The 60,299-nt window shown below is 39.6% G+C and overlaps 3 protein-coding genes across 7 annotated transcripts; 2 read left to right on the plus strand and 1 right to left on the minus strand.

The window, feature by feature from the left end:
* Window positions 1-8,039: 8,039 nt before the first annotated feature.
* On the plus strand, window positions 8,040-15,357 carry hsf2 (heat shock transcription factor 2). Of its 3 annotated transcripts, XM_026998108.3 has the most exons (12): window positions 8,041-8,246; window positions 9,065-9,173; window positions 9,281-9,408; window positions 9,966-10,090; window positions 10,234-10,309; window positions 10,444-10,505; window positions 10,618-10,696; window positions 11,365-11,489; window positions 13,173-13,454; window positions 13,867-13,969; window positions 14,245-14,308; window positions 14,587-15,357. In XM_026998108.3, the coding sequence occupies exons 1-12, from the start codon at window positions 8,154-8,156 to the stop codon at window positions 14,883-14,885; spliced, it is 1,545 nt and encodes a 514-aa protein (XP_026853909.2). In that variant the 5' UTR covers window positions 8,041-8,153; the 3' UTR covers window positions 14,886-15,357. The 3 variants fall into 3 exon arrangements, with proteins under 3 accessions (XP_026853917.2, XP_081573468.1, XP_026853909.2); XM_026998116.3 differs by lacking the exon at window positions 14,245-14,308 and having other exon boundaries at window positions 8,040-8,246; window positions 13,867-13,997; window positions 14,575-15,357; XM_081717342.1 differs by lacking the exon at window positions 14,587-15,357 and having other exon boundaries at window positions 8,040-8,246; window positions 14,123-14,303.
* A 97-nt stretch (window positions 15,358-15,454) lies between these two features.
* serinc1 (serine incorporator 1) lies at window positions 15,455-22,232 on the minus strand. Its single transcript, XM_026998127.3, has 10 exons — window positions 22,077-22,232; window positions 20,709-20,870; window positions 18,602-18,795; window positions 18,322-18,401; window positions 18,017-18,154; window positions 17,552-17,721; window positions 17,281-17,371; window positions 17,044-17,185; window positions 16,710-16,934; window positions 15,455-16,448 (listed from the first exon to the last, which is right to left on the minus strand). The coding sequence occupies exons 1-10, from the start codon at window positions 22,113-22,115 to the stop codon at window positions 16,310-16,312; spliced, it is 1,380 nt and encodes a 459-aa protein (XP_026853928.2). The 5' UTR covers window positions 22,116-22,232; the 3' UTR covers window positions 15,455-16,309.
* On the plus strand, window positions 20,811-46,823 carry pkib (protein kinase (cAMP-dependent, catalytic) inhibitor beta). 3 transcript variants are annotated; one of them, XM_026998148.3, is made up of 4 exons: window positions 20,811-20,905; window positions 25,365-25,543; window positions 44,262-44,433; window positions 45,795-46,823. In XM_026998148.3, the coding sequence occupies exons 3-4, from the start codon at window positions 44,289-44,291 to the stop codon at window positions 45,881-45,883; spliced, it is 234 nt and encodes a 77-aa protein (XP_026853949.2). In that variant the 5' UTR covers window positions 20,811-20,905; window positions 25,365-25,543; window positions 44,262-44,288; the 3' UTR covers window positions 45,884-46,823. The 3 variants fall into 3 exon arrangements, with proteins under 3 accessions (XP_026853949.2, XP_026853958.2, XP_026853939.2); XM_026998157.3 differs by lacking the exons at window positions 20,811-20,905; window positions 25,365-25,543 and adding exons at window positions 29,257-29,530; window positions 35,800-35,943; XM_026998138.3 differs by lacking the exons at window positions 20,811-20,905; window positions 25,365-25,543 and adding an exon at window positions 29,260-29,530.
* Window positions 46,824-60,299: the final 13,476 nt, after the last annotated feature.

Raw genomic sequence — 60,299 nt, forward strand, 5'->3', positions numbered from 1 at the left:
AAAAATATATTGCAGTGGCCTTTACAATTCATCTGACATCAAATAAAAATGACTAGTGAAGGCTTTCAGGGAAAACTCCTCTTCTGATGATGTTTTACAAGATTTTTTTCTTTGCAGATGTATGGGTCTGGCAGTAAAACTGTCTGGACAGTTTAATACCCTAATGTTCAATGGTAGCTAAGTTTCCTCCTGTAAAGCCAGAGGACACCCAAGTTGATGTGAGTGCCTAAAATAGGGTAAATGGGGTTTTATTGGAAAAAGCAGTATACCCAGAGGTGGTAGAGTTGGATATCAAAAAAAGTAAAAAAAAAAAAAAAAAACAGCTTGGTATAGGAAATAACCCTCCTCTCTCCCCAAAGGGTGCACTCAGAAGAAGTTGAAACTTAACATATACATATTAAAAATGCATTTTTATGCATTTTTTAATTTTTGCTTTTTTTTAATTTGTGTTTTTAATTCAGTTTTTGTTGTTCCTGGCATGATCCTGTTCATTCAGAGGTTCCCACTGAAGCCTAAAGAGGAGAAAAGTGACAAACCAGCAAATCTTGGTTTATATATAGAATGACTGACTCAACTGACTCAAAAAGCAGTCAAATAAAATGTTAATTAAATCTAAATTACATTTAAATGTTACCTTACGGTCTGTTTTCAGAGTAACTTTCCAGAATGTCAGCTGTGTTTATGATATATGGTATATGTAGAAGGTTTATAACAAAATTAATATATGAGATTTGAATGAATAAGCTTGATTTGATCTGGCTGTGGTACTAGTGAACATAATAAACTTGCATTAAAGTGCCTGCATAGAATAAATGGTACACTTTCTATTGGAGAGTTAAATGCCATACATTAAATAAATGATTAATAAAATATTTAAATTCTGTGCATATGATGTATCCTAAACTATATCGGCTGGCTTGAATTGTGGCTTGAATGGTGCCAACCCCTTTTTATGGTACACAAAAAACAAAACCTCAACCAGCCAGGGTTTACTACTAGAAATTTGAATACTGTGGTACAAATACCGTGTGTTAATAGTGCAGCATCAACTAGATTTTCAGCACCCACATCTCTCAGCCTGCTGTTTAGTGCTGACTGCATGGACATTTACAGCCTCAGTGTTCATGACTAAGTGCTGAATATGTATCAAGACACAATGGGAGTCTTAAACCTGGCATCATCACACACTTGCTTCTGAATCTACTCTTTGTATTACACATTTGAAGTGAGAGGAGATGCCTGTTGTAGCCACAATAAAAGCCACATGGCAAGGTAAAGTCTTGCAAGCATTCTCCATTGGTAGGAGGATGGGGGGGGGGCTTCGTCGTACCGAAAACTTTGATTGCGAAAAAGGCATTTGGCACTTCTCATTTTTCTTTTGTTTTACACTTGGGTCATGTATCTGGGCTAAGCAACATGTCCTGGTGGCCTAGTGACATGGTAAAACAAGTTCTCTAAGCCATAAAATGCAAGAAAATGTTAATCCCAGAGCACATAAACATATATGCCAGGTAGTGCTGAAAGTTTGGCTGTATTATTTATTTATTTTCTTTTATTACACTTGGCATGCCAGCATGCAGTCCTCACCGCGCACTCAAGTGAGTTACAGGCAGACTGCACTGCTGCATTGCGTACTTATCATGTAGGTCAATCAGAAAAGAAATGGGTGAGAAACAGGAAGCAAGCTGCTGAAGCGAATTTTCAGACGTATAGATCATAAAACCTTAGGGGCAGGGTTCCAGACCAAGACCTCGCGAGTTATGTACTAGGCCATGTTTCCAGGAGTTTCCATGCAGTGCCCTCTTGTGAATATCATATCCTTATCTTCGGTGGTGAATTAAGGAGGTGTCAGACAGAGCAGGTGCTTTGAATAGAGGCCGATGCAGCGTCTCTTTAAGATGATGTCAGTCCGTCCAAGTATGGTGTCATCAAGAGCAATACAATGCCATAGACTGCAGATGGTGGGCACATAGAAAATTGGAACCTGCTTGCAGTAACAAATAAAAAACAGATGCTTACACGTATTGTTGTCTGTCTTGGTTTTGCTAATAAGTTAACTTAGACAGCAGACAAAAGAATTTAACAGGATGATGGGAAAGGGGGGGTGTAAAAAAAAAAAGGTTTACTCTCATACAATGGCCAATAACAAACTGCAATATTACCAACACTAAAACTAGTGAGCCAAGTAATGTGCAAGACCTAACACCTTTATTATTTACTTTTTGAATGGTTATCAAGAGTAATTAATTATTTGTTATAGACCTCTTGGCTGTCACTCCACAAGTCATTAAAAGCCACAATGTAAACTAGCAGCATGTTGCAGCTAGCGCAAGGCATAAGCCAAATCTATCAAAAAGACCTTAAAAGGCCTTGTGTGTTGATTTTAATAGAACTGTAATAGTGGACTGATTTCTAAGTGTCATGTTGTGTCACATACATGATCTCATGGATGGATGGAAGTGAAACATCCTCTTTCTGCAGCTCTGGACTTAAAATGACATAAAATAAGGCTTGAGTAATCAATAGTGTCCCAAGTGTCACCAAGGTCCCTGGCGAAAGTGAATAAGATTGCTCCTTAAATAATCCTCCTATGTCTGCCATAAATTCAGATTAACTTTAGCAATTTCAAATGACAAGCAAACATGCAAATTATGCTAACGTTCTAGTCTTGGTAATATACCATCTAAAATTATTCACAATTGTTTGGATCATCCATGTTAACCCAATACCCTGATTATACCAACATCTTCAAGGTTTGACCTTGGGTGATAATTTACATGTGGTAACTCCTTTTCTCAGGCCCCAGGACTTTAACTTTAGTGCTAAACATCTTTTATGGATTCTGTCTTGAGTAATTGTCTCCAGTCATTTCCAATAAGTTTCACAGGGCTAAAGGAGAAGAAGTGGATTTAATGTTCTTCTAAGAAAGAACTTCCTCAAAGTAAAGAAAAAAAGTTGGAATTTTGTCTCTTACATCCAACTGTGAAAGTGTTTTATTGTTGTAGTTTAACACACTGGCCCTTAAAACTTAACTATAGCTCTGTGGTGAGATCATTTGATTTTCAATTTGTCCAGAGGAATATGGAAATGCTACTCCAATTAATATTCAGAGGCAACCTTACACCCTGTTCCACTTAATCAAATATATTTGAACCAGTAGTAAAAATCTATCCTTGGTAGTCCCCATACATGGCATAATCCAAAAGTATTTAATCCCAGGTAAAAATACATACTTAATAAATCTGAAGTCAGCACTACTACACTTGTCTGTGTTTCAGTTTTGTTCTCTTAGACTTCAAGATGAATCAAATAATGAGAGAGAACAACAACAATAAAAAAAGTATCCAAGATCTACATCGAATGGAAAATATTAATTAATTCCAGTTCAAGGCGTTTTTTTTTGGTGCAACTTTGCGAAACAAACAAACAAAAAAAAGTATAGAAAGTGAGTATGCAGCTTTCTAACCACTAACTAAACACACTATCCACAGTGTGTGAACTATCCAAGTTCATGTCCACAGAATGGGCATTATTAAGTAATGGTTCAGGGAGAGCCTAAGTGCTATAAAACTCAAACCACTGCGGACCTTATCTCACAGGTTAGTTTCTTGGTTTGTTCATGTGTTTTTGCTGACAGCTGTACCACATATTGTTCTCCAATAATTACAAATATTGTGCAAATCAGGATTGTTTACCACTCCACATGGAAATAGGAGTTTTACTGCTTACTTAATGTGCATCGTGCAAGATGATCTTTCAAAACCACCAAGAATTGACACACTAGGAGTACAGGATCTTGTTATTGGTAGCTCAGATGCATATAACACATGCATAATTGTCTTTGCTGCTTTAAGTGTGTGGCTTCAGAAGTGTGAAGCAGAGGGACATAGTTAAAACAAAAAACAAAAAAAACAAAAGGGTGTTGGTAGAATCAGATGGCATAACATCTGCAACAGCAGAACAGACGCCACTGATCACTAACCATAGGTTATGCTATTGCAAGAATTCCAGTATTACACATGGCAAGAAGGACCTGCAAATAAATTCACTGAACACCCCACTGGTGAGAAACAAACACCATGAAACTGTGTGCAGTCTCAGGCAAAAGGCTTCAGCTCTCCAATACATACTCTGTTTGCCCTGTCAGGTAACTAGGAGATCAAACATGTTCTAAAGCACCAAATCTTTCTGTTCTGTCTTCATCAAGCCAAATCTTCATCAAGCACCAAATCTTTCTCTTCTGTCAACCACTGCCTTAGAAGAGACCAAAAAGAAATAGCAAAAACCTGGCATTTGTCACCTATGTGCAATCATAACTGGAACATCCCATGCCTTGCTTTAATCTGCTGCAATCCTTGTCACATACATAATCTCTTTGTCTGAGAATCAAAGCGTGTCCTAATTACCGCCATTTAAAAGGAGTCCATGACATCGTTTGATGTAATATTACTGCCTGTCCCAATTAGCTGTGCACCTGTCAACCTAATTTTTCACTTATGTTCATTTAAATGTTACAGGAATGCCCATTTATTCATGTTGTTTTGTTTAATTACGCAATTCCCTTTTCGCAAGTTAAACTTCATTAAATTAAGCAAACCGAAGTATTTTACTTCTCTCTGGACACATATAAATATGCCTTTGGAAGGTAAAAATAGATTTTTTTAATTAATTAATTATTTTTTTTTAATATAAAGTTATTTTAAAGCCTGGATTGTTTACCTACATGCTGTTGCCCCTGCCTAAATAACTGAAGATAAACAATTCAGTAGGATAACCAATTAATTTAATCTCTGAACCGGTTTTATGCCTTCTCTACAGCGATAACTATCACTTTCTTTCAAGGCTAACCTAAACCACGATCATCTATTTCACTTCATGGTTGTTTGGTGGTTCCTACCAATAGATAGATTTGCGTTGTACAGACTGCTAAAATTTCGACCACAGAAGGTTCAATATGTGACATATTAGAACATTCTGGAAAGAAACTACCAAGCTTTTCGCGTGATTTCAAGTGGACAATGGAGAATGAAAATATCACTATGCTGACCTCTAGTGTCGATTTGCGATATTAATGTATTTTTTGTTATAACGGTACACGTTTCTGCCAGTTTGTATCGCCGTACTCATCTTACTCAAATGCACTGCCTGGCCAAAAAATAAATAAAAAAAGGTCACCACCTGGATTTAACTAATCAAATAGGTAAGAGCCTCTCATTGGATAATTACTGCATGGGTGATTATGTTTCAGATGGCAACAAGTTAATTAACCCTAACTGATGCAGTGAGTAGCTTCTCATTTGGTAAACAACCATGTTCACAATCCTGTGGTCATGGAAAAGATGTTACTCGGTTTCGGAAGGGTCAAATTATTGGCATGCATCAAGCAGAGAAAACGTCTGTGGAGATTGCTGAAACTACTAAAATCGGGTTAAGAACTTTCCAAGGCATTATTAAAAAGTGGAAGGACAGTGGGGAAACATTATCTTCGAGGAAGGAATGTAGTCGGGGAAAAAAACTTGAATGATTGTGATCGGCGACCACTTAAACGTGTGGTGAAATCAAATCGTAGAAAAACAACAGTAGAACTTAGGGATATGTTTAATAGTGAAAGTAAGAGTATTTCCACACGCACAATGCGACGGGCACTCAAGGGATTGGAACTAAATGGATGTGTAACCTTAAGAAAACCACTTGTCAGTGAGGCTAACCGGCAAAAACGGCTTCAATTTGCTGGGGAGCATAAAGATTGGACTCTGGTGTAATGGAAGAAGGTCATGTGGTCTGATGAGTCCAGATTTACCCTGTTCCAAAATGATGGACGCATCAGGGTAAGAAGAGAGGCGGCTGAAGTGATGCACTCATCATGTCTAGTGCCTACTGTACAAGCTTGTGGGGGCAGTGCTATGATCTGGGGTTGCTGCAGTTGGTCAGGTCTAGGTTCAGCAACGTTATGTGCCCAAAGAATGAGGACAGCTGACTACCTGAATATACTGAACGACCAGGTTATGCCATCAATGGATTTTTTTCCTTCCCTATTGGCACTCGCATATATTCCAAGATGACACTGCCAGGATTCATCGGGCTCAAAATGTGAAGGAGTGGTTCAGGAAGCATGAGACCTCATTTTCACACATGGACTGGCCACCACAGAGTCCAGACCTAAAGCTAAAGGCGGTCCAATGAAATATTAGTGTGTGATCTTTTTTTTTTTTTGGCCAGGCAGTGTATATATTTGTATGTAAATTTAGAAAGAACACAAAACCAGAAATGGTACGCGTAGCCCTTATCCTCCGTCCGTTACATAATTATTATTGCTATATTTCTATTTCTGTTTTATTTTTTGTTTGACTGTTTTCTTGCACTTGAAAAAGTGGCATAGGACTACAGGGGAGACAATGTAAACGTTATGTGATTTTCTTTTGTTTTGTTTGTTAAAACTTTTTTTTCTTTTGATGTATACGTTATTTGCCGCCCCATATGGCATTTTCTTTTTTTAAACAACTCGTGTGACTTAGATCTGCTGGTATACTAGGCTACAAAGTGTTCAGTTCCTTTAATATGAAACACTGATGGATATATTCAGTTAGTGAATTTTCAGTGCTACTGGCTGATGGCACAGTTTCCAGAAGATTGCAATACTATGAGGAAGCCGTTTCTAGAGGATTGCAGACAACGAGGAATTTGGACATGCGAGTTACCTAGCTAGGTTAAAAGCAAAATTTGGGTTTGATCTAACTTGTCATAGTCAATCTTAACACTTATGAGCACACATTTTAATGATTCACTTGTCGTCTTGCTTGTTTCCTTCAGATTAACCTAGACACACTTATAGAATGCTAGAATGCAGTGAGGCAATGCAGTCTTGGTTAACTAATATTTCTATAGGTGCTACCAGTTGAAATGGTAGAAGTACGCGTTTGTATTTTCACCCTCTGTTTTTGCGCCCACTAGCTTTGGCCTGAAAATGTATCCATACTAGGCTACCTGCTATATGAACATAACCATGTTGCCTGACAATCTGATATCTCAAACGGGATTAGGCTATACGTTCACATTACCAACCTAAAGTGATTCAAGTCCAATTTATGTTTTTTTTGACTTTGTCAGGACTACCTGGACACTATCTGGAGTCGCTTTTGTATCTGGTCCATGCGACTTAGTGGCTTTTGTCTGTACGCATGCGGTTAACTCTGTATTCGTCAAAACAATGTAGAAGTGACAATAGTGACGACTGTAAAACAGCCAAAGCCAACCGTATTACCTTTTTCGCCTTGTTTCGGCCTGCATGTCGTGTCAGTTCAATTTTCAACCATAGCAAAATGCGACGCGTACATTTTGCGGTTTTAATAGCCGAGTCATCTTACATGACGGTTTTATTGTTGATGGAGAAGCAGGTTACATCTAAAAATGTGTCAAAGAGCGCATTCGTGTGGTGTCGGAGGGCGCGTTCACATGACAGGTGTCATTTGCAATTATGAATGTGAACCGTTAAGAAAGACAGACAAATCCAAGATGAGGAAAAAATCGGAATTGAATAATATGGATTCTATTGTGAACGAACCCTCGACTACTTAGGCTTATGGCAATTAAAGGTGTTTAATAAGTCATACAATTCATTAATATCAATTTAATGATCATGGCAAAACTCTGCAGGTTCGTATATTGCAGCAGTCTGATACGTTTGGTAGTTTTTTATATAGCGTGCAGGATTTAAAACCCGAATCATTACTAAGCAGCGAATGACGCTGCAGTATGTGTAGCTCTAACCATCCTCTCGGTGTTCCAAGTAACCTTTTAAATAACCAAACAAATATGAATTAGCCGCGCACTCCATTTTCACGAGCGGATAGCTTGACCATAGTCTGCCGAAAGTTCACGTTTGGTCGCAGTATAACGAAAAAAGACCGCAAGATGAAAAATAGTAAAACAGAGGGGCCTATAAGATTAAAAAAACCCGTGTTTACAGTGCATATGTGCAAGTCGGTTTCCGTGAGGTTACACACACTACCTACGTAGGTACACGATGAACCAATCAAAATATGGAGCTCAAACAGGAAGCAGTGTAGTTGCGTCGTTATTTTCACTGTACACCCGCTACCTAGCTAACTAAACGCATATTTCTTTTTAAGACGTTTCGTTTTCGTTTAGGCAAAATGAAACACAACTCTAATGTGCCCGCATTCCTTACAAAGCTTTGGACTCTGGTGGAAGATTCTGATTCTAATGAATTCATTTGCTGGAGTCAGGTAGATTAAGATAGTTAGCTGGTTTGCTATCATCCAATGGCTGTATGACTTTAGGAAACTAGCTATCTTAGATATGCTAGCTGTGCTAGATAGCTGTTTAACCGTTAGCTAGCCAGCCAATAAAAGTGACTTGGTGGTTACGTTTAGCTAGCCAGGTAGCTAAATAACATATTTAGCTAGCCAGGTAGCTAAATAACATATTTAGCTATCGTTATGTAGCTTTTAACACGCTTAGCTAGCTATGGCGTGCAGTCCTCGATTAGTGAGCTAACTAGCTGAGTAAATACTAGACACGCAGTTTTAGCCGATTGCTAAGTGAAATGAGCTAGCTAACGTTACACGAACCTAGCTAATTGGCATGGTCTTTATTCAGCATGTAGATATGATAACGTAGATTTGTTAATCTGGATAGCTTGTTAACGCGATTGCTAGCTAGATAACTTGGTTATCACGTCAGTTTAGGTCAGCTGTGGAATGTGGTCATCTTACTAGTCAGCTAACGCTAGCTAGTTAATCTAAGTAGCTAGGGTTAGCTATTTGTCTTTTCATAACGTTAACTTTGTAGCTAGTGAACAAGTTTCTCATTGTTGATTGTGTTGTTGGATTTAGACTTTCTTGTGACAGAAAACACTAGCTACCTGTCAAGTACCCGTACAGCAACGTTAATGTAATGCGCCATGTATTTAGTAAATAAATGTTGCGGCCTTCTCTGTTGGTAGATAGCGTTCGGAGTAAAATCGCATTGGTCCTAATTAAGTTATTCTACCGGTTTGCATGAAATTGATGTGCTACCTAGTCAGTGATGTTTGTTTTTACAGGAGGGAAACAGTTTTCTTGTGTTGAATGAGCAGCGATTTGCAAAAGAGATCCTCCCAAAGTTTTTTAAGCACAATAACATGGCTAGCTTTGTCCGGCAGCTGAACATGTGTAAGTGCTTTTTTTTTTTTCTCAGCCTGCACATAAACCCTTCCATCTTAACTGTTGATCTATGAGTGAAGTTAAATGTTTGCATGTTTTATCACTCCTTTTCACAGATGGCTTTCGCAAGGTGATGCACATCGACACTGGCATAGTGAAGCAAGAACGAGATGGGCCGGTTGAATTTCAGCATCCCTACTTCAAGCATGGCCAAGATGATTTGCTGGAGCACATAAAGAGAAAAGTCAGTTGTGTAGGAGCATGCAGCACCATGATTTGCTGTAAAGCTGAACGATGAGGTTTAAGAATATAACAGAAGAACCTGAGAACATATTAATGAATTCAGGTCCTGGATTAAGAGCTACACTTGGGGCTATACACTAAAAGCATTTTGTAGAAGTAGAGCTTCAATTGATTGTCACAAAGACTGATGATTGGCAGAGAGACTAAAATGTTAAATCAGCAGATATATACTTCCATATTTACACTTAAATGCAGGTAGTCAAGCACACCAACATTGGCATTGTCACTGACACAGAAATATCAATTGTTGTGATCATTGGCCAACAGACGTCATATTGTACATTCCTAACCAGTCATGAGAAAAGTGATTTTCGAGATGGGATTCTGGGATAAGTTCTACCTCACAGTAGAAAATGCTTCAGTTTTGTGCTAAATATGGACTTGCCTATAGAAATAGACTTTTTATACACCAATTCTTTTACAGTAAATATATTAAGGAAAACTATTAGTGCAGTGTTAGTCATTATTTGGAGTCACTTGAGAATTTACAAATTTCAGGTATCCAATGCCAGACCAGAGGATAACAAACTGAGGCAGGAGGACCTGTCCAGAATTTTGTCTAGTGTACAAACTGTTCATGACAAACAAGAAAATATGGATGCCCGGCTTGCCACATTGAAACGGTAATTTTAGACACTTTGCAATATTATTGAATCAGTATTTTGTTAGATATTTTTGCTCTATTTCCAAAGTTTTATGTCTTTGGACTCCATACGGTTACGTTTATGTGGCTCCAACTCTTATTTCAATTCCTGTCATTATTCAGTGAAAATGAGGCTCTGTGGAGAGAGATGTCAGACTTGAGGCAGAAACATGCCCAGCAACAACAAGCTATAAAAGAGGTACAGTAAATACATTTTGATCATATACATTCTCACGATATTTAGACGTAGAGAATGTGTAGGCCAAATAATATTTTCAGTATGTGATATCTTGATATTTGGTCTAATACCAATGTTTCCTTCTTCCCTTTTAGCTTGTACAGTTCATTTTCACACTTGTTCAGAACAACCGCATGCTAAACTTGAAGCGTAAAAGGTAAGATTTGGGCAACCAGTTACCACCTTTGGCGGGAGGAGAGTCTATAAAAAGTTAAATGCTTTGCTTATACTACTGGCTAAGCTGTCTCCCACCACTCTGTTGAAACCAGGCCACTGCTATTGAGCAGCAATGGGAAAAAGTCAAAATTCATCTCCCAGATCTATGAGGACGCAGTGGACCACAGCAAAGTATGTATGAAGAGATGTGCAGTGAGGATTACTGCTGTCTTCATTAGCACTGCAGCCACAATCAGGAAAAGCCGAACATTGAACTGGTAGCCTATGCACCCTGTTGTTTTAAAGTGTGATTCTTTTGACTCCTGTCCTAGGGACCTTATGTCCAGTGCCAGGTTTCCAAAGTACCTGATTTCAAAAGTTGGAGATTAGTTAAAACTGCAGCACACTGAGTCTCGGTGTTTAAGTGCTCTGGTCCAAAATTTGGGGAATATGCATTTACTGGCATAACTACAAATGCAAAAAAAAAACAAAAAAAAAACTTAAATAGTAAGTCATACTGTAAGTCACTTAACAGAACTTTACATCAAGTCTCATTGTAGGTAAACAGTGGAGCCAAAAATCCATTTGGGCATTGTACTTAGTAAATGAGGATCTCCATGGTTGTGGCTTTAATGCTGCATAGTGCTTTCGACTTTGTGAACTCTCATTACTGCTGTTGATTATCCTGCCTTCTCTGTCTCTGAGATGTCAAGCTTGTTTCTGTATATGGCTTAAGTTTGGGAGTCAGTGTCTTATTTTTGCCTTGGTGTGGAACTAATTTATTTATCTACCAATATGGCTACCTAATTAATATAGACTTGATTGCTGTTGAAACATGTTGAGCTTCCTTCCTGTGTTAGTCTGCAGTCAGTGGGCACAATGGACTGAAGAACAGCTCTGACATTTCTGATGATGTCATCATCTGTGACATTACTCATGAGGACGCAGAAGTAACAGTGGACACATCAAGAACAGCAGATGACGGGTAAGTGTTTGTGGGATGTTTTGAATGTTTGAAACTGGGGTAGTCTCAGGTCTTCCCCAAACAAAAAGCAGGGTTTTTTTTTTGCTGGTTGGTTTTGTTCTTTGTTTCTGGTTTTTGTGTAATCTAATGGTCTTGCATGTATGGGAAGTTCATACACATGTTATTATCAAAAGAGAATTTTTATTGCAAGGTTTTTTGTTTTTTTTTAATGAAAGAAAGTACTCGTGTATAGACACCATTTTTCAGTATATGAGCACTATTCCAAACTGTTGTGTGTGGCATTAAGTACTGGTGTACATGCTGCATGCTCTTCACAGTATTATATGGCATCCAGTAAGAGAGACGCACAATTTAGTGTAGTAAGCAATCACATGACAATTTATTGACTACCTACCATTAGTGAAAACCAATAGTGAGTCAACAATGTGATAACAAATGGAAAAGGTAGTAAAAATTTACTTTATCCTTTAATTTTAGAAAAGAAATCAAATTAAATAGGCCCCTCTTACCAGCCAGTTAGTATAAATAGCTAAATTTGAACTGTTACAACCAGTGAAATTGCTATTTTAAAAAGGAAACGAAGGAAAATTACTACAATCAGCTGCACTGCATGCTCTCTAACACTTAGTGAACAGAAGTTAAAAAAAAAAATGTCTGTCTGTGTATACATCTGCAAACCATTGCTGAGATTTCCTCATTACTTTCTACTTTAGGGGTTTAGGTTAACTTGTCAAGGAGGGACCCAGTAGACCTTAGTGGTCGTATTACAGATCTATTGTTAAAAGTTGACAAAGTTATTCAGATGTGTTGAAAAGCTTTAGATACAGTTATAGAATATACAAGCTCTGAGCTTCCTATTAGTATATGCATCACTGACTGAAGTCTGGGATTGCTGGTGGCTCAAAGCTCCTTTAAGCCTTGAAAGTGCACAGTATGCCATTTTGAACATCCAAAACCATATGCCTCTCGTGTCATGAGCTAAAGGTGCATGGGAGCATTACCAATTCAAGTGCATGAGGAAAGCAAATAAATGATTAAACTGTAAAATTACAAGCCAATCTGGTGCAAATATATCATGCTACAAATGCAAAAATGATTGATTTATTTATATATATATATATATATATATATATATATATATATATATATATATATATATATATATATATATATATTTTTTTTTTTTTTTTATTATTTTTTTTTATAGAATTATGGGCATCATAAAATGTAAATTTACTAACATACCTGTAAATGTACATGATACAAGCTTACAGTGAGTGAAAATATTTCGTAGGCATTGTTTGGCAGCTTGAATGTAGAGAACAATCTGGAGATGACAGAAAATTCAGCATATGATGCAGTATGTCCGCTCTTGTCCACAATTTTGGTTTAAGGTCGTGTGATGATGATTGATGTTGCTGTTAACAGCAGATGTTAAACTCTAACCACACAAGGCAGGAATACTGCACTGTTCACTTTCTCCAATACACCAGATTCATCTCACTGAGAGCATGATGAGCTATGCCAGGTATCTTATAGTAGGATTAACAAGAAGTTATGCGGTGGCATGGTCCTTCTGCACAGTTTGGTTACTCTGTCCTAAACGTTTCTCGGTTCTGCTCTTCTACAGTCACATAAAGAATATTCTAGAACTAATCTGTTTCTAAATCTATTTATCTATAGGGATGTTGAAATTGTTGAAGTAAACTATCAAGACAGTTCATCAGCAGAAAAGACAAGTCCCAAGGGAACGATGTCAACAGACATTACTATTGAAGATGAAGAAGAAGAAGAAGAAGACGACGAAGATGAAATGCCCAAAAGCACTATAAACACTCTAGCAGATACCAGCATGCTACAGTTAAATAATTCCTCATGCCTGAGTCAGGAGGATCCTGTGAAGATGATGGATTCCATCCTCAGTGAGAGTGGTGCCATTTCACAGAATATTAACCTTTTGGGCAAGTAAGTAAGAATTACACTTTACCTACCTAAGACTGCATTTATACTCTCTTTAGCACTTGTCAACAGAAATGGGGAGTCCCTGGTGAATTGTGTGGGATAGATGTGTTAGTTCTCCACCCAAGTTTTGAAAAGGTAGATTTGTCTGATTTTTTTTTTTAAAGGCTTAACTAATTGGTTGCATTGAAGCCCAGTGAAAAGTGTTAAGAGGAGTGGTGAGTCATTCAGTCCTAAAGCTGGTGGAGTTGTCCTACAGTTATAAATATGATTACATATAACTGAACACAGTTATGATGGGTTGAAAAATAGTTAACCAATCTCTGAAGTATCCGTATTAAATGTAGCTTTAGGTGATGGGTGAAAACAATTTGTCTCTGTTTGAAGTGCTTTTAAGAAAATGTGATCTTTCAAATAGAGTTGAGCTGATGGACTATTTGGACAGTATTGACTGCAGTTTGGAAGACTTCCAGGCCATGCTGTATGGAAAACAGTTTAGCATTGACCCCAACGTTCTGGAGGTGCGTGTCATTTCTAAGATCAAAGGGGATGATCCCATTCGTCCATCTTTTGTGCCACTTCTTTCAGGAGAATCGTTCCCTGTTCATTTTCATTTTCTTAAATTTTAGTTTCATATTTCATACACATCTAATGATTTCATTGCTTCCCATCAGGAGGTGAGTCCTGTCCAACAGGTATTTCAGTATGGAGAACTGTTTATTTTGAATGATGGCACCCTTGTATGTTTTTTGTTTTGTTTTTCTTTTTCTTTGTCTGCTTACAATGGTCAAAACAGGAAACAGGTTCAATCCCAAAAGACGAACTTTCCATAAAAAACAGGATTGAGACTGGCGATGCAGGTAAACATGTATTCTTCTGTATTAGCTTAAGTTATAAGTCTAATTGGTTAATTGTATATTCCAGAGTTTCAGACAGTAGTGCTAAAAGAGCCACAGCACTGTTTGTGGGTTGTCCCTGATATATCACTCTTATCCTATTCAGCGCTTCAGTTAATTCATGAGCCTGTTGAGTTCAGCTAGAAACATTAGAAGAGGGTAAAAAGAAAGGTTCAATGGCCCTCTAACATCCAAGATTGTCACTCATGTACTCATACTGAAGTATTTACCCCTCTTCTCAGATAAACAGCTGATTCAGTACACTAGCTGCCCCCTGCTGGCCTTCCTGGATGGCTGCAGCCCCCTCCCCTCAGAGCCGGATCTCCAGCCTGGAGAACCAAGTCAGTCTGCCCTGAAGCAGGATGCCGAAGAGGCTGTGGACCTGCTGGACTCAGCACTGGGGACAGACGACGCCCCGCGCAGCACAATGATCCGCCTGGAGCCGCTCACAGAGGAGGAGGCCAGCGAGGCAACGCTCTTCTATCTCTGTGAACTGAACTCAGACCTGCCTCCCTCTGATCCTCCTCAGCTGGGGGTCTGAAGGGTAATCATGCATTGGGGAGAGGTGGAGACTGGACCTTTTTTGTACATATTCATCAAAATGATCTATTTATTGGATGGGTTTTTTGTGTTTTTGAATAATCTTTTAACCCATCCCCTTTTTGGCCATGTGGAGGTATGAGATTCCATATATGCTTCCTCTGTTGCTTATTCACTATCCCATTTCAAGATGTATACAAGGGAACATGGCTACAGTTAGGACACTGGTTTACACTTAACCACTTTGCTACAAGTAGTTATTTTTTGTTTCTCCTTTTGTTTTGTTTTCTGTGATGAGATAAGTGTGGGTTAGTCTTGTACAAAGATATAGAAGTGCCTGCATTCAGATCTCTGCATACCAGTAGTTTCTTTAGTTCCAGTGTTCTGAAAGTAGTGGTTTGCATCCTCTTAAGCTTTGTCAGTATCCAAAGCTTGTTACATTATTATAATTACATTAAAGAATTTAAGAATCACCCTATTGATCTGCCTATTATGCCTACCATTCATATAGCCTTTTAAAGGCCAGCTGGAATCACATGTTGGAATTATGATTACATTTTCATTACAAGCCACAGGGTTTTAAACCTTTAATGATTAAGACAAGTTACAAAGCTTTTGTTTTAAGCACAAAATAAAATTAACAGCCATAACTAGACTAATGTCAGCCGACAGATCACACGTCTACATGGTTTTCACAGAAGGATCAGTGCAAAAATTCACACACAAACAAAACGCACCTGTGCAAGTTGCAAAAGAGTAGTTAGGACTAAAACATCAGTAAAGGCCTGACTTTGTAAAGCATACACAAAACTGGCAACATAAGCAGCAATACTAAACACTAAGGAAAGGAAACTCCATGATGTTACTGAAACAGCATATCTAATGAGCAATAGGGTTTTATAGCTCATACCCTAAATGTCATATTTCAGTGAAAATAAATAAAACAGCACAGCAAAATCCAATGTTTTTGTTAGCAGTGAAACTTCATACTGAAGCAGCAATACTGAATTCTGACATGCTACAGGAAATTAGTCTCATGACTTAGGCGCTTCAATAATGTGCACTGTTGCTATATCTCCACAAACCACATCGCAAACAACAAAATGGACAAGTTCACGCATAACTTTTCATACACTTTTTTTTAAGGAAAAACAGTACTCCCCCCCCTCTCCTCTTTCTGTGGGATGTATATGCAAATAATCCCATCAGGTGGAATTAATGACCCAAGCCAGGCCCATTTCTTTTACCTTAACATTTCACCACACAAATATTGCTAGACCACATGCAATAGTTCAAACAAAATGAAGGGCTAACCATAGGGAATGCTCAGGTATTTACAATTCTGACAGAACTTGCCCATCCTATACAAATGCATATTCACAATACAGACGAGCAAGATACGCTCGGTGCCCTCCTCCAGCTGGCTCAGTCGAAGTCACGGTTGGTGAGGACCAGAGGAGCCACCAGGGTCCACACATACAGAGACACACAAATCCAGCTGGATGAGATCTTCACCCAGACAGACGGCCATTTGCTGGTCATCACTTCATAGTTAGAGTCGGGGCTGAAAGGACAGAAAAAGCACAGATGAAACGAACCAGAGCTGATGTGAACCTCTGTGAAGATCAATGTCGCAAATGAATGCCGCTGGCTAATTAAACTCTGTGGCAGCAGGAAATTTAAAAGCTGAGTACAAGTCAGAGTTAAGGAAACAAATTGCAGCTCATCTATATTCTCCCAATGCTCCTCCAATTTTTTTGTACAGATCCAAAAACGGATCCGAGCACTTTCATTACTATATGGCACTGAGTAATTCGAGACATACCTGTACCAGTTGGTCAATGTCATCATGATGTAAAGAGAGGCCAAGAAGAGCATAAAGTGGAAGAAGGAGTAGCTGTATGTCACACCGTCCTTCTCATTGTCGATGGCACGGTTTGTACCGTCTCCTTCATCAAAGTTTTCAGGGGCAGGGCCGTCCTCGATCAGAGCAGACTCATCACTGGTCAAGGTGAGCTTGTTGACTTGGGTGTTGCTGGAGTTGCGAATGCTGAAAAAAAAAAAAAAAAAAAAAAGGCCAATAAACAAAACAGCCCTTCACATTATGACAAAGCAGATCCTGCCTTCCATAGGGGGAAGAAATTTAAAAACAAACTCACCTAGAGTACAAAACACACATCAGGAACAGGATCAATCCCACAATGCCCTGGGCATCCCACCACTGGACCACATGCTCTTTGCCAGCTGGGCTGGTGCTGTTCAGGCCAATAATCCCCAGCAGGCTCGGGTTGCATTTGCGGTCTGTAAATTTAAAAAAGTCACATCTATTCAGCATATTCTTTTTAAACATAAGCTGGCAGGGGTTTTCCTACAGAGAAATAATGCAGAAGGCCCACCAGGCTCGTTGGTCATGGCAGACCAGGTCAGATACATGGTGTAGAGGGTAACAACTGAGGACTGTAGAAGGCCAGATCTGGGCTGAGACTCCTGGATGAAGAGAAAAAAAAAATCTATTAAAAATGTGACAAATAACGTACCACAGTTTGTGTGTTGTATCAGAAAATATTCTGTTTCCAAGGCTAAACAGCAGCACTAGCTGCTAGCACAATGCACAGAAGTACCTAGATCATACAACTAAGTATTGTGCTTTCCATCTGCACTCATTACCTGAATTTTTGGCAAGATGGACATGACTGAGGCCCCCACACACAGCAGCATGTTGATGCTGATGAAGGCCTTGTTCTCTGTACAGCCATCAGAGTGGGTGTAGTAAACGTAGAACATCACCAGCGACACCAAGGACAGGATGTAGTTAACAGTCGTGGCAGAAAGAAGAGCTATGGAGAACAGGAAGTAGAAATGGGTCATTGTGAGCATAAACATGCAATGCCTTTGTTTTTTTAAGTGCCATCGACAGCTACTAGAGTCTTTTTCTTCTGCTACTTGACCTTCCCACAGCTCGACGTGAAACCCGTGCTCTTAAAAACACTGAGCTTTTAAACAATGGGCACACCAGCCAAAATGGCGATCTTTGCTGAGGAGCATGCCGCTGCGGTGTCCACTATGATGGACACCAATAGCAATATGAACCCCTCCTGCCAGTGCACAAATAGAGCCTAGTCTCATGCCTACCTGCATACCAGCAGCGAAAGTTCCCCTCCTCCATCTTCTCCACCCAGGACTCATTCCAGGAGTGAGCAAAGTCAATGAGAAGCACCAGCTGAATCAGGATGAAGCAGAAAGCGCCGGCCATCCCAACGTAGAACCACACTGGAGGAGAAAATCCAAGAGGAGACCTGCTTACTTTCCTGGGACATCAGGAGCTAGAAGGCTACCTTATCTGCATGCTCTCAGACTCTTAGTATGCATTCTACAACATAGTTATGACTAGATTTAATGCATTTGACAAGTGATATATTAATTGACCAAATTATTACCAGTTGTAAAGGGGCCCTCAGGAATGAAGAATGCTCCAACTGTAATAGCAGTGGCAGCAGCAAACTTGAAAAACCAAAACCTTCAGAAAAGTAGAAACATTTAAATCACAATAAATCATATAAATCACCTCTACAAATATTTACATACATTTTTTTGTCAAAATTAACTTGTGAAAAGAACCACTAATACAAATTACTTATGTCATGCTACATACGCTTATAGCCAACCTATAGATACAAAATAATTATAAGGCAAATGCCCCCATGCCCCACTATGTACCCGTTATGCACAGTTGCTCGAGGGTCCTGGCTGCTCTTGACCTTGATCATAAGGAGGGAGAAAAGCAGAAAGAACATGGCCATGCCGAAGCACACACGGTACACCGCCTTATAGCCCACAAGCACGTCACAGTTCACATGACCTTCAATGCCTGGGATAGAGGAACCCATTCCTCCTTCACAAAAGCCTGGAATCTGCAGGGAAACAACAAACAACAATGCTAGGAATGCTTAGGTCCTTAACACAGATTAGAAATGTCCTTGACACTAACAAAGCAAAGATTAACATAACGTGCCAGGGTATAAGGGCCTTTTCTAGGAAAGTACTACACTATTTTTAATGGACTTCTTGTTCAGCTTTCACATTTTACTAATATGATGATCTGGTTGGCTGGTTTGATGTGACCTGCCTAAACATACTTGATATTGCTTCTGTCAAAACCTGCAGTAAATGTTACCCTATGGGTGATGTTCTGGAAGAGAATGTACACAGGTGGAACATAACTGGAAACAGACATAGCTCCATGTACAATGAAGGATGTGTTGGTTTTGTTAAATAAGAGAACTAGGGATGTAAGTGCTGTCTATTTTATTCATTTAATTACAGAGAATACATATAATCCAAGGTTTTTGCTTCAGACCATTGACTTGTAAATGGAACAAAGACAAACTCTCCTACAAATAACATTAAATTTAAGGTTTTAGAAATTGATTGTTAATATATGACAATAGAGCAAATAGTGCACCTCCCTTTTTTTACAAAGAGGTTTCATTTCCAAGCTCTGACCCTAGCCTCCTAGATCCTTTTAATGAAATTATCAAAGGCCTAATGAATTTAAAGTGACAGTTGTTAAAGTAGCACTGTTTTAAAGTGGCAGTTGTTCAGTCTACTCAAGAAATCTGGTCTGGACTCAACTAGAATTTTAGACCTTTGTTTATTGTCTAAATTCCTGGAGAAAGTGTTCTCTATCCAACTTGTTCAGAAACTTGAGGCATACAATACAGTTGAAAAGTTTCAATCCGGCTCCATATAACAGAGACCGCTCTGCTGGAAATTTTTAATGGATCTCTTAATGGTCCACCATGAATTTACTTGTGGAGTCACACAGGGTTCTATTCTTAGTCCTGTTTTATTCTGTTTATTTTACAGCTTGGGGAGTTAATTCAACATTTACATTTTTCTTTTCAGTTTTAAGGAGATGACAGTTATGACTGTGATGCATAATGATTTCAGTATATTATCCAATCCACTAGACTGAATTACAGCTATAAAAACTGGTTATCTAGTAACTTTTTTAAAGTTAAATGAGGAAAAGAAGTCCTGATTATTGGTCCCAATGATTTTTCAAGAGATGTGCTGGCAGGTCTTAGTCCACTCTGACCAAGAGTTAATCCCTCTCTAAAAATATTTGGCCATTATTTTTGACCCTAAATTTCTCATTGCTTATAAACTCATTGAATCATGTTTTTTTTTCCAACTGAGAAATATAATAAGATAATACAAAGCGCGTGTTTGTGTCATCTAATAATTTTTAACTGTCTTAGTCAAGGGGTGTTGAGTAAGATCCAGCTGATTCAAAACTCAGCTGCTGATATCACTGTGACCAGGCACTGCAAACACATTAGCCAAAGACTGGCCTCACTTCACTGGCTACCAGTGAGGTATAAGATTCATTTTAAATTACTGGTTCTTATTTATCAGGCACTGTAAGGGGAAGCTCCAGAATATATTTGTGAATGATTAGTGCCTTAGGTTGGTGGGTGACGATTGAGGTTCTCAAATCAAGGGATCTTGGCAGTACTGAGGACAAAATTGAAGTGGAAGGCTGACTGTGCCATTGCTGCTCAGCCCCCTACTATTTGGAATAATCTGCCCCTTGCTTTAGACTTTTCTCTATTTAAAAAAACAAACAAAAAAAAAAAACAGCTCAAAAACCCACTTGAATGTCTTTCAAGGGTGATCATTAACAGTAGTTTGTTTGCTGTGGATGTGTTCTATGTATGTTTTCTCTTGGAGTGTTACACTCATCTTAGAAAAGTACAATAAAACAAATTGATTGATTTATAAACTGAATGTATGGATTGAAAAGGTCAGTACTGCTGGGTACCTTTTTCAGCTGCCCTTCCATGCCTGGCATTAACATGATGCAGGCAATGGCTACTCCCAGAAGCAAGAAGAAAGCATAGATCAGCCGCGTGACCGTTGAGTTGTTTCCACTGGGGCAGCATCTGCACAGCAGACAAGGAGCACTGCCGCAAAGGCAGGGGATCTATAGAGGGAGACATTTCGAGATTTCGTTTCACAGTGAGTGTTCGCGCATCGATTACACGATTGTAAACAAATACCTACTTCCGCCTCCACGCATTCAATCAATCAACACATAAAGCTGTCGCTTTTAATAAACATCTTACGTGCCAGTCACTCCACAGCATGGACCAAATAACTCAACGAACGACAATTTGCCCGGTGATTTCTGTCGAAATGTTTAAGGGAATGTTCTCCCTAAAGCATCCACGGACGTAGGGATATCTTAAAAATCCTAACAGGATTTACACCGCTAATAATCGCGGATGAAATGAGCGATTTTGGTGCATTCTGCATTCTATATCTGTTATAACCTAGCTAGCCAATTTACGACTAAAGCAACAAAAATCGCTCAACAGATCCGACTAATTTGTGCGATACATAACTGGTTTTCGTCTAAATTAATTTTTGCTAAAGTTAGCCAATGCTCTACTTATGTGGCAATTAGCTCTATTTATGTGGCTGTGCCGCTTGACATCAAATCTGTGTTTTGATCCCTGCTGTGACGCAACACCTCAGAATCAGGCCAGCTAGCTAACCTAACCTAGCTAAGAGGGCTTAGCCAGACAGCTACCCGCGGCGCACTCACAATAAATCAGGCTAGCGGACGAAGCTGTCACCCCTAAAAGCCGTATAAAGCTAACTTATGTTAGGTAAATGTAGCGTCAGCTAGCAGGTAAAAAGAAACGAGACTAGGTTGTCTCGCTTACGTCATACCAAAGTCGCCTCTGAAAAGATTAGCCAACCAATTGTTTGTTAGATAGCTAGCGCTCCCTAACGAACGACACTGTTGCTAGGAGAATAACGGAACGAGCTAACGCTAGCTAGGCCAGGGGATCCTCCCAGAAAGCTGACTAAGGGGTAGAAGGATTAACATATATGGCACAATTTATTAGAAATTGAAAAAAATATAATGTAATTTAAATGTAATATGGATTCTTTGATTGGAATTGTTGATTTAGAACTATACACAGGCTTTCTAAACAAGAGACACGATAAACAAGACACCATTTCGTGCTGCGGCTGTTAGCATGACACTAACGCTAGTTAGTTAGCTAGCTTGCCAACTATTTTAACCATCGTTTGTTTTGTCAGTGAAATACGGCTGTTTTGTTTATTCTTCCCTATTTCATGGACCTCAATTATACCACATACAAAAACGTAAACGTACCCAGCTCGCCATAGAACAAAGTCCAAGAACGGCCCCCATCTTTGCGCTGCGGGATCAAACCTGTGTCTGAAAAAATCGGAAGATGGATGCAGTGTTCTGAGAATGTTTACAAAGCGGTGCGCTGTTCGAGAAGCCAAACGCATTAGAATATGAGTTATTTCAAAATACTAGTACAAATCACGTCACCCTTTCTGTTTATTGCACTAACTCCTGAAGTAAGAATATAAATGTTCTAGATTGGACAACTATTAGAAAAGATGAATTTGTTGATATGTAAATGAAAAGAATATAAAACTATAGAAATATGATTTCTACAAATAAAATATTTCAGTGGAAATATGTTTGGCCAAGACACTAACAGAAAAAGTACTTTATATAAAGTTGAACATTAATTCATATAAATACTTCACAAAACTACTTCATGAACGCTGTAACAGAAATGGGTTTCAAATCAGAAATGTATCACACTGGCTTACTTTTAAAAGTGTTGCTAAATATGTCTCGCTGTACATGACGTATTTATGATAACATTTGAGTTTAAAAGAACCAACAAATAGAACCAAAATTATATATGTTTTTTTTATTTCCAAAAATGTAAGGCATTTCATTTCTACATATGTTTTAACACATATTTTCTTCTGGTGCATTAGACCTCAGTAAGTATGTTAATTAAGATGCAGAAGTGTAGACGGTGTGAGTGCGCTTAAAAATTAAATGATACGCAAAGCTTGTGCAAGCAAGAAAAAAAAAAATACCCGCGTTCAGCATTACATTTGCCGTTGTGTAATCCCTCTGTTTTACCACATATCAAACCAGAGAGGACGAGCAGATGAAAAATAAGGTGTCTCCCTGGTTCCAATACAGCGTGTATCGTTATTTTTGCTTGCATCTGAGGCTTCAGGAATATGCAAGATGGCAGTAGCACACAGCTGCCACTTCAGGTTCGAAACATATGGTGCTTTGTTACTTGTACTTGCAGTTTACATACTGTGCATACAGATGTTTTTTCATTGTCATTGGAGACTTCCTATATAAATGTAAAATCAGTGCTTCCTACAGTCTACCAGTACATTGATTTTGCAATGTGTGGAGTAAATAACACTTTACCTTATTTACACCAGCAGCCATAGCGCATACAAAGCAGCACCGTGCCCTTTACCTCTGCTGACTGGACCATAATTCTGTTACGCTAATTTCAGCAAAGTGACCACAGCTCAAACACGCTATATCAGTTCTGAAACAGGTGGGGACCTGGTTTGAGGGGACCATGTCAATGCTTTGGGATTACTTTGAGCACACAAATAATTGTACATATAAACACGATGAGATGTAAAAAATATCCTATGCCAATCTATTAGTGCTTCACATAAGCCACTGCTTACTCTCTCTCTCTGGTTTTGTTAAATAAGAGAATTAGGGATTTAAGGGCTGCCTATTGTAATCATTTATTACAGAGAATAAGTATAATCAAATGTTTTGGTTTCACAGCATTGACTCCCTTGTAAATAGACCAAGGCAAACTCTCCAACTCATAACATTACATCTGAAAAGTTTTAGAAATTTTTTGTTAAGATCTTTGACATTAGAGCAAATATTGCACCTCCCATTTTATATGAAGAGGTTTCACTTCCTAGCTATGACCCTAGACTCCTGGATCATTTTAATGAAATGGACCTAATAGAGGTACTGCAATTGGCAAAAACATTTTTTACTAGAAAAAATAAAGTGGCAGTCTGGCAATCCATTAGAGCTTCACAGAAGGCCCTGCTTACTATCTTCATTCCAGCACATCACAAGTTCTTCTCAGGGGTTGTCAGGTAGGCACCTTCCTTTGGTGTTTAATTGAATTAAGCCCACAACACCTCCAGAAGGCTCAACAGCGAGGTCTGACGTTTCTGCACTACCCCCCTCTAAGCTCACTTTTAAACCAAGCTGCACCTCTTTAAACGCAAACACAAACTGGCCTGGTGACTAAGGTTGTACCCAGCCCCACTGATGTTCACGCATGCTCAGCGCCACCAGTTCCATATGGGCTTTACACACTAAGCCACTAGCACACACAACCCGTAAAATCCATGTTGACCTTCGCAGGGACTAAGGCCATATCCAGTCCCTCTGCCATGGTTAATGTGTACTCAGTGCTGTCAGTTCCACATGGATTTTAACTATTAAATTAGCATGCATTCTACAGCATCACAGATTTATTCTGGCCTCCACAGTGTCTAAAGCATTCTTAATGCATGCTCATTGTCACCAGTTCCATTAGGATCTACCATATTACACAATGACACAACAACCTCAGCCTTTCCACTTTATGGTGAATTACCCCAACTAGTCTGTGCTCTCCTTATCCACAACTACCGGCTAAGTGCACAAGCAATGTTGCACAAGCAATGCACAAGCAATGATGTGGCAAAATGATTTGGCTACAAATTCCCTAACACCTCTCTCTACCAGCTTGCCACCCGCATTCTCTCGCCTCAGCCACCAAGTATGTGTACTTCAGCTCTTTTAGAAGCTTCATCCACTGCATCTTCAAATTGAATTGATAATTCTAAAAATAAACTATCCATTTAACTTTCAGAGTACAAAACCATGTCCGGCCACAGCATGGTTAACGCGATACACTTTGGTCTACTAGTAATTTCCAGTCTTGCACTTCACCCCATCTACCAATAATTATAGCCTTCACTCACTCTCTAACACATCGCCCTCTCACAAAATCTTAATCTCTTCATTACTAATACCGCTAGGCAGCATGTCAACCTCTAGGCACTTACTATCAAATAAACACACTAATTTGATAATTATTTGACTGTGTCTCCACGTATATTGACCCTGCAACAAATTATCCTTACATGCTGATAAAATATGCTTCAGTGTGCCAACCCCCGCACATGATTTACACTTAAGGTCTTAACCTACCTATTGTCCAAGCTTTCATGGAGTTGCAAGAACCTCGTAAGATGCTCCAAGCAAAAACTTAATGCAAATCACATCAATTGCTCACAGCTCTTGCCAGGTCATTTACCTGTTCTCTACACTTTCCCATCAAACCAGGTTTAGAAAGCCTGCTACATATAAGGGTTGTACTGATTTAGCATACTACACAGTTTCTGTAACTAACTGCTTACATCAACAATTGATAGATGATGTGACTTCCTCTAAAATCATCACTAACCAGAAGTCTTGAATGATGGCAGAGATTTGTGGCCTGTGTGACTAGGAGGAAGGTTCCCTTCAGATTAATTCAATTCAATTTGATGTATCTATTGCTTTTTTCAACAGACATTGTCTAAAAGAAGTTTTACAAGAACCAGGTCTAGATCCCTAATGAGGAAACCAATGGCAACAGTGGCAACGATAAACTCTATCAGGCCTAAAGAAGAAACTGTCACAAAATGGATGGAGGCAAGATACAAAAGCAGGGAGGTTTATTGAACAGATCAAGGTCGACAAAGTCCAAGGTAAGATCACAGTGAACAGGATTATAAAGGCAAATGCAAACAGCTGGTAAACAGAACAACAGATCTAAGATGGCTTACAGGGAAATGCAGGATAAGGAAAAAATGTAGGGATCAAAAACCAGAGAATCAGAATAACAAAGCAAAGAACAATAACCAGAGGCGTCAACACTGGGGACACCTGCTGAGAATCCAGTTATATAGCATCAGTGAAGTCCTTTTAAATGGGCTGTAACACACTGCAGGTATGTTAGACAGGGACCCAAAAGTGGCTGAATAGTAAGCTGGTGAGCTGGAACATGGAAGGCGCTGTCAGAGGTGGAGTCATGGGGCTGATTAAAACCTTTGGAGGACCGATCTCAAAAGGGAAACCTATGTTCCTTTGGGCAATACAGAATAGCACCTCTCATACCAAGGATCACATCACAAGGGAGTCCGTATCACAGCATGAACTTGTCCCAGGCTATCAAAGAGGCAAAACGTAACTATGCACAAAGAATCCACCAATGTTTTCTTGACAACAAAGATACATGGCGTATGTGGCGGGGCATTCAGCCCACCACTGACTCCAAAGTGTTGTCACATGCATCTGATGGAGATTGCTCACTCTCAAACCCACTCAATACCATCGCTGCATGATCTGAAGTGTAGAGCAACAAGCCTGCAAGGTAGACCACCCCACCTCCCACAGACCAAATATGTTGTCTGAATGCAGAAGGTGTCAGGAAAACTCAGTATAGTTAACCCCTGCAACACTGGGGTTCCTGAAAGCTTCAAAATGACTGCTATGATCCCTGTGCCAAAGAAGTTATCTATGTCATGCCCCAGTGACTATCAGCCTATTATTCATAAACACCAATCATTATGAAGTGCATCTAGTTTAATCATGAAAAACATAAAGAGAAATCTCCCCATTTCCTTCCACACTGGACTTCCTGACTTTGAGACCTCAGCCTGTCAGGACTGACAAAACAATCCTGTGTGATTAGTCCTTGCTGTGTTCATTGATGACTCATGCACAAGTACAAATCACAGTAGTGGGCCTTATCAGCAACATTGATGAGTCAGCATACAGGGATGAGGTTGAGCAACTTGTAGACTGGTCCTGACACAATAATTTAGAAAAATGCCTCTATCCATCCTCCCCACCTTTTACAAAGGGACAATAGAGAGTGTCCTGATCTTAAATCTTAAATTTTTGTACAGGAATTGCAACACAAAACCATACAGTCGAGATCATCATCTCTACCCGCCATCAACAATACCTACCAAAAGAACTGGACTATGCTTCTTTCCATCATCACCAAGATCATCACCACTCATTCTATTACCCATCTTAAATGAGCAAGCACCTTACTTGCGCATTATTGCACCTGCACTTTAAATTAGGACATTTAGGACACTTAACCCCATTCTGATGCTGCTACTGCTGTCCCTCCACAGTCTATTTTTGATTAACAGTGTATAGTTTTTATAGTTTGCAGACAATGGTCAGACCTAATTTAAAACTGCACAGCTATCTTCAAACTATTTTGCCTCTTCCTTACATGACAAATAACCCAGCCACTAAACGTGCATGATGTTGTCCTGACAATTCAGAGTGCTCTGTCTGGTATGTCTGTGACAGCCGCTGTCCCATCTATCTAATACCTTCTATATTTATCGTGATTTTTTTTCTCCCTCTTTCTGCAATCCTCTCACACTATTGTGGATTTGTACTTATGTAGTCCGGTATATTGTGCTACTGTATTGTTGCTTTTAGGTGTCACATATGTATTAAAAATTGTTAGCATGTTATATTCTGCATAATATCGCTTGCTTGTACAGGTCCATCCATGATATAAAAGCTCCTAAAGGCAACCTTGAAATGTAGAGGTTGATATAGTGCTCACCTCTCCAAGGAAACCACAAAGTGTGGCAATGAATACCGATAGTACTGCTTTTTTTTTCCTTAGAAGAGGAAGGTGAACACTGCCCTGCAGTCCAGATCCAATCCGTTATCCGCTACCTTGCAGAACACAGCAATCTAAGAGGGCTGTTTTTTTGTTACCTCACACCACTGCATTACTAAGAGAGAGGATGTTGTCCAAATGGTATAGCATCCCATAAGCAAGAGAAGAAGAAAAAACACTGAAGAAACGTCTGTCCTAAGAGGAAATAATTATGGTCAATCTCAAAAGGTTACGCACACAAGTGCATTTTTGGATAATTTCCCAGAGTTCATCAACAATCCTCTAAGAGATTTTATCTCTAAATGGACATTGCACATTATTGCATGATTATCAGTATTTGACATGGCTTTACATACTTATAATAGTGTTATGGTTTGAGTCATAGAAATGAAAGATGATCAAGGCAGGTCTAACTGCTGTATGACTGAGTGGCATTGACGTGTGGGTATGTCAAGCCTCCATCCTCCTGTCTTGCTCCAGCATTCCATTTTTCCAGCCCACTGAACAGTGGCACTGCCTTCGTACCCACCTCTTTGTTATCATGATATCAGAATGAAATTTTGAGGTAACAGCATTAATGATCTGGTCAGGCTTAACTGATCTCTAGTTGTGTCTATTGTATTCAGTTAAACCAATGCACAAAACATGTGCAAGCAGATCTCCTTTAAAGTCCATTATGGTTTTCAACAACATCTTCAATAGTATTGTTTAAAGAAGAGGCATTGCTTGAAGCTAGATAATCATAATTTTATGGTTGGATATTAAATATATAAAGCAGTATAATTCTCTTATGATTAAATAATTATCAAATAATTATCACATTAGAGACATAAGTAATTATTCTAATAAATTCCCTTAAAATAAAATAAAATTGACAAAAGGATAAGCAAATGGTTGAATAGAAATAGTGCTAATTAAATGAGCTCCTTAGATGGCCCTGTAGATTCTGGTAGTATTAAAAATAGGCACATTTGACAGCATTAAGCCCAAAAGCATTAAGCGAGTAAGTAGTCTAATTTTCTGCTGTTATGAAAGTGAGTCTATTGAGCGACTAAAGGAATGTTGTGCTCCTGCATTTAGTTGACGGTATTACCAAAACCCAGACATTGTTATACTCAGAGGATGTGGTTTACTTTCTGAATGCATTAAGTAGAAAAATCTACAGCAAGGAATCAAAACAAAGGTAGGATTATGCAAAGCTGTTAAACACACACACACACACACACACACACACACACACACACACACATACACACACAGTCCTGCATGTGCTCACGACTGGAATAGGCAAAACACCTGACATTCAGTGCTATTATCTAGGCAAATCTATGTAAACTTACCTGCTTGCTGCAATGCCCTTGACTCCAGGGCTGCTTCTTCTCAGCTGTCACATTGCCACATTTTAACACTCACAGTTTTACCTTAAAGTTGAATATTCTCTGGGACCACTAGAAGAAATGTTCTGTTACCAAATAAGATGTCCTAGAGCAAGGCAGCAGGGCAAATGTAGTGTATTAGCTTTGGACACAAGCCATGTTTCTCACTGCCTCTTTGACCTAGGGAACACTATAGAGTAAAGCCACCTTGTACATCACCACCTGCTAAAATAATACCTTTTAAATGCTGTTCCCAAACCGACCAACCAACAATCAAATATATGAATGAATGAATGAATGAATGAATGAATGAATGAATGAATGAATGAATGAATGAATGAATGAAGTGCCATCTTGTTTTACTCTTACTCCTTCTCCGAGTAACTGCTCTTGATACATTTCAATTCGAGTCCCTACCAAATCGAAGATGGTACAGTAGACCCCAGCGCTCAGTCCGCTGCGCGTTCCAGTTTCCAGCGACCATGCATGTGTGATGTCACTGCCGCGGGGTAGTTGTGCTCGCGTTGGATTTTAGTGTCAGAGCGACAGAGAATCGACGAAGATGGTCTCAGTATAAAGGAGTTCTCTCTGTGGCTAGCCAGTGTTTCTCCTGAGTCGGAGAGGAGGCTACAAAGCATTCTGACAACGGCATCGTATACTCAGTAAGTGAAATATATGCTTTTGACATGATGCCGCACAGTTGTGCCAGAAGCATGTTTAGAGCCGCATATACGCTTTGAAGTTCGTCAGTATTGAATTCCGCCGGTTATTGTTGTCGTATCTTATCGTCTTTGCTGTCCATTTCAAACTATCAATTTAAAACGTAATAACACTGCCGTGAATGGATATATACCAACCAACCACGTGGTTACAATTAGTTTATTACAGCTATACGGATTAGGATACTGACAGTGTGCTATCCTGTTTCTCCCAAGCAACATCCCATTGTTCCGATCCGTACGTCTACCAATCCACTTCTGACTCAATCCTACATGATATGGATTACACCGTCAAGCAAGAATAGCCTTTAATCTCTAAACTGAGCATAAATATTTGAGAGCTTTTTGGTTTAAGGGATAAATTGTTATTTTTAACCTTTCTGGGGAAAGATAAAATGATAAAACGTGTTCGTGCACTACGTTAAAATGTGCGCTAATGCACGTAATAGCCGAAATGCTGCTGAAACAAGACGTTTTACCTTAACTGTAAATTGAAGTTGTGTGCTTAATGTATAGTCTAGAATTTTTTTATGACAGAAAATCAAACAGTTGATCATTTCAATAACTTTAGAAGCATTTGGGATTTGTCTGTATTCCAGTGTAAATGCATTGTTTTGACTTTAGTGGTATATGCTTGTTGTGGGATTACTTCACAAACTAGACTTTTGAAAGGATGTCTTCATGGACACAGCACATGTGACAAAAAATAAAGAAGACTCCCTGCTTCCTGCTCAGCATTAGGACACATAGCCTGTAGCCTCATAGCCTCTGAATGTCAGACAGTGCCAATCAACACGCATCCCTGCATAGCCATGTTTTGATAATGTACTTCAGCTTCCCTGTGGGAGCAGCAGTATTGGTACATAATAATACTGGTAACATAAATGTAATGTGATGGCTCAATCTTTTTAGCCCCCTACCCACCATACACACACACACACACACACACACACACACACACACACACACACACACACACACACACAAAGCCCTCTGTGTGTAAAGATTTTGCTCAAATAAGATTAAACAGGCTTTATTATATATTGTAAAATTATTTTGTCATCCAGTACATCCTAACTGCTGGATTTGTCAACATTTGTCATTATTTGCAAATTGGAGTTAAATGGAGGAAAGCCTTCGATAATTGTATTGTATCTAGATATCTCAATGAACAGAGATAATTAACATGTTATCCTTTAACATCCTTTAATATAAACAGGATAATTACCATAGCAGAGGATTTACAATTTGTTGACAAAAATCACAGAAAAATGTAATTCTGCCATTGCCTTTTGTTGACCTGCATATTACTTAAATCATGATTTCTTAGGGGGACATTGGGTAGCCACAAAAACAACAAAGTTAAACAATACAATTTTTTAGATATTTACCTTATATATATATAAAACCACAAGGTCAGTGAGACCTTTCAGTCCTGTCGCACTCTCTGTACGAGGTCAATGAACTCTCCTCCTACTCTCTCATAATAAAACACATTGCTTACTACTCCTTACTACTAATCCAGCTACTGAAAGGTGCATTGTGTAGGTGTAACATTGTTGTCATAACGTCGGGTCAGTAATGAAGGTCACGAAGGTCACGAAGGCCACGATAGCCCCATCAGTCTCTGATGCAACAGGGTCATGCATGCTGCACAGTGGACAATCCCATCCTCCTGCTGTGGGACTCGTCTTTTAATTAGCTTCACTGATAATAACAGAAACTTTGCAATTTTGTGCACCTGCTGGCAATGTTAATTGAACTCAAGGGAACGAGAGTGTATCGTTTGCCACAGTTTATTGTCCCCATAACCACATGCGCTCTGTGTTCTCATTATTGAGGTGCAGCACTTTTGTGTGCATCTTTTTGTCTGAGCTCATCACAATTCCAGCTGATTAAATATATATATATATATATAAATATATATATAATATCTGTATATAAAGTACATATGATGTACCTGAAAGAATGAAAATAACCCAGAGACTAATGAGAAGATCAGGCTGTTGCAGACCTTTAGCAAACCTTCTTCTAGAGCTCATGATTGTTTTTGAGGGAATGTACAAAATGTTACATTTCAGGTTTGACCTTGATAAATAGAACATTTGTCTTAGAATGCATGCAACTCACATCTCTCATAGCATTCTCAGTCTTATTCTCTCTCACTCTCTCAACAGCTGAGGTTCAGTGTGTTTGAGCTTCCCCTGGAGTGTTGTGAAAGCTTTGAAGAATTTTCTGCTGGAATTTTGCTGGCAAGTCCCCAGGGGGGCTTCTCACGCCTTGCACAACTCAGCTCTTATTTAAATGATTCTTTACTATATTATTCTGCAGTTTAAGGCCTGTGATGCATACCGGAGCAAATGATCAGAAATACAGCTTTTTTCAAAAACAAAAGGCTGTGCCCTCTGTGCTCTGTACTGTACCTGCATAAACCTTATGGGTTATCTCATGTGATTTTGAATCACGTGGACCTAACAGCTGGCACTTATTCCTTAGCTAACAGCGCGCACACGTGTACCTGGCACTGATGTATTGGTGGTAGTTTATAGAGGTGAATGCTGTTAAAAAATGTTGCTTTTTATAGTGTAGTTACTTTGTCACGTGCCTTGCGGTGATTACCCTCAGACATCATGGAAGCATTAATGACCTCACGAACACTCATAGCATAAAGAATCATCCTATTGCTCAGTGTTATAGCTTAGTCAGATATGAGGAGATAGAGAACTTGCTGTGCCATCATAAATCACTGGATCTGAGCGAGTCATCACAGACCCTAAAAATAAACAGCAGATCTAGGCTACGAGGCATCCTTAATGTCCTGTCACCAGCCAGCAAGACGTTTTGTACCAGGAATGGCCTGTAACACATGATTTATTGTCTTTGTTCAGCTGCACAGATGTTGACTAAATAGATGTGGTTGCCACACACATAGTGTATAACTGTACAACTCCCAGTTTTTGTCCAATAAGGCCTCTGTTTACACTGATAATTGGCTGCAACAGGATAGATGGAGCAATAAAAAGCCAGGCGTAGCACTCACAAAGAGCTCACAATCGATTTCACCCAGAATCCCTGTCTGGTCATAGAGATAAATAATTTATAAAGGCCCATTGGGGTTGTAGGGGTAGGATGTATCTTATAGAAAATGTGTAAGCATAGATCATCTGGACTGTATTGTATTGGTGCAGTGAAAATGGCATGAGGTGAATCAATGCTAGTAAAAAATCGAAATGGCTAGCTGTATTTAAGATTTGCTGCCTTTATGGAGTATGTGAAATGTTACCATGTTGCTGTGTCAGTAATGTCTTGTTTAATTTAAAGGCATTCTAAAGAATTTAGCAAAATATACCTTATATATTTATTGTATGCCAAATCTGCATGAATAAATATCAGTATTTGACATGGGTATGAAAGGAGCAGGTTAGAATCCCTACTGAACAGTGATCAGTGTTCATAAACCAAACAGCACAGTAGGCTTAAGCTTCAGGATCCATATATATTTTTCATGCTTAACTTGCCATGCATAGGACTGCAATCTGTTACTTAGGCTGTGTGTGTGTGTGTGTGTGTGTGTGTGTGTGTGCATGCGTGTGTGTGTGTGTGTGTGTGTGTGTGTGTGTGTGTGTGTGTGTGTGTGTGTGTGTGTGTGTGTGTGTGTATGTATGTATGTATGTATGTGTGTATGTATGTATGTATGTATGCAATTCCCGCTTTTTGTATGGACTGTTGAGAGATAAAAATAGAACCCTATTTAAGTATTCTTATATTAAAGTGTGTACTGGGTCACAGCACCCTCAGTGCATGTCCATCGGCCAGTCAAAGAAACACTGCCTCCCCCAGGATAAACCGCCATCACAACCATGAAAATATTAGTTTAGAAATGAGAGCAAAATGGAGAAAGCATCAAAAAGCACAAAGGAGGGGCCAAAAAGGCATACAACAAAAAGAAGGTGTTTCAACAAGATACTTAACTGTCAGAGTGAGAAGCAGAATGGCCAAAGTACAGTACGTTCTGAGTACTGTATTTAGTTAACTAGCTTGGTAAGTTAGACAGCTCGTTCAGTCTGTCGACTGAGAATAACTTTTGGCCCCTTCACTTTGGCAGCTGTTTGTAAAATAAAATTGAAAACACAGTTTCATTCAGGAAATTAAACTTTAGGAGTAATTTTGTCAATAAAACAGTGCTTACTGTTATTCAGAAATATACGTCCACAGTAACTGACAGTAGACTTATTTATTTCAGACAAATGTGAAATGACAGAGTCCATACTAAAGCCCACTGTGTTCTCTGACCAGTAACACACCTTTATGATAATAAAGAATTAAAAAAGCAGGAGTCCTGACACCTTCTGTAGATTTGAAGTAAATTGTGTGAAGAGGCCAGCATTTATTTTCCCGATGAAACATAATAATAATTCTTTAAATGCGTGCATTTTGAATGGTTGCCTTTATGTACTTCTTCTGTGGTGTGTTACAACATCACAATAGAGCCTATTTTTGCATAGACTTCTAGGAGATGTCTAGTCAACTATCTGGTTCAAAGAGACTGAGCTAATCCCTGAGGGGCATATGTTGCCAGCCTAGTTTAAAACCAGATTTAGCAGGTCCAAAAGGAGCAAGAAAAAGAAGACTTTTGTATGATTTGAATGATTTGATTATGAAATGTGAAAAGCAGGTGACTTCACAACAGTATAAATTATGATTCATAAATATATACAGAATAAGACATAAAATCCAGATTTGATTCAAATTTAGTCAAACATGACTGTTGCATTTTATTTGCTTACATTTATTTTACACTATAGAATTCAGTAATTTTCCCTTGTGCAGTGCAGTCGGTTTTGAGGAACAACAGTGACCTTTGTTAGTGTTACATTTATAATGTTCATTTGACTCTCGAATTCATCATAATTTTAATTTTAATAATTTTGATCTTCAGTCTTCCACCAGCATGATAATAGATTTTTTTTTTTATGTGGTTACTGGTACCATGGCAATGACACTGGAGATTCTAAATGAACACACTCAGCACACTAATTCATAGGGCTCAGCATGACTCATTGGATGACCCATTAGGTGCCAAGCAACCCTGCCTTTTTCTCAGTTTAAATAGGCTTAATGAGAGAGCGTAGTGTACTGATCAGAACAGAATATTAAATGTATTTATATAAATCCCCGTCTTACCCTTCTGGTGGTTGAGTCATACACGTTTCCTCACACTTCTACCAGAGACCTGGGAGACTGAGCTGCAGTGCAGCATTTTGACTTTTCTCAGATTGCCCTCTTCTGGACTCAGGTCATTGTTGTCATTCCTGGGATCTGTTTGAGCCACTCAAACTCCTCCATCTTAGGGGTGACAGCCAACCCCATCACTGGGACAGCCTTGGTGTTAACCTTTCATATTTGTCTGTTTCCTTTTTCACTCACTAGTATTTCTTTATATTGCTTACATTCCTTCCTTTGAATGATTCTGTCACTTGGGTTTGCCACATCTATTACCACTACTGTTTTCTGCATCTTTTATTTTCTCACATTGCCTGGTTGGGTCATGTGAACCTGATTTGCCTACTATCCACAGCACTCAAGATGATGAATCACATATAATCTGTGTATTTTTCCTGCACCCTGAATATGTGGCCTTCATCTCAGAGATTCCAAGTCATCAGCAGAAGCTATAAATAGGCATAAATGAAAGATTTTTTTTTTCATCTGGTCGACCATGCAGTTCATCTTCACATCTCTTTTAGTTCACCACCATTAAGTATGTTTGTATTTCGGTCTTCGCCACAGACAGTCGGAGGTGAATGTACTCAGTGCCCAGTTATTCTTATGCCCTGCATGTGCTGTTATGTAGAGAATTGCATTCATAACTATGGTGATAGCTTAAGGCAGCAACATAATGATAAACTAATAGCCTCTGTCCATTAGACACAGATGTGTTAACTGTATTACTGGTGGAATGGATGAATTCAGTTAGAATAAAAAATGTACATTTTTTTTAACACTTGGCCAATAAATTTGGACACTTTTTGAATCCTAGAAATGTCTAAGTTTCCATGTGATTAAATCTGGAACTAGGCAGATGTTTTTTGTATGATGTGACGAGAATACTCGTTTTCAGACGCGGCAGGAGGGCTCCTATAGCCACATGTGTTCCAGCTCCTCTCTGCCCAATTATAACACACCAAGAGCTTCCTTCTCCCTTGTTTCAGCTGCAGGTCAAACATCATGTCTGACCTCTTGCCTGGTGAGGAGCCAAGCTGACATGTGCATTTAAGTTTGTGTGGCAGTAGAGGCATGTGGAAAAACTGGACCAAACTCCGCAAAGTGGCTATAGGTATTCTCATGAAAATACGGTAAGCCCCCATGTATGGTATACATTTATAGTGAAGTTATAAAAAAAAGCTTTTTCTTTGCATGCTTAAAACAGTGTTTCTTATGCCTTTGTTCAGTAAGAGGTGTTTTGAACCCCACGGTCCAGTGAATATTCAGTGTGATTTTTGTCACTTTGTTTAGTGTTTGTAACGAGCAGGTCCACCCAACATGATTTACTGTGAATGCGGCGTTTCAGATGTTTTCGGGGACAGAGTGGAGGTGTAGATGGTTTTTGTGGATATATTTTCAGTATCTGCTACCCTGCAGGCAAACTCAAGTCAAATGGTCTCCTGACGAATTGACAAAAGTGACGTAGCTACACAACAGGCCTTAAGTGGCTGACACCTTCAGTAAGGCGATTGTAGTGGGCTAGATATGTCATTGTAGCAAAACAAATCTGATAAATATAAAAACAGCCCTTTTGGAGTTGATGACTGAAATGCTTAAGTTTGGAGTGTCTGACATTTTCTTTCATTAAACACTCTAGCAAACACTGCCTACAGGTTGACAACAGGATAAAAGTGTAGTGTGTTTTCATTTGAACAGCTAAACCAAAGGTGCGCCCACGCAAGCCTGAGTTCGCTCACACAGTTCCAGTGCATGTCACGCTAAGCGCTGCATGGTGCCAGAAGCACAATAGCACCGACCTCCTATGCTGCGCACTCACTTTCCATCGCTCATCCACTTATCTGTGTCAGCATAAGCCTCCTGAGAGCGAGTGCGTGCTGGCAAACCTCTGATATGACCATCTCATTCTAATCTTTGTCAGTTTTAGGGCAAAACACTGACTGGCTTTCACGATGTCCCTGGTTGCAAGGTGGAGGAGGTTTAGCTGTTCTGTAACAAGGCTGACCTAGGGCTCATTAACTAATCAAGTCCTTATGTGTGACAGCTGGTTATTAATTTCAATGAGCACTTTATATGTGTCTAAGGGGCCTTGATATTAAGATAAGCTAAGTAGCTCCAACCAACTACGATATGATCTGTCATCATAATCTATGGGCAAATATGTTTGTATGTTTTACTACATTCCAATTACTTTCTTGAGTAGCTATTACATTTATTTGTGGACCTGTGATAATGTTTATATAAGGTCTTATTAGGACCTGAATATGAAACAGCCATGTGCAACAAATCACTATTAATAAATTCTTATTACCCAAAACTCACCATCATTGTAAGACTATCTTTATGCAGAAGTGTTACAGGGTCATAGCTTTAGGGCTTATCTGAAAAGCCCCCAAAAAAGGTAAGCAACATTGACATTATAGCCAATGATCATTATGTTACCAAGTAAGTACAGTGTGCTTGAGCAGTGCTCTCTGGTCTTACATGTTCTGTTGTTCTGTCTCTAACCATAACCAAAGTTTCCACAGGGCATTGCAGAGCTCTGATAACTGAACATCTGGTCTGGCACTGGTCCAAAGAGAGGACATATCCCTTCCACCAGAAAACAGAGCAACTCCGTAGCACCCATTCTGAAATCAAGCATAGGAAAACACTGCAGAGATTTATTTGACACAGACCACAGAAATGTCAATGTAGCATTGCAATTATTTTACAGAAGTGAAAGAATACACACAGTGTTTCATGTCTTTGCTCTCCATGCAGCTTATCGCTTTCTCTTCTAGAGCTGGAGAGCCCATTTTCAAAGAGCCTTTAGTACTCCATTAAACTAACCACACCTAGCTCTCTGACATCAGGGTGGAGTAATCACATTATTGGTGTGGCTTCCACAGCTCCGCCGCTTTGGTTGTCACACTGACTATGGCTGACTTTCCCTTACACCTGAATCATACCCTTGGGTCGTCCTCTGTCTTGGCGCCACTAGTCTCTTCTTTTGTCATTGAACACATAAAGACCGATTTGCAGTGCTAATTTGAATAACCATGGCCACTCCAAGTAGTGTGAAGTTGTAGCCCCCTCCTTGGTGACAACTTGTGTGTGCCCATCTCCTGGAAGTTGTCATGGACTCCTGAAGTAACTGCTTATTACTGATAATGCACCACAGTTCTCGTCCCATGAATCTTGACTGCAAGCCTCTTTAGCGACATCTTTCCTATATGATATGACATGATATGGTCATATTGTGAGGAGGGGGCTTCTGGATTCCATGTGTCCTATGGGACATTGCCTGAAAGCACTTTCAGCATGCAAACATCTCATAATCCATAATCCAATACATAATCCGTACGACAACATATATAGATATGTGACCCCACCGGGAATCTCTATGCTGGTTATGCTTCAAAAAGCAGGGCTCAAACTAGAGCTACAAATGTCAGATCTGAAAAATAAACTTCTTTGAGCTCCTGATCAGAAAACTCAGTCTTGAGTTGACCAGTAAGGAAGTTGGCCAGACTCCTTTAGCAGCTGTATCCAGGTTTAAAACTCTGAAACAAACCAGCTGGCACCAGAGTGTGTTAGAACTCTGCTGCTCTAGATCGGCATGGCTCATAGTCATGCGCGGCGGGCCTCTGATTCAAGCGGTCTGGAATTGGCCATGTTTCCTCGGTGGTAGGATTGCATTTGCAATTCAGAATTGTCTGAACTTTTCACCCACAGATTTGAACTTTACTTCTTCAGACCACATCTTTTGACTTTAAAAATAGGAAATCTGACTAAAAAATAGGAAAATCTCCCCTTCATGAAGGGGAACCTTTGGGGTATGTCAATATTTGCATAATCCTACCTCCTGTAGGCTCTTTGTAATGGTCTGTTAAGTAGGGTTATGTATAACTTGGTGAAATGAGCTTTATTTAAACTACCATTTGCCCATGTGGGTGTGCAAACTTTCATGCCTGATGGTTGTTAGGCAGCTGTTGGTTGTGCTTGCCTGGACATTAGACATCCAGATAAAGTTACATATGTTCAAGTACTAATTGAACATAACAGATGATTCCCTCAACTACACTACGAGACTGACTGATGGATGTTAGAACAGTTGCTTGTCTTGTGCAGAAACCTTTCTCTGTGCTTTCACATGTTGTCAGTGTGTTACAGACCATTTGTGTTCCTTGGTGTGGTGTGGTGTGAAGCTTACTGCCAATGACTCATTTCAACCCAGTGTCTAGTCATTAACTGTATTAGTACTCTCCTTGCAACAAATGATGGTGCGTTACTGAAACTAAAAGACAGAAAATACATCCTGCTTATCAGCAATTTGGTATCTTGCACTGCCATTTTTAGGTCACTGTTATAAATAAATTGGTAGCTGCCCTCTTTATTGCCCTTCCTGATGAGATCCAGAAGTGGAAATAAAATACTAGATGACAGTCTCAATGCAATATGGACATTGACAGACCACAGGGGCCTCATTTGTCATACATGGCCAGTCATTTGAAGGTCATGTCCCATGCTGTCTCTGCTCATACCAACTGAGAAACACTTCTGCTATTAGTGCTAGTAGTCCGTATAAGATAGTGAAGGAGCAAAAATACAAACTTCTGAAGTTCTCGCTACCAAAGGACATCCACAGGGAATCAGCTCTAAAATGGCTTCCCAAGGCCTTGTGCTCAGTGTCACTACCTGTGAACAAACAAAACTAGATTTTCAGCATCATATTGGTTCATTGTGCAGAGAAGAAGCAGCTGATCCACTGCGGCAGTTTCCATCGGGATGGCTGTTAAAAATATGTGTCCTTTTCATGGAGGAGTTGCTAATGTAGGCCTGTGAAGTCATTTCATCTTATCACTGTTCTTTCAAGGCTGAATATGTTGAAAAGATCCTGCCAGTGCTGCAAAGGTTGTCTTAAATGCCATTTTTATATGGACAAGCCCACAGATGCACAGAGAGGCCAACAGAGAGAGAGAATGAATCTCCTGAGAGAAAGTGGTGGTTGTGTCCATGGATAAAAGAGGTGGTCAAGGCCCAGTGCTCACTGTTGCAGTGCTGAGATTAGCTTGCCTTGTTCTTGGTACTCAGAATGGAGAGGATTCAATAAGAAGCTCTCCTTTTCTTCCTCCCAGTCTTGCAGGGACAAAGACTCTGCTTTAGTTTTCATTTCTTTTTTGGTCCTGTTATTTTAATTGCTGCTGTTTTCTGCCTCATAGGAAAAGCAGTCATTCGGCTGATGCTATATGAATAATGTTAAAGATAAATATACATATTCAAAACTGCCTTTTTTCCTCCAAATAAATACCTTGTCAGGTAAAGAACTCATTAACATACACTGAATGATCAGTCACTGTCTAAAGTGGCGCTTCATTAAGAAAACTAGGATGAATGCATTATACATCTGTATGAAGTCCATTATTATTATTGTTGTTGTTGTTGTTATTAGTGATAGTATTAGAAGTAATACTGTTAGTAGGGGTTATTTTTTATGGTCACAAAATATTCAGCTTGAAGTGGATAATAAGTGGATAATAATATACATATTGTGTGATTCACAGTAAGTTATTTATAAATTATACATAATATGCAATACTATAGTGTAACTACCAGAGATCTACTAAAACTACTATAATGTAACTACCAGAGATCAACAGGTTAGTTTCAGATAACATGGCTTTGCATGGATTAACATTGGATTAATCTTCTACAACTACTTGTTGTAATTTTAGAAGGTAATACTGACTTTAAAACCTCAAGTACACTTGTAATTGTGCTGTATCAATGTAGTGTTTTTAAATTATTCTTCAGTGTATCAAGGCCTTCCATTCAGCCTCAGTTCTTTAGTGCTGTTCCTGGTCACAGATGTGTCTATAAACTCTCAACAGGGCTAATAAACATGTCGAGATAAATAAACTTATGTCGAGACACAAGTGCAGGTGTGTGTAGGTTTGCGCAGCACCAGCCCTGCTGTTTTCAACACATTCTTTACAGATGGCATCATAACTCAAGCTGCTAACATGAGGTCATGAGTATCATAAGTATAAAAAAACAGTTTGATCTGGGTAACTTCTGGGTTTTTGGGGGTTTTATTTTGGCCGGGGGCATGAAAACACACACACACACACACACACACACACACACAAACACACACACACACACACACACACACACACACACACACACACACACACACACACACACACACACACTACCAGACAAAGGCAGCTGAGCCTAGCACTGGTCACTCTCTCAGCTGGTGGTGAATTAGCACAGCTTGGTTCTCTCTATGTCCACAACAGCCTACAGAACTGTTCTGGAAGACAACCTATAGTGAGTGCCTCAGGCTGCCCACACATGCATGTGCTATAGCTCAAAACACAAAAACACACACATACACAGACACAGCCTTCTTGCCAAAGCTATCTCAAATCCCACAGTAAGCCCTTAAGGATCTCTCCCTTAGTAACAGAACACAAGGATGAGTTAGGTTCAGTCAGGTTTTTTCCAAGCCACTGCATTATAATTCCTCAGCAACATCACAGAATGTTGCACAGAGAGCTGAAACTCCAGTGGCCATTGTTTTATCATTGAAAGTCAAAGCATGCATTGATTATAGTACTATCAGATCCCTATAATGGCTGAGATTTAAGCCTGAGCCATGTACTGTTGACCCAGTTACCACTGGTCTTATGACGAGGTTGTTGTTTTTTTAAATATAAATAAATGTGGGCTAATTCTCAGAATAGGTACAGCTGACCAATGGGACTTATTTAGATTTTAAATCTTGCTCCATCCAACAGGTGATTATCTCCTCAAATATCTCTGCTGGGGATATAGCACCACCATTTTGAATGGTTAGCAGGTTTTCACTCAGAAGAACCAAACAGGAGAGAGAGAGAGAGAGAGAGAGAGAGAGAGAGAGAGAGAGAGAGAGAGAGAGAGAGAGAGAGAGAGAGAGAGAGAGAGAGAGAGAGAGAGAGGTGCATATGTGGTGCATATACATAAATAAAGCCACATATTGTCTTAGCACACTTGAACAGAAGCACTTTGCTAATATTTCAGAATCAATAAACAACAAAAACATCTATATATTATATGGAGAATATTTATATAATATATGGTGGATGTTGGGAGAAAAAAAAGACTAAATAATGTAACATTTTCATTGTTATTATTTATTATTGACATCTTTCAATGCTATACCAGTCTAAACACTATCAAAGCAAATCTGTTGGGCATAGTAACGTAATGCACTCACCCTGTTGGCCAACATTTTGGTCCTTTATGTGTGCACCTGATCCAATAAGTAATATTTTAATTCAGTTTCTGCCTGAAAGATAATTTGGTATATTATACATTCATGTAACTGAGGGATGGAAAAGGCTTAATTGCCAACTTGGATACGTCACTGTAGTGCTGTTGATTTCAGAGAGTAGAAGAGAACTGCAGTTTTACTGCTACTCTCCAGAGCCAACTAACATTGTGTTTAATTACAATAGAAATAGCAACCTCTCTGAAATGCACTGGACTGAAAATGGATTAAAGGTTAAAAATATTTTTCCCTAGTTATTTAAGAACTCTGTACTCTAAAATATTGGATTTGAGATGAAGCAGTGATTTTGACTTTGACACTTAGTGCAGTCATTAAGCTTTAATTTGCCAATATGTAGATTAATAAACCATAGCATGCAGTTTTTATTCATCGTCCTTATTTTAGGGGATGAACAATAAATGGACAGTTGTCTGCAGGCCATTTGATTCATGGCCTGCAGGGTGTTGTTACAGCATCAGTTCGTGCTGGAGACAGCTTATCAAGGACCTACAAACGACATTTGCGTCTGGGGTGTGTCACCAGGGGCATCTTGAGGCCAACAGGAGGCTGAAAATCTGAATAAATCAGAGACAGAGCCAAACACTCTTGAACCAAGAACGCAGCGGTGGGCTTAGCAACAACAAACATATTGGCACCGCATGGCAGGCCACAATTGTGATGATCAGTATAATCAGTTTTGTTGAGGTGACCAATGCAAATTATATCTTAGATATTCAAAAGTCAAAATTGCCAATATTTTCAGCAACTATTTCTGTTTTTGCTGATGTTTTATTAGTTAGAAGGAATATGCAGAAGATTCATATATTATGATTTAAACATTGTACCACAGTATTGTTGGATATTGTTGGATACTGCTGCATGATGGTGGTGGTCAAAAGCCAATCACATTCCAATTCTTTAAATTCTGGTATGAAACTGTTCTGGACTCAGATTGGCATCATGATTTATTTGGACATAGAGACATGCAATGCTGCACCCCAACAGAACCTTAAACTGTTCTGTAGATTCACAAAATACATTTCTCAAGAAATGTAACTATAAAAAGTGCCCTACATATCTTAGAATTTCTGCCGAAGGGCTGTGAGAATATTTTCTTCATGGATTTTTTTTTAGTACAGTCATAATTTATATATCAGTTTGCATGCCCTTGCAGTTTTCAGCAGTGTTTCCATGGTCTACATGTTGTAACTTTGTTCACTCAGAATTATTTTCTACATTTTTCTACATAAACCACCAGTATACTTATGAGCTTTTAATACTACATTGTTTAATTTTTTTAAATTTATTGTTTAACCACGATTTATTATTTTATTTTCTAATATTTTAACACATACAGTGTCATCTATGGTTTTGCTGTTGGTGTGTTAAAAACCTTTCATGGGTAACTAATTCAGTGCTTTTGTTTTAGATCAAGTGTTCTCAGTTCTGGTCCTGGACCCACTGCTGCACATAGTTAAAGCATTCTCCACCCCAACACACATAATTCTGCCCATTAAGTCCAATGAACTGATGAGCTGGATCAGATGTATTGGGTTTAAGACAAATTTAAAACTACAGGGAAAGTGGATACCCAGAACCGAAACCAAGAGCTCCTACTTCTCATAGCTCAGATCCAGTAGGCCTGTTAGACTAAAAAAGCCATTATACCAGTGTGTGTCTGGCTAAGCAGTTTCTAGATTAAATAAACATAAATAATTTAGAAGGCAGGAAGATAACGTTCTTTATTTTTTTGGTTGGTTGTTGGTTATGGCCCTATATTTTAAACAGCCATTCTGAAAGCAGTCTTAGCTGAGTTCTGCAACACTTTTTAAGGATGCAGAACCTCTTCTTCAAACTCATCCATTTTCTGTGTTTATGTATTCAGTACAGTTTGTGTATTCCAACTGGCTCGTTTACACGAAATATTTACAATGAAACTCAGATCATTGTTCTATTTATAGTGTTGTCATGGCATCAGATGTCTTAGACAAAAGGCAGAAAAGAGAACTGAGATAAAGATTTTCTGATTATGAATGAAAAAGCCTGATGTCTTTCTATCATATTGCTGGATGAGTGCTCCCATATATTTATTTTTATCAAGAATTCTACATGCATGGATAAATGAATGCAAAGCCATCTGTTATCTTGCAGATGATGATATGAGGAGAAAGTCCAGAGATGACTGATGTGGAGCCTGTAGTTACTGACTTCGCCGCCACAGGACGGACCGGCCGGCGGAACGCCATGCCGGATATATTAGGTTCCACTGCAGGCCCTGGAGCAGCAGACCTGCCCAACAAGCTAGCCGAGCTTTCTGTCGGAGGTATGCTACCTGCTGGACAGTAGCTTCTATGTCATCATCGTAGGCAGGGGCGCCCATCTGTGGTCCTGGAAATCTACCTTACTGTATAGTTTAGTTCCCATCCTAATCTAATGTTCCAACCTTGATTACCTGATGCAGTAAATCAAAACCTTCCATAGCATGTGGATATTAGAGGCAGTGGTTGGAACTAAACTCTGCAGGTTAGATATTCAAAGCCAGAGCTTGATACCTCTGAGTTCAGCTCAGGGTGGTCACTGTTTTCAGATTCCTAATACAAATTGAAGTAATGACAAATTAATACAGTCAATGTAAACATGCAAGATGCACTCCCACCACTTGTGGAGATAACCTATTGCACTGTTTGGATCTGACAAAGACAAAAGAGTGTTTGAGAGGCACTTTGCTGAGAAGAGAAAAAGAGCTTTTTGTCATTATAGAAACACTTTGCTCAAATGGTTAAGTGGTTTCATGTGGTTTGGCTATTGTCCATTGCTGTTATCAACAGGGTGTTTGGAATTCAGGCTGCCAGACAGCACAGTGAAGATTCAGTTGTGCTTGTTTTGGAGCTGTTGGTAGGAAAGAAAGTCTGTGACATATTTACTTCCTGATTGATTGATTGATTTACTTATTTATTTAATTTTGCACTAAAATGTTTGAGGGCAAAGAAGTATGCTGAAAGTAGGCTTAGTATAAAGGCTTACATTTGTGCCTTTTGAAGCACACAACGTCTGAAATCAAATCCCAATGCCATCTTTATCAAACCGTAAAAAGACATATGTGGTAAGTAAGTGTGAAGTCTGGATTTGGTCTGTTATGGAGAAATTTTAGTAATGAGCCATTATTCCTGAGTCATCCTCAAATACAATAAAGTGCTTTCCTTTCATACTATTGAAGTGATTTCTACATAGCCTTACCCCACCCAGCTGGAGCGTAGAGAGAATCTATAAGTCCGACTATAGGAGAGTAATTCACAGCACAGGATTCACTCAGGATTCCCAGCAGGTGAATGTTTGACTGCCGTAAACGATGGTCCATTAGTGGTTTGTGGCGTCAGCCACAAAAGATTACCAGCTAAACAAGACAGGAAGCACTGCAAACAGCAGGGTATTTAGATCTCATTTTGCATATCAGAGAAATCCTACTTTCAGCATCTCAGCACAAGAATCAGTGTTATGCTTTTAAGTCAATGCTGTCACAACTTCACAGTTTTTCTAGAATAAAAGAATGCTCATAGCAGTCAAATAAGGAAAATAATGTCTGTTAACTAAAATGTTTTACCTCCAGAGGCAATGAAGAGTTGCACTTAGCTTGTAAAGGAATACAGTCTATACTTTATTTCCATGTGGATGTGCTTTTCACAGATGAAGGGGAGCAGGAAGGAGAGGGTGCATCTTCAGGTGTCAGGGCCAAAGACTCTGCAGAGGATGAGGTCAAAGCCGAGGACACATAAGTTCAGCCTTCACAGTGGTGAACCAGACCAGAGACACTGCGAGCTACCTTGCATCCAACCCACTTGACCAGACTACTGTTATTTTACTCTCTGTGCTATGCAAGGGCAGCACCACCCGTGGATGATGCTCTGATGGAGGCCAGTGGAGAGGAAAACCTTTTCACAGAGTAGTCCCCTGGAAATGCCCCTGCCCTAAAGTGTCATCAGATGGTTCATTTCCTACTTGTTAGTGGATCTAATATGGCACATAAAGTCTTAGGAGGCCACCACAGGAAGAGCATAATGGTGAACTGATCTGAGTGTCATCTAGAAACACATGGGACATTTTTTCCAAATGAAAAGGTGAGCTTTTGATTTGTTTACAGGTATTGCCACTGAATGTTGATGTGTAGTTGCAAGAATGTCTCTTTTTTTGCACAACACCACCCCCCAAATAAAAAACATTCCATTCGGTAATGTAGAAGTACAATTTTTAGCCTACCTTACATTTGTTTAGTAATATATTTTGTTTTCTTACTGTAAAATATGTTCACATTGTTCATATTTCTGTGAGAAGACGTTCTGGTTGTAAATATGGAATTGTACATTCTATTTCCTGACTTCACTGTCTGATGGTGTTGAATGTTTTGCTTTGTGGCTGACATTTTATTGTTGATACTGTAAACCTCATTTCTGGTTGCTGCAGCTATACTAGAGTATCTTTGTTCAAGTGCTGTCAAAATCAAGGCAAAAAAAAAATTTTAAGAATGATTCTGTCAGCATACAAATTATTTTGCTTTCTTTTTCAAGCGCTGTTAATATAGACATCAACTGTGTGAAACTGAAAAAATGCAATTTCTTCTGTTATTAATCCTTCTTATTGTCTCGTTATGAATCCCCTTTGTTGTAGGCTACATACAAAATGACATTATACTGTAAAATAAATCCTTTGCTTATTTTTTATAGTTGTTTTTGGCTCAATGGTTGTAGATCTCTAACAACTGGTGTCTCATTTAACCATCAGAGGGCACTAACTAGTCTCTAATATATGTACAGTTTGTAATGGCCCGATTTTAAAGTTGCCTTATGTCAGATTTGTTTGTTAAAATTCAAAGAAGTTGCTTTAGTGAGTCAAGAGATAAAACTATCTGTTAAAATTTCCATTTGTTGCTGCAAGTTAACATGTAAAGCACTAAATATTCAAAAGTGAGTGCAATAGTGCCAGATTTGAGTTTTTCAGGCCACATAAGACACCTATTAATGCCACACACAGGCTCAAAAAGAAGGCCTGGGTCAATGGGCTAGTGACCTGAGTAGCTATACTGGGGGCATGGCTCACAGTGCACTCACAGCAAGTTAGTGAATGGGAAAGAGATATCGCTAGAGCTACGGCTTTGCAGAGGTGACCAGCTGAAAGCATTCAGGAAGTTATGCTGGTCTGTAAATCATTGGGTAAACAATATGTATTCTCATCACACACACACAAATCTAACATGTAATAGCTAATGTCTCTTCTGTGCATTTTATGCCATTAAATATTTTAACCAGAGATGTCACCAATTCCCCAAACGTATATTGTCCTGCTTTAAGATTTTATACTTATTGTAAAAAAATAAAGAAATAAAAAATAAATAAAAAAGGAGAAAGAAAACTTGAGAATAGATGTCCTGGGGCCATAGCAATTAAAAAGTTAATCTGATATTTCCATGATAAACAGGCCTAAAAACATATACTGGAATTCTGTGGCAACTACAGAAACTTAGCTAGTAATGACAACAAATTGATAAACCTCAAACCTGAACCTCCCTAGCATTTCCAGAGTTTTGCAACAAAATACCAAACTTACAAACAATTAATGTAAGATACTGATTTTGTATATTCATTTTCTTATATCGCATTAAACGCGTTACTAATTTCTGGTGAAGGTTTAATGTGGTAATGTAATGCAATATTGCGGTTGAAAACATACAGTATGTGTAACGTTCCAGCGGGAACAGGCAAGAGGAAGAATGCAAATGCAGGAGGTGTTTTACTAAGCGAAGGTAACAAAACACAGAGGACAAAACAAACAGAGGCAAGGGTGACGACAGTATAGCGGGCATAAACGAGACACAACATACAACCCTGACTTACCAAAATAACCAGAACAAATCAAGGATTAATCAGACGTAGATGAACGTAACAGGGAAAGCCAAAACACGGACTGGAGCTCAGGCACAGACGAGGGGCAGAGAAAACGAAACCAAGGAACGGAACAAGCAAGTCAAGGAAAACAAAGACACGACAGGGAAATACTAAAACAGGGACGCTAGGAGGGTGGCCAATCGTTACAGTATGATTATGTTACGCTTGCAGGCACCTCTGTCCACCTTCAGTAAATCGCTCTTAGTCCTTCCATTTTTGTGTTTTCACATTTTGCTTGGCGCAGTAGGTTAAAAGGTGCAAGTGTAGTATAATTTGTTGTTTAAACATTACCATGCCATCCTGTTCATATCCACTTCATACAACCTACTAGGTTTGCGAAGGACTTTTCATAAAGGAAAACAGTGGGTCCCTTAAAGTGCCAAAGAAGGAGCAAGATAACCTTTTGAAATGCACACAGTTATGCAAAGATTTGAGCAGGGGGGGGGGGGGGGGGGGGGTAAGGTAAAGGATGCATCAAACATCAGTTATGACAAATCAATATCTTGAATGTTGAAAGCAAGATTTTCTTTAGCATTGTTGCTCAATGGATAACAACCTAACTGAAACAGAACAGTTTGAAGGACACATCAGTACAGAAAGCTTGTATAGCTGGCTTCTCAGTATGCTTAGGACATACACGCGTGATATAGCATCAAATTCAGTATGAAAGGAGGGAAGGTAGTGATCTAGACATCTTATTTGACCAAGCCAGTGCTTTTGGACCTGTCCGTCATTCTCTCATCTGGACATCATTTAGTCGTCTGGACAGCATTTAGCCATCTGTACAGTGACTACCTCCCATTTGTGTCTACATGAATGACATCATCACCTTGTCTTCAACCATCACCTGTACAAAGTGTCTGCTGATTAAGCTGAATGCCAACATAACATGGGCAAAGATGAAACAAATCCTGCAAATCCAGGAGCATATCCATTGTCAAAGGAAAACTCATGGACCAGAGAGTCCACATCGACAAAGCAGCAATTCTGATGGTGTCAGAGATGACAGTCAAGAGCCTAGGGTGGTGGTACAACATCCATCTCAAAGACTCAGACCAGAGTGACTACTAAGAAACCATCAAAGGCCTTGCTAGTATAGACAAGACCTTGCTTCCTAGTAAGTTGAATCTGTGGTTTCTGCAGTTTGGTTTGCTACCCTGTCTGATGTGGCCTGTAATGGTCTCCAAAATCGAGAAACTGGAGATGACAGTCAGTTCATTCATCAAGAAGTGGCTAGGTCTCCAGAAATGTCTTAACAGCAACGGCTTGTATGGATATGGTGTTTTGGAGCTGTCTCAAGCCTCACGGAAGAATACAGATGCACCAAAATCTGCTCTCAGGCATAGAGACAATGTGGGACAAGTTCAACAACGAAGAGGTGGGATAGATCAACCGATATGGCATAGGGCAACATCTACCCAGAGAAAAATGCTGTTAGATGCTGAGGTTGCTGAGCAAGAGCACACAGAGAGACATACAAGAACAGTCTCACCATCCAAACAGTGGAGCCAGTGGACTAACTGGGAAAATCTGGAGCATTGGAAGCTCTCCTGGAAGGATTTGTGGGAGATGAAAGGAAGCCGAATCAGCTTCATCATCAGAGCCACCTACATCATGCTTTCCATATCCATGAACCGACATCAATGGGTTGGAGAAGATCCTTCATGTTCTTTTTGTCAGACCCCAGCAATGTTAAGGCACATCCTCATTGGCTGCAAACCTAGTCTGTCCCAAGGCTGCCACATCTGGAGGCACAACCAAGATCTTCAACAACTGGATATTACTTTGGAAGAAAGGAGATCTGCCCTCAATGCCCTCCCTCACCTGGTTATTGGATTCATAAATACCATCCCTTTTGTAAGGGAAGGACAACCTCCAGTGGAAACCATCTACAAGAAAGGAATCAACCCTCCTGGACCCTGCCCAGGACTGGAAGATGCAGGTTGCTCTAAATCAGAAGCTAATTTTTACACAAGAAATCATCAGTCTTATCACCATAAATCACCAGTCTTAGGCATGATCTCTTGGTCAACCTTATAGAATCCCTGTTCATCAGGGAGTTAACTGTGCCATGGGAGGTAGTAGTTGATGAAGTGCATGAATGCAACATTTTGATTTATGCAGACATAGCAGCTGAGGCAGAACAACAAGGTCGGCATACCCAGGTGTTCCTGGGTGAGGTTGGGTGTAGAGGGCTTGCAGTCACTTTGCCAGCCAAACCTCTGAAGGGGGTGAGAGTATGAGGGCAGGCCAAATTGCTATCAGACGCTGCTGAGCGAAGCGGCAAATGGATTTGTTTGAAGAGAAAGGAGTTGGTTCAAAATGACAAGCAATGGGTGAAAGCAGAGGGGAACACATCTGTGATGTCAGGTGTTGTGGGTCTTGGGGTGTTGAGGGTCTATCAATAAAACACTGATGAAATAGGGTATCCACCTGATTTCCCCAATGAAGTGATTCCCCCCACATCCATTTATCGACATAGTTCTGAATATTGAGGTTATAATATCAAATCCTATGAGCTTGACCTATTATTATATATTACTGAAACTGTGACTTAAATATATTATATAGTTTGGAAATGTTTGTCATTTTAAGTAAATACATTTCTGTTTTGAGCATCAGTGATATCTCCTAGTATTTTCTATTCACTGTAGAAATGTAAAATGTAATACTTTGCTGATTCACATGGCAACATGTGAATAAGGATAGTACTGGCACTTTTTTCCACTTCAAGCACTGGTGAGGTGTGATTGAAAGAGAATTTCTCTGCCCTCAGGACATACATATGCAAAATATTACATTAAAAATTAAAAACAAGATGCCTTTTGTGCAAGGTTGACAGAATCTAACTCATAGTCAAACCTAATTCCTCCTAAGTCTGTATAAGTAACACGTTTAATGACGAATTATATAATACAACACTCTGACAAATTACATGTCAAGTGAAAACCATTGTAGTCCTTTAATCTTCAAAGAAATTCATGCACATTGGTGAAAGTGCAGTTTGGCTACAGCTCAGTATCTAGACTTGTATTTGTTTTATTTATCTTTTAGTCTGCATACACTGTGTTGAGAGGGGCAATTCCGTGCCACTGAAAATAAAAAACAATGTCAAAGCAATGAGGCTTCTTAGTGAGTCATGTGTCATCATATACTACATAATATAACAATAATAACATGAGGTGCTACCGAACACTTTACTTAAGTTAAATATCTACAGAGCTGGCCAAACCCATGGAACTTAGGCTCAAAGTGTAACATTTACATTTACATTTATGGAATTTAGCAGACACTCTTATCCAGAGTGACTTACAAAAGTGCTCTGTCATTTAGAATCAAACATACCAATGAACTAGAATACTGTAGAATACAGGGGACGAATGCTCATACCTAGAAGTACAAAATACATAAGGTCTATCTTAAACAATGATAAGTGCAATAAACAATAAGTGCTAGAGTTTGTTAAACAACATCAACAACATAAACAATACCCTACAATAAACAATAAGTGCTAGAGTTTGTTAAACAACATAAACAATATCCTACAATAAGTACTAATTTAGTCAGTCAATATGGGAGCAGTGTCAGTTGTCCTTTAAATATTCTGCAAATATATGGGTCTTCACTCTGCGTTTGAAGACTGCAAGGGACTCTGCTGTCCGGACAGCAAGTGGGAGTTCATTCCACCATCTTGGAGCCAGGACAGATAATAGTCTTGATGCTTGTCGTCCATGAGACCTGAAGCAAGGTATTTCAAGCGGAGCCATAGTTGAGGTTCGAAGTACTCGAGGTACGGATCGGGCTTTGACCATTGACCTCATTTATGAAGGGGCTGGTCCATTTTTGGCTTTGTAGGCAAGCATCAAGGTTTTAAATCTGATGCATGCAGCTACAGGGAGCCAATGAAGGGAGCGCAGCAGTGGAGTAACGTGTGAACTTCGGAAGATTGAAGACCAGTTGTGCTGCTGCATTCTGGACAAGTTGTAGAGGTTTGATGGCTCTTAGAGGAAGACCAGCAAGTAGCGAGTTGCTGTAGTCTAGCTATCAGATCACAAGAGACTGCACAAGTACCTGGGTAGCTTCCTGTGAGAGAAAGGGTTGAATCCTTCATATGTTACAAAGGAGGAATCTGCAAGAATGAATTAGATTAGAAACATGAGCTGGGAATGATTGTCCAAAGTTATGCCCAGGCTACGGGCAGCTTCAGATGGTGATACCAGGGAGTTCTCGAAGGAAACAGTGAGGTCATGGTAAGGGTTGGGACTACCTGGGATGAACAGAAGCTCAATTTTACTGGGGTTGAGCTTCAAGTGGTGGACTGTCATCCATGACACGATGTTAGTCAAGCATGCTGAGATACGTCTGGAGACCTGCGTGTCAGAGGGTGGAAAAGAAAGAAATAATGAGGAGAAACCATGAGAAGATATTACATCACCATGAGAATGAGTATACAAAGAGAAGAGAAGGGGGCCTAATACTGAGCCTTGTGGAACACCAGTGGAGAGTCTACACGGTTTGGATGTGGATCCTCTCCATGTCACCTGATAGGATTATCCCTCCTGATAGGACTGAAACCATCTCCAAGCAGAGCCAGTCACACCAAGCCTGGAAAGAACAGAGAGAAGAATGTTGTGGTTCACTGTGTCAAAGGCTGCTGAAAGGTCTAGAAGAATCAAAACAGATGACAGTTTGGCAGCTTTAGCAGCATGAAGTTTTTCAGTCACTTCTATGAGGGCTGTTTCTGTAGAATGTGCTGGTTTGTAGTCAGACTGATTGGGATCAATATAAACATTGCTCTGTGTATTTCTAACAGATAGACATAGCCATTGTAGGTGCTGGAAGACCACAGTTTGAGGAGCTGTTGGAAAGATGGGGCAGTGACTGAGCACTTCCACCACAGTTTGACCACTTTCAAGCTTTTTTTTTGATGGGTACTTGGAAGTAGGCCTACTCTGATAATGAAGGTGGTCAAACCAGTGCCTAGGATAGCTGTACAGTGTATACTACCACTACTACTGCTACTGCTACTACTACTAATAGTAGTAATAACTTATATAACACTTTATTTTGATTCCAAAATGTCAGTGCTTTACAAACAATAAGCAAAATTACAAATCATGAAATGTAAAATAATAACAAAAGAATAAAATAGAGATTGTAAATGTGTAGGCATTTAATCTGCATTTAAAAACACCTATAGAGCTTGCACCCCATGTGACACCTTTCATGTCTACAAAACTTGCTTCAATTGTTTCTTCCTGAGTGCTACTTTTCATAATGTTGATTAGTTTACCATCTTTTTCTTTGCCTTTTGTGAAGTTGTTTCTGCCCTGGCCATCTTCATTAAAACAATTTGACATCTTTAAGGGTATTGCACTGCATTTGTGCTCTATATATGTGTCTCACACACATTTAAACATCAGTGCAGGCCTGTTCAATATTCAGATGCATCATGCCTTACACATCGATCCTTTTCTCTAGATATGAGTTGATGCAGTACAGTTGATGCAAATACAGGGGTTACATTTTACATAAAAGTGAAAAAAGAAAATGTTTTTGCATTATCTTTCCTAAAACATTGCTGATAGGAAGATGACATGTGTAGATCCAGCTTCCTGAGGAGGTGAAGAAAATATGAAAAGCTATTGTTGGAGTCCAGCATGAATTTGAAGAGCTCCAGTGTAACGTTCTCCCTTAGGAACAGGCAAGAGGCAGAATGCACGCGCAGGGAGGCAGTTTATTAAATGAGGGAAATGATCACAGAGGGCAAAATCAAAGGCAAAGGGTAAAACACAGAGGCGAGGTAACACATGGACGAGGCAATTTGACAAGGCAAGGGTGAGGACAATAATAGCAGAAGTAATACTGACACGACAGACAAACCAGACATACCAAAATAACCGCCGAACTAGAAGACAAAACACAGGGTGCAAATAACCAGGACAATTAGGCAGTAAACAGACTCAGGTGAACATAGGAACAGGGAGAACCAAAACACAGACTGGAATGAAGTAGCAGACGAGGGGCGGCGTAAAACGAAACCAAGGAACAGAGCAGAGACGCAAAGGAAAACAGACATGACCGGGAAACTACGGAAACAGGGACGGCAGGACGGCAGTCATTCCTGGCATCCATCCAGGCAAATCCAGGACACCTTGACCGCACTTCATGTAGTGCCCAACACAGTTCACATTTTAACTGCAATTGTACAACAAAGAGGAATATATATATATATATATTAGATTATAATTATATATATTATAATTCAAAATATAAAGCATTATTATATATTTTTGGTTAATTTCAATAACACCTCACATATTATTATATGCTACTGATGTCAGTAGTTTTTGCATCTGTTGTACTTTTTGAGCCTCAATTTAACCATTCTGGAAAAACACAGTGATTGTGATCCTTATTGTATTTCTTGTATGTTTAGGTTTCACACTTTACTTTGGTTGGTGGCAGCACTCCAATAGAATGCACAGTGCTGTACTAACAACATGCTGGTGAGTAGCTTTATTTGGGCAAGCAAAGGAGAGAAGCAGCCTTTCAGGTATAGTAAGTTGCAGAAATGCTTGTTTGGTAAGATTTTAAGACACACATTACAGACCTATTGTTTAAAATGTCCTAAATGATACGAAGCATTCAAAAGTTAATACTTTTTTCAGTTTTAAGAAATCTTTAGTAATTTTTATGAGAATCATAAAAGTTTTAAGAGGTAGCCTTTTTGTTATCTTAACTGTAGCAGTTTTTATTTAGATATTTAAATCATTTAAAGTTATAATATTCCTTTAACTGTGACGTTTCGAGGCAATCAGGATGCAGGGAAGAGGTGTGATCAGACACTCGTTTATTTGAACACAGATAACAAAGCACGAACGCTATACACTCCTTAAACACCAACAAACTTACTACGACATGAGACATATATATACACTCAAGACGATTACACATAATACGGAACAGGTGGACGACACGAGAGGGCGTGGCAACACAGAAGAACACACACACACACGAAGACGTTTCAGGAGGGGGGCGGGGCCGTGACGTGACAGAGGCCCCCCTCAAGGGCGCGACTTCCGGTGCGCCAGCTTAACAGCCTGCGGACCCGAGACCAAGGCCAAACGGCGAGGCCAGAGGACCAGGCAGCCCGCCACGGGCCAGCACAAGCAGGAGCGCGGGGGGGAAGGACTGGGTCTAGGACAAAGATAGATACAGAAATGCACACGCTAACGGGGACTGACAGACACAGAGGGGAACAAAGTGATCAGCATATTTAAGGTAATGGGAACAGGCATGGTGACGGCAACAGGTACTACACCACACATATTAAATAGTCCCGGGAAGAATGGAGGAATCCCAGCTGTCGGCTGGGTCGGATGCCAACCAGCCTGGGGGGGGGAGTGTCTCTCGCCGGCTCGGTTGTGTGAGGCTGTCCGGACCCTGGTGCATGCGCGTAGGGAAGCGTACCAGTTGTGTTGCCTGGTTGGGGAGCAGGCCCCGGTGCCGCTGTCTTTTTGCCTCCCCAAGGCTTAGGTGTAGGCGCATGCGCTCTGGTGCTCCTCGTCTTAGGGGGAGGAGTTTCCCCCTCCGTCGACAACGCTGCCTCTCTGCCAGTTGCCCGGGGCTACTTGCCCTGGGCTGAGCTTTAGGTGGAGCCTTGGATGCCGGGGGCTCGTCCTCCTCGGAGCGTATGGTGTCGTTCTGAGAGGGGGGATCCTCCTGAGGTACCTCCTCAACCACCATCGACGGGTCCTCCTCTCGATCGCAGCCCATGTCAGACTCCAGAGCGACATCACTACACTCCCCTCTCTGTCCATACTCCACATAGCCCTCTGTAAGGTCCAGGCACGACCCAGCAGATTAGAGTATCAGTCCTCGTAGTTAGGCTGGTCTCTGGAAAACCCAGCGGTTGCCAACTCCGAGTACTAGTCATTATGGTCAGGCTGGACTCCGTAGGACCCAGCGGGTCCATCCTCCATTGTGGACCCATGGAGCAAGGCCAGGATAAGCGATGGTCTCTCAGTGGTACAGAAGATGTCCGTGGTGTCCGACTCCGAGGACTGGAAATCATTATACCAGTCATGGTAGTCAGACGTAGTCCCGTATGACTCCTCCGCTTCCGCACCAGGACCACGCTCCCCAATTGTGGGAGTCAGGAAGGTACCCAAGAACACACGGGCTTCCATGCATGGGCTGGGGAAGTGCGTCTACTCCCCTTCTTCTTACCCCTCCCAGGCATCCTTCTTCGGTTTGTGTTTCTGTGACGTTTTGAGGCAATCAGGAAGCACGATCAGACACCTTTATTTTAACCCAGATACCAAAGCACGAACACTATACACTCCTTAAACACCAACAAACTTACTACGACATGAGACATATATATACTCAAGATGATTACACATAATACGGAACAGCTGGACAACATGAGAGGGCGTGGCAACACAGAAGAACACACAAAGACATTTGAGGAGTGAGGCGTGACATTAACGAAGCCATACTGATGTGTTTTTCTTGTTCCTTTATTGTTAGAAGCTGTACTGAACAATGTAATCTTACCCAATACTCCATCAGTGATGCTATGAAGACGTTGTGCACCAGATCGTGAAGGACATGGAAGAAAAAGAAAAAAAAAAAACAGAATTTGACCCACTGCCCTGAAGTGTTTTGAATGTTTCCTGAGGTGTTTTGAGGTAATGCATTGAGCATTTAGTCACACTCTTCTATAAATATTATTGTTCTAAATATATTAATGAATTTCAGTTTTACATTATTAATTTGTGTTGTGTCCTTTAATTTTACAATAGACCAGTTCTGAGAATGCTTAAATCAACAGTGTTAAATCAACATTGCACAGCCATTGAGTAAAAACTCTTTCAATATTAAATCAACATCATTAATATGAACAATAGCTACATCAGCGGTAGTTCAATCATTGGGGAGGGCTGTTGGTTCAATGTTAAGTATTGTTGATTTGTCAACGCTGAATCAATGGCCAAAGCAACAAATAAAATCAGTGCTAAAACAACATCAGGGATCAACATTGATTCAGTGATTATCCTTTCACTGAACAAGGTTGAGCCAAGACTTCACACAGAGAGGATGGATAATGGTTTATATAGGGAACTAATGGGGGGGGGGGGGGAGAGAGAATATGGGACAGGTTGAAACAGGAAGAGAGAGGTTAGATTCAGATGAGTGCTCCCTCTGGTGGTAGTCAAGACTGACAGCAGTGTGAGTGCTGGTGTGATAACAGGCCAGGGAGGACAGGGAAGGAGAGTTGTGGTTGTGACCATTAAGTTGGCTCCAACAGATCCCAGGAAATGACAACATCGATCTCAGTCTAGAAGAGTGTAATCCTAGGAACACTGAAAATGCCCTGCATCCTCAAATATCCAGGCCTCTAGGAGAGAAAATAATCTGACTACCCACAGGAACAGGGAGACAGGAATTCATTCATTCATTCATATATACTGTATACTTATCTATATAGAGTTTGACACTTTACTTTTAAGGTCACTTTCTACTTGATTTGCCCGTTTCCCCATTTTCATCTTTATATTTTGTATTTTTCTTTTCTTAAATGTAGACCTGCTTTACCCTAGAATGTATTTTGGATCATGTGACATTTCCATCTAAGGGGTATCATTGTGCGTCGACTGAATGAAGTAGGTGCAGGTTTGTTCGCAAGGGTAATCTGCTGACTGAAATAGTAAGCGTCTGAAAACCACTCCTCATACCATTGCACTGCCTCCACTTACCTGTACTGTTGATACTGGATGGCACAGGGACTTATGCTGCTTGCACTATGTTTTAATCTTTCCATCAACATGATATTAAAGAAACCTAGATTCATCCAGCTAGGTAATTCTTTTCTACTCTGTGTACTCTTTACATGGCATTCTGCACAAGAGTGTTGAATATGGATGTTATACTACCGGTCATTTTATAACAAGGTTTAGGACGCATGACTAAGTGAAGATGACTAAGTGGTTCTGAAGGCATGACTGTGTTCCCCTGCAAGAGGTGAGTTACTAATATTCATGTGTTAACACAAAATGGAAAGCATAAAAAACAATAGTTCGAAACCCTATTTGTACAGTGTACTAATTGAAAATTAGTGGCATATAGAAAGAGATGATAGACAGTTTCTTCACAATGCATGAACTATTATAGTAACAATCTCCATGACGTATGGCACAAGTTCAAGAAAAGCTGAACTTTTGAAATTAAAAGTTTCTATACCAGACAACAAATGAAAAAAATTGTTGTCTGATATAAAGCTTATACTTATTTTGCACTTCCAGGTATCAGCATTGATTCCTGTAATTCAGCAATATTTCTGCTTTCTCCTTTAACCCCTCTAATCCAAAAGGTGATACTAGAACTGGCACACCTAATACCAAGTTTATGCTATGTTCAAGCACACAAAGGTCACTAACTGTACCCATTCCAGTGCTCAGCTGGATAATGACTGATTCTAAAAATGCTGGCCTGTCTTATTTACACACATAGCAGTCACATAGTGATAAAAATGTTTACAATAATTATTATTGTTATTATTATCATCGTCATTGTCATAAACACAACAACAACAATAATATTAATGGTGAAAATAATATATTGTAATAAGTACACACAGAACATTTGATTCTAGAACAGTTGTTGTTTCCCATTGTGTTTATAGCCTATTCTCTCTCACATTTTCTTTTAGTTTTTATACATATCAGGCTATAAGATGGAACAGTGGTCAGTACAACCCCTGACAAAAATTATGGAACTGTGGAATCACCACTCTCAGAGGACATTCACCCAGTGTTTAACTTCACAGAAATAAAGAATTCAGAGATATAACACTTTTATTACACACTTTTTGCATAATAGCTGAACATTCTGGATTTGTGAAACATACCTCAAGCACATTTAATTAAATCATTTTAATTAACTGCATATTTGTGTCAGTTCAAGTAGAGAAAAAAAATATGGAATCACCTTGTGTGACCGGTGAAGGGGGGGAGTGAGCTGCAAGTGAAAGTTTGGAATGTCTTTATTTTCCATCATGAATAAACAAAGAAACACAGCAGCAAGCTGGCTAAAAAGAAAACATAAATGTAAAGTGCTGGTAGTAACTCTTGAGGTGCTGAGATGCAGCAGAGCAGCAGTAAACACTCAGAGCATCTAATAACAGCAGAGCAGCAGTAAACACTCAGAGCGTCTAATAACAGCAGAGCAGCAGTAAACACTCAGAGCGTCTAATAACAGCAGCAGGGAAACAATGTCCAGCACTGGACAAGAGTTCCAGTGATGGGCTTAAATAAGAGGAAGAAACAAACAAAAAAAGCAAACAAGGGAAGGCAGTCAATAATCAGGGGATTGGGAAATTGCAGGGTGTGTGTGTGTGTGTGTGGGGGGGGGGGGGGTTGTGCATGTGTAACAGTGGTTGTAACATCTTGTAATTTGCATTTCTAAAACAAATATTGGCACAAGTCTAAATATGCAAATTAGTCTGCAGTTAAAACGGGTGTGCTTACAGTGAATATCCACTAAATTGATTGATTCCAACATTTTTGCAAGGGGTTGTATGAATGGAACAATAAAGGACTGAAACTATTTTAACTAATTTCTTTTGCAGTTTTAATTTTGTTTAAGAAGCATGTGTTAAAATAATTAGATTGAAGGATATTTAGGTCCAACTGGCAGACACTGTTTGGCTCCCTTGGCCAGGGAGCTGGTGTTGCTTGTCCATGTGAGGTCTTCCATGATGTGAATGCCAAGGGTATCGGTGCTTATCAGTCTCTCTGCTGTGGAGCCATTTATGCATGGGGGGAATAATCAGCACCAAAAAAGAGCAATTATTTCTTTTGCTTTTTAAACATTCAGAACTGACTGTTATTATTGTACCATTCTAGGAGCAGTTCCACCTCCTCTCAGTGACCAGACTGGCTGCTGGGTGGTTAATGTGTTGAATTCTCAGAGAAGTCCATAATAACGTGAGCAGATGTAACGTCTGTACGTGAACTTTCCTCTTTGATAACGTGTACAAAATGGTTTACCACTTGGGGGGAGATTGAGTGCTTGCATTTATTGATACGCATTCATTTATTGAATTTATTGTTACACCTCAGTTCACTCTTTCTTTCTTTCTTTCTTTCTCTCTCTCTCTCTCTCTCTCTCTCTCTCTCTCTCTCTCTCTCTCTCTCACACACACACACACACACACACACACACACACACACCGAGTTCACTAAGT

This window comes from Electrophorus electricus, chromosome 7 (genome assembly GCF_041902795.1).
Source record: "Electrophorus electricus isolate QZ-2024a chromosome 7, ASM4190279v1, whole genome shotgun sequence".
NCBI lineage: Eukaryota > Metazoa > Chordata > Actinopteri > Gymnotiformes > Gymnotidae > Electrophorus > Electrophorus electricus.

Bases quoted from the DNA above. Each gene is read 5' to 3' on its own strand.
- serinc1 (XM_026998127.3), bottom strand. From the start codon at position 22,115: ATGGGGGCCGTTCTTGGACTTTGTTCTATGGCGAGCTGG. The intron at 18,402-18,601 runs GTACATAGTGGG...ACTTTTCTGAAG, and splicing joins CGAGCAACTGTGCATAACGG to GTTTTGGTTTTTCAAGTTTG. The intron at 18,155-18,321 runs GTAATAATTTGG...TTTCTCCTCCAG, and splicing joins TGAGGGCCCCTTTACAACTG to TGTGGTTCTACGTTGGGATG.
- pkib (XM_026998148.3), top strand. From the start codon at position 44,289: ATGACTGATGTGGAGCCTGTAGTTACTGACTTCGCCGCCACAGGACGG. The intron at 44,434-45,794 runs GTATGCTACCTG...TGCTTTTCACAG, and splicing joins AGCCGAGCTTTCTGTCGGAG to ATGAAGGGGAGCAGGAAGGA.
- hsf2 (XM_026998108.3), top strand. From the start codon at position 8,154: ATGAAACACAACTCTAATGTGCCCGCATTCCTTACAAAGCTTTGGACT. The intron at 9,409-9,965 runs GTCAGTTGTGTA...TACAAATTTCAG, and splicing joins TGGAGCACATAAAGAGAAAA to GTATCCAATGCCAGACCAGA. The intron at 10,310-10,443 runs GTACAGTAAATA...CTTCCCTTTTAG, and splicing joins AACAACAAGCTATAAAAGAG to CTTGTACAGTTCATTTTCAC.